The sequence below is a fragment of the Bemisia tabaci genome, chromosome 9, assembly GCF_918797505.1.
Source record: "Bemisia tabaci chromosome 9, PGI_BMITA_v3".
Classification (NCBI taxonomy): Eukaryota; Metazoa; Arthropoda; class Insecta; order Hemiptera; family Aleyrodidae; genus Bemisia; species Bemisia tabaci.
In genome coordinates this window covers 915,772-976,026 of record NC_092801.1, presented here as the reverse complement: position 1 = coordinate 976,026, position 60,255 = coordinate 915,772, and the positions used below count along the sequence as shown (strand labels likewise).

At 39.0% G+C, this 60,255-nt stretch overlaps 3 protein-coding genes across 5 annotated transcripts; 2 read left to right on the top strand and 1 right to left on the bottom strand.

The window, feature by feature from the left end:
* Positions 1–9,363: 9,363 nt before the first annotated feature.
* Positions 9,364–16,748, bottom strand: LOC140225502 (uncharacterized). The gene is made up of 4 exons (XM_072304628.1): positions 16,377–16,748; positions 12,959–13,241; positions 11,403–11,840; positions 9,364–10,621 (listed from the first exon to the last, which is right to left on the bottom strand). The coding sequence occupies exons 1-4, from the start codon at positions 16,582–16,584 to the stop codon at positions 10,261–10,263; spliced, it is 1,290 nt and encodes a 429-aa protein (XP_072160729.1). The 5' UTR covers positions 16,585–16,748; the 3' UTR covers positions 9,364–10,260.
* A 22,943-nt stretch (positions 16,749–39,691) lies between these two features.
* St2 (Sulfotransferase 2) lies at positions 39,692–49,415 on the top strand. 2 transcript variants are annotated; one of them, XM_019054371.2, is made up of 6 exons: positions 39,692–39,840; positions 42,071–42,274; positions 44,452–44,551; positions 44,883–45,036; positions 46,035–46,253; positions 47,655–49,415. In XM_019054371.2, the coding sequence occupies exons 2-6, from the start codon at positions 42,079–42,081 to the stop codon at positions 47,940–47,942; spliced, it is 957 nt and encodes a 318-aa protein (XP_018909916.2). In that variant the 5' UTR covers positions 39,692–39,840; positions 42,071–42,078; the 3' UTR covers positions 47,943–49,415. The 2 variants fall into 2 exon arrangements, with proteins under 2 accessions (XP_018909916.2, XP_018909917.2); XM_019054372.2 differs by lacking the exon at positions 39,692–39,840 and adding an exon at positions 40,170–40,333.
* A 1,674-nt stretch (positions 49,416–51,089) lies between these two features.
* On the top strand, positions 51,090–59,288 carry LOC109039040 (uncharacterized). Of its 2 annotated transcripts, none has more exons than XR_011900487.1 (3): positions 51,090–51,246; positions 52,080–52,405; positions 55,120–59,288. XR_011900487.1 is itself a non-coding variant. In XM_019054368.2 (3 exons), the coding sequence occupies exons 2-3, from the start codon at positions 52,245–52,247 to the stop codon at positions 55,199–55,201; spliced, it is 243 nt and encodes an 80-aa protein (XP_018909913.2). In that variant the 5' UTR covers positions 51,093–51,246; positions 51,965–52,244; the 3' UTR covers positions 55,202–59,288. The 2 variants fall into 2 exon arrangements, 1 of the variants encoding a protein (XP_018909913.2); XM_019054368.2 differs by having other exon boundaries at positions 51,093–51,246; positions 51,965–52,405.
* Positions 59,289–60,255: the final 967 nt, after the last annotated feature.

Genomic DNA, 60,255 nt, shown 5'->3' with positions numbered 1-60,255 from the left:
TGTCCAAGAGCCGCCGAAGCTACTCTAAAAAATGAAGGTACGGACCCCCTAAATAACCTTTGGACCCCCCTAACTTTTGATAGGGGGGTCAGATCGGCTTCCGGTTTGCGCCGAAAATTTTCTTTTTTCATGCTCTTTCTAATGATGTATCACATGATGGGGGTTGCCATTTGAAATTTTTGAGTTGCCCCCCTCCCCCTGGGGGGGGGGGGGAATTGGAAAGTACCTCAAAAAGTTTCCCCCTCGATATGAGGAAGGACGCCACAAACCGCAAATCGATATCATAATTAGAACTCAAGTTATGGCCAGCGGTGCGTAACTTTTGAATAACCCTGTAGAACATAAGGGATTCGGTTGCGCGCTCGGCCGCCGCGGCTGGGCTGAAAGTTTCAGCCGTACTTCCTCTGCGCTTGTAATTCTAATTGCCAATATTTTTGACTCAAAAAATCAAGCAAATAATAATCTATATCTTGTGGATCTGCTTTTTGTAATTTGAACAATATTATTTCAGTAATCGTTGAAGGAAAGTGAAATTCTCAGTGGTGACTGGTGGTGCTATCTCTTATCTTGAATTATCCCTAATCGAACCCTGGACTCACCTAAACTTAGTCCAATGAGGCTACGTATGCATTTTAACGGGACGATCTGGTTGGCATGGTTAACAAGGTCCACTAGGCCACTTCATCAAGGCATCTAGACTTCAGGGCCACTACATCAACAGAGATATTTATATTATTTTAATTCCTTTTCCATTCAATTTTTTTTTTCTACAGTAGGTGAATGCATTATTTTAGGGTTTTAAAATCTCGAATAATGCTAATAATTTGAAATTCTACGGCCGTTCAAAGATTATGTCACTTGCTAAAGAAAGAGGAGTTTTAGGACAGTGAAATACGTAGGTGGGTACCCAGCGCTGCTTGCTATTACACAAAAATCGGTCCTTCACACCAGTTTCATGGGTTTGTCGGCACGGGAGCATGGATTTTATACCAAAAATTCTATGCGATGCCTACCTACTTTAATTTGTTGTGATTTTGATTAAGAGAATCCCACATGTGGAAGGGGGTATAATGTGTAATTTTTGAGCGGCTCCCATCGTAACTGATCTCATTATTACTAGATACCATATTTGGTTGATACCATCCCTAGTTAGAATTTTCTTCCCCAACAAAAAAAAAGATAAATTTTAACCTTTTTTTTACTTAAAAAGTCGTAAATATTAATACAAAACATGTAATATTTGTCCCATGGTTGACGTCTCTTAGAATAGAACGCTTTCACGTTTAAAAAAACGTAAATTTGTATACTTACATTTCTGTCTTTTTCACGTAAAAATAATAATGGGCGTTAATGGGCGTTAACCATGGGATCAATTGTACATCTCTTTTTATCAATTTTTTTCTCACGCCTGGTAAAATTACGTAAAAAATATTGGAAATTACAAAAATATTTACTTACGTAAAAAATAACGTAAAACTGAAAAAAAATAATCTTGGTAAATCAAGTGTTTACATGAATTTCACTTCAAATTCATGCAACAAATTTAAAAAAGAAAAAATACGTGATTTCGCGATGTTCTGTATTGGCTATATTTTCGATTAGCATTGCAGCTGAAATTGAGAGCAAGTAGTTTAGCTTTCAACCGATAGATCGCGTTGAGATCACCGGCCTGAGAGTTAATAATTTTGTACCTTTTTCCTCATTGATTTTGCTCAAATGAAGTCCTCTTTCCTGGACCTTGCTACGACTTGCCAGATAGATTGTTAGCATTTTTGACTAAGTAGCCCTTGATTTATTGTGTATTGTATTGTTAGCACTAAGTTGTTCATTTTATTCGCGAGAATTGGCGAGCTTTAGTTTTTGGTTGCCCGGCCACTGATTCCTCCTAATCAGTGTCTCTGGGACGAGTTACGTAGAGCGAGATTCCCAATCCGGCGATAGCTGGATTACAGACAAGTTGCGTTTATCTAGCTATTGTCACCTCTTTTGAAGAGAGGCCCGGACTGGACACTGTTGCCTGAGCACGTGCTCCACGTTTCGTCAGATTTTTTGTGATCAACCTTGGAGTCCTCAAGCCAAAGCTAAAAAGGCATGTTGAGCCTATGGTTTTGAATCTATGAGCCAACTCCTCGGTGTGATCTTTTGATGAGTCATGAATCTTCGAGAGACCCTTAAGACAAGGCTAAAAAGGCTTGTTGCGCCTAAGGTCTTGAACCTATAAGGGATCACCTCAAGTGCGACTAAAACCCCCCTTTTTTGAATGCTCGCGAATTCTCGCGAGTGTCAACAGGTGAACCACGTTGCGGTCACCTATAGCCGATTTTTTGTATTGAGCTGCTAAGAAGAGAGCTAAAGTCCAGATAGCCTTGTTGCGGTTTCTGGCACTTATTTTGAGTTCTTATTCGTCTTAGTCTGGGGGAGGAAAATTCGCGTCTCTTTTTTTGAAGTTTAGTCAGACTGCCATGTTGCGGCATCTGACCCCAATGTCCTTAGTTTTTTCGGGTCGAGTGTTGCAACTATGATGATATACAATTTGATTAGTTTCGCTCTTCTATGTTACTGCAGCTAGAAGCAGCTTTTTTTCGTTGTTTTATTCTGAGTTGCAACCTCACCCATCTTATTGATTTTTGATCAATTTTGATTTAGGTTCTTATCGAACACGCGAGACTAAACATTTTTCATATAAAATTTACATGAATTTAAGTAAATGATTTTTTTACCGGCGACAACTTGAGACTTTTTTTTAAACATAATTTTTATCATTACGCGAAAAGAACGTGGAAAAACACATAAAAATTATCTCGATCATTTTTTTTCTTTACTGAAAATTTATATGAAGACATATTAATTTCTTCAACGCTATATCACCACTCGAAAATATTTTTTCCCATAATTTACACTTAAAAATTACATGAAAAGAATGTAACGAAAACACATAAAATTTAACGTGATCAATAAGTTTTTTCACAATAAATTCATATAAATTTTAAATGAAAATGTTTTAACCCTCCCGCAATAGAGATTTAATTATTTGTTTTCAAATTTTTACTTGATTATTTTCAATTTCTTATGAGTTGATTATTGATTTTTCATCATTTTATCTTTTTTTTTTATACATCTTTAATTATAATTTTTGGTTTTGCATTTGGTTTTTCTTAGTCTCATTTTTAAGGAAACATAACATGTGAAACTTCACTTAAATTTTAAGTGATTAAAAAATAAAATGAAGAAATTAAGTGTCGATTAAAATTCAACACAAAAGCATCACTTTCTGTCAAAATGATTCTAGTGGAGGCTCTGAAATGGCAAAAATACGTCAATGTTGATCGCATGCGCGGATGGAGTAGTGGCTCTGTCTCTCGGACGTTCACCAAAGTTGAGCAACGTCGAGCGTAGTTAGTACCTAGATGGGACACCGTTTGGGAATGAGCGCTGCCTGCTCAGCCTCGTGTCAGATATACGAGAACGGTAATTCCCAGTAACGCTCTCTGGTCGTCAATTCGTGAGGTAAATGTGAGAAACTGAAAAAATATGTAATATTACACAAGCATATAATGCGTTTTTAATTTATGTCGTATCAGTTGATACATGGTATCAACTGATACCAAGTATCATTTCAGATCTGTTGATACTTCTAACTGCTGGGTCTGCTAACTGCTCCTCCATGGAGTCTTCATGGAGTCTCCATGGAGTTCCGTGTCTTCACCATGGGATTCCATGAGAAACAGCACGGAATTCCATGAAATATTTTTAGCAGGGCATTTTAAAGTACTTTTGCTAAACAGCTTAATGTGCATTTACCTTCATAAAATTTAGTCTTATCCTGTCGGTATCCATGCCTCACAACTGCCAAATTAGTCAGTTATGAGCAAGGTCGGACTGGCTCGTAAAAAATTACTCGAGACTGAATTTTTAGTCCGCTATAGCGGACTAGCGGGCCTGGCTAGTCCGACCCTCGTTATGCAACTACAACTGCCCTGGTAAAAATGATCAGTTGACGGTGTATCTGTATCAGTTCGTCAACGGTGTTTTGGCGCGGAGCATCAGTAGACATCAATTGGACCGCGTTAAACAGAAAGGAACCAAGCCACATCAGCTATTGCCAAATTTAATTGGGCGAATTAATGTTTTACATGAAAACGGTTCGGCGGATTTTGGTTCAAATTTCAGTGAATTTTCTCCATAATACGAAGCAAATACCTTAAAGTTTTCAAAGGAATACGCACAAACGTCCTCTTGTAAAAAAATTACTTGCCCAGTTAAATTTGGCAATGGCTGATGTGGCTTGGTTCCTTTCTGTTAAACGCGGTCCAATTGAGATCGGGTCAGTTGATGGCTTCAACTGATCTAAACTGATAAGTGGTAGCAGGGTCATTCCCCACGGAGAGAAATGATTGATGAGGATGACAATGTCAAGCATGGTTGTACGGCTTATGATGCGTGTAAATAGAAAAGCTGTTATCGCAAAAAGGCTGCAGTGTGAGAGACACACGGCCAAATGGCATAATTACAATGTCCAATTTGTTGAAAAAAAGAACGCTGCATCAACAGGAGAAATGCCGATCGTCACAATGTAGCATTGTTATTCTCACGCACAGTTTAAACGTCCCGCGCTATCTTCATTTCAACAATGCCAGCTCTGTTGCCGGCATTGACCAATGGTTGCCGGGCGCTATGTTTTTGCTTGAATTCACCTTCTCAGTGAGTGCAACTGCACCAATATAAAATACTTTTCCCTTCACAAAAACAAGTTTGTCCTTTTAGTATGGTAACATTGAAGTTTCCACACGCAACATGGGTTCAAATTGAATAAACCATTAATTTTTAATTTAAGAAAAGACTTTTTTTCCTAATTGAAGCAAAACTACTGTAAAATTTGCAAAGCCAAGTTGTGCGTTTCATTACTCTGAATTTTGACGCGGGGGTTTTCGCGCTATTTCTTGCGCCTAACCTGAAATAACAAAGGAAGAGAAGACTTAACTGAAGTGAGCTACATAGTTACCAACAAAGTTGATGTCTGATGTTTTCGGAACAGGTAGCATTCTAAATAAAAGACCCGAAACCATCTTAAAACAGCGGAGTTCGTTCCGGGATCGATTTTCACGGTTTATTAAACCCTTTTGGAGTCCTCCGTATTTATGAATCGCAGAAGTTATCTTTTTAAGCCGATTAGCAGATAGGATAGCCCGAGGAGAGGCCCGTCGCGGTCAGATGATGGACAGGGAGAGGTGCATAATGAATTAGGGATGCGGGAAGGATGGGGGAGCGTTAGGGAGGGGGAGGGAAAGGAAGGAGGGAGGGGAGGGGGGAAGGTAAGCTACAGGGGCGGTTGAGGGGGGGGGGGGTTTGGGGGAAGAAAAGGGAAGGAGGAGGGTGGGAGGGGTCGGGGTGGGGGAGTGATGGAGAGGGGGGAAGGTAGGCTAGAGGGGCAATTGGGGGGAGTGAGGGGGAGGGAAAGGGGGGAGGTAGGCTAAAGGGGCGGTTGGAGGAGGGAGAGGGAGAGGAGGGGAGGGGGAGATGGACTGGTGGGGGGAGGGGGAGGGGGTGGGGGAAGGGGAGGGGGGAGGGAGGAGGGAGGGGTGCGGGAGGGGGAGGGGGGGAGGCGGAGGGGGAGGCGGAGGGGGCGGGAGGGGGCGGCGAGAGGGGCGGGGAGGGGGAGTGGTAAGGGGAGGGGGAGGGGGGGGATGGGGAGGGGAGGGGAAGGGGAGGGGGAGGGCAGGGTTGGGGAGGGGGAGGGCAGGGTTGGGCAGGGGGAGGGCAGGGGGAAGGAGTGAGATGAGAGTGGAAGGGATCGGTGAGGGGGGAGGTTACGGCGACCTAGAGGGGGACGGGAGGGGTGAGGGGTGAGGGGTGAAGGGACGGTGGAGTTGATGCTTCATCAGTTTCTCTGCAGACCCGTTGACCCCTCCTCCGAGACACTTCGGTACCTGGGCTGATTCAATCCGTTCCTTTCGCGGCTAACGCGGCTAAGTCAACCGTTCCCGTCCGTTTTTTCTTTCGCGGCAAATTCAAATTCACGCTTATGCCACATAGGATTACGTTATCTCCTTTTTAGAATGACGTTATCCTTTTCAGGATGACGTTATTCTTTTCAGGATGACGTTATCCTTTTCAGGATGTCGTTATCCTTTTCAGGATGTCGTTATCCTTTTCAGGATGACGTTATCCTTTTCAGGATGACGTTATCCTTTTCAGGATGACGTTGTTCTTTTTAGGATGACGGGATTTAGAGGATCTTACCCCACAAGCCTGAGTGGCGTAACGTAACCTAACGTAACCTTACCTAACGCAAAGTAACCTATCGTAACAGACCCATTAGTTAGGTCGCGGAGCGACCTAACTAATATCCTGTTACGTTAGGTTATGCTGCGTTGGGTAAGGTTACGTTAGGTTACGTTACGCCACGTAAGGCATCCCTCGGGTGGTTCGGTTAGGTTAGGTAAGGTTAGGTGAGGTTAGGTAAGGTTAGGTTAGGTTAATTTTTTTTATAAAAATTTACTACCTACTATTTTATACAAATATTAATTAAAATTTTCCTCTCAAAAAACAAGAATAAGTAATACAAATTATAAAATTTAAAACAGATTTAAAAAAACTTAAAAGGAACATAGGAACTTCTATCACGATGGTGGTGAGTTGCAGCCCAGATTCCGAAGTGCCATGGCTCTTTGAGAGTGGGCCTGCGTTGCATTTACGGAGCAGCCCGAGTACCGAAGTTTCTCCGCCCTCGAATGTACGTAGACAATAGACAAGTGGACAGTCCATAACAACCTCTTTCAGAGTGTTGGAGGCAAGAGGTTTTGTTCATCCCTTTGGTTACAGTAGAATTTTAATTTCATGCAAAAAATGTGTAAAAAGAGACGGAGTACCGCGTTATTTTCTGTGAAATGAATTAAATAAACCTCAGAAAATATTTAGCCGTAGGCATCGTGATGATATGAGCCTACAATACCTGCATGCACATTATTAGCATCAAAGGTTATTTGGTCGCTTTGGTCATGTAATCCTATCCTTGAAAATCGCATTTTGAGTCATGCAGATGACGGGACTCATCGGAAGTGTTCAGGAAAAGTGCCGTATGAACCCTCAAGCGTTGCCAAATATCCTTTGATAAAACACGAATTTCCTAGTAAATATATGCATATTTTCTTCCCATTGTTCATATAATTTTGTTCGCAATTTCACCCAAAGTAGCCAAAAATACCAAGGAAAAATACTCATTACTTCCTTCAAAAATAAACAATTTATCGAAGGAAATTTGGCAACTCTCGAATGTTCATACGGCGTTCTTCCTTAGCACGGCAGAAATGCCGCTACTTATATCCTACGCATGTTTATTCGTCGTGTTTTCCCCGTTTTAGATTTTATTTCACTCACGATTATCAATGGAAAGCGTGACTTTTTTACCTCAGAACATCTGGCACATCGAGAGACGTCAGCGCTGAAATATTTTCGCGGTTTCCATTTTTATTTTTTTTTGGAGTCTATTATTTTGGGGACGGGAAGAACACGTCCTTTTTAATTTTTAGTAAAAATGTTTTACCTTAGTGTCTGCATCGCATACGCATGTGGTATTTCAGTTTTCTGCTTGATTCATGAACCAGTGCTGATGCTTTGTACCAGCGTGGTTCCTCTTTATGTACCGAGGCTGAAATAACGGGTAAAAAGCGCATCTCCGATCGCGACGCACCAATCTCAACTCATGTTTTATTCTTTGCTTTAGAAAACCACGTAAAAATTTTCGCACGTGAATTTTCCATAAATTTTCCATGGCATTCGTACGCAAACCAACGAAACTCGCATTTTTCGCCGCAATCGGCCCTCAGACCCATATTTATACCAGTATTCTGCCGCGCTAGGGAAAAACGCCGTATGAGCATTCGAGGGTTGCCAAATTTCCTTCTATAAAATACTTATTTTTTATGAAAGTTATGAATAATTTTCCTTTGAATTTTCAGAATCTTTAGGTAAAATTGTGAACTGAATTATCTAAAGAATTTGGAGGATAATATACTTACATTTACCAGGAAATTCTCGTTTTATGAAAGGAAATTTGGCAACGACTGAAGGTTCGTTCTTCCCTAGCACGGCAGTATTAAACTTGAAAAAAGACCAAAAATGACAAAATCATGATGCATTCCGTAAAATATCGACCTTCAATGAACAAAAAATCGAAGAGTAGAGAAAATTCAGGGATGGCCCAAAAACGGCCCTTATGGATACTCCTCTTTTATTCATTTTCAACTATAACAGTATAATTCTGTATATTATTTGAGGATCGTTTAATAGGGTATTTTGAAATTTTACATTTTCCATTACTTCACACCGTAAGTAGCTTAGTTTCAGATTATCCGCGATTTTCTATTATCCACTGTGGCTTTGGTCCTCCCAATCATCGAGGATAATTGAGGCGCTACTATATTTTTATTTTTTATATCATTTTCCTTTGGGGGAAGGAAAATTGAGAACAAATTACAATCCTAGATTATTTGGAAAGAAAAAAGGAATGGTGGAGTAAAGTCTATTTAGGATGTTTTTCTTTATTTGCACAAAAAATATCTTTTAAAAGCTTATTCAACTGGTAATGTATATACATAATAAAATTGCATATCATAACTGTACGCATTTCTGACAAACGGAACTAAACACCATCGGAGGAGGGAGGTAGAGGGGGCTTTGATTGGCGGCGGAACCGGGCGTCGGGCTCATTCCGTCCTATACTCGCAATGCTTTTCCATGGCGCTTGGTTCCGTTTGACAGAACGCGCTATCCGGCATTCTAAATTCCTCAAAAGCAACTTAAAGTGCGCTTAGTTCCGTTTGACAAAAATACGTCCAACTTACAGTACTACCTTTGATAATAAGGAGGAAAAAGTGACGCAGATCATTCCAAAATAAATTGTATTTTTGTTTTAGCGTTTTGTTGCGGATGGCCCCAATTAGCCTAAGGTCAAAGAGCCTCCTGATAACATGCTAGGAGTGAAGCACGTAGGCACGTAGTTTTCAGTTGTTCAAACATTCAAATATTCTTGGTCGAGCAGTACCGTATACAGGCCCGCCACATCCCATCTCGGGCCATGGTACCAGTTTTAAGGTCCGGGCCCCAAGCACGGAGGGGGATGAGGGGTCCGAGGGGCATTCTCCGAGAAATTTTAGATTTTATAGGAATATCGGACGCATTTTGAACTTCCATAAATAATTTTTCCATCCATTTCTGCGGAATAATTATGGTTTTTTTTTTCTACTTTCAGCACAAAATACTTGCGAATTGTTGCATTCAAAACATCTGGAAAATTTTTATTTTTTTTTTTTTGGGGGGGGGGGGCATATGATACTATTGTCAGTTCTAAGAGGGCCAGGCCCCCCTGGACTCCCCCTCGTTTGTCTATGGCAAGGGAGTTGAGCCATGAGCCATTGAAGTCGAGGATGCCCAAACTGGAGACTCTTAGCATCTGACGACGGAAGAAAATGAAACGCAGTTACTAAAAATATCCCTCTGTACTGAAAATCTTGAAAATAGATAAAAATTTTCCAAGAAGTATACTTCTTTGAAAATTTAAGAAGAATTCTACAGTGCCCCAGCGTGTTTCTGAAGATCTATTCACCTTTTGCGAAATGTTTAGGGTAAATTTTTCACTTTTTCTTACTAAACAAGGGTTGCATGTGAATACGTAGTGGTTTTCCACGGGTAACACGGGCCCCTTCCGGGGCTCGGGCCGCGGTACCAGGGATCCAGTATCCCCCCCCCCCCCTTGTGGCGGGCCTGACCGTATATTAAAATGACCAAATAAGAATCGTGGTTCTATACATTTTATTAATTATTTACTTGCACAGGTAGGTAATGGGTACAGCTGAAAGCCTTTTCGGCTTGTCTTAGAGCCATCCTCAGAGCAAATGGAAAAGCCAACTATACATACAGTGGTATCATTTTGATCATTTTTAGTTCTAGTTCAACAAGTTAATAAACTTTGGCCGTAGTCTCTACCCCCCACCGAAAAAAATGGATTGCTGATTTAACAATTCAGTTGTTAAAAAAAAATGACTGCAACGTTTCAAATGTGCATTTTACAAAAGTGGAAAGCTAATTTAACCATGAGGGTGGTTGAAGTAGCATTTTCTTGTTGTTAAAGTACCATTTTTTTGTTGCAAAATCAACATTGAAACATTGCAGTCACTTCTTCGAACAACAACATTGTTAGGAAAATCAGCAATTTGCTTTTTTCAGTGCCCTTAAAATCTGACATTTTTGGGAGATTTCTCCTCAATCATGCACATCCTCTTCCTTTTCATCATCTTTAGCGTCCTTTGCAATAGCCTCAACTTCCTCCGCCGTAGGAAAAGGGTCCTCAGCGATGAGGTCTCTGAGTGTTTTGCCGCGGGCAAGACTCTTGAAGAACTCCGGATTTGCGTGGTAGACGAGGTAGGTGCTGAAATAGAAATGTGCCAGTTTCTGTTGCAGTTTTCGCCAGACTTTCGCGTCGAAGTCGACGACCTCCGAGTGCAAGATTTCTTTCTCTTTTGTGCCCAGCTTCCCCAGGATAAAAAGACACCTCCTCACGCGGCTTATCGCCATGGAGCCTTGCACTTTGTAGTAGGACCTGGAGTCTCTCTTTAACAAGGTCCTGTTGGTATCAAAAGTTTCATAAGAGTAAACGTTGAGAGAAACGTTAAGAAAAACAAAGCCAACGAGGCTTCCTCTCATTCTGCCGTGCTAAGGAAGAACGCCGTATGAGCCTTCAGACGTTGCCAAGGTTCCTGCGATAAAAACAGAATTTACTGGAAAAATTGCGAACAGTATTTTCCAAAATTTTCAGACGATTTTGTACGCAATTTAATTTAAAATATCTGAAATTTTCAAGGAAAAATATGCATGAATGTCGTCAAAAATGCATGTTTTATCAAGGGAAATTTGGCAACTCTCGAATGTTTATACGGCGTTCTTTCTTCGTTCTCGTTTTAGTAGAAATGATAATCACTCGAATTTTTTCGCATAAATCTTCAAAGTGTTGCGTATTATAACGCTTTCTTATCATCTATTGCTCTACTTCTCAATTAATAGTGTGTAAATTCCGAAAATGTGCTGTCTGTTACACGGTAAAAAGTTAGCGTAACAGACTGCACATTTTCGGTCATTTATATAAAATAAAATTGAAAAGTAGAGCGATAAATCTTTGAAAAGCGTTATAACACTTAGGTAACCCTGTGTAGATTAATGGAAAAAAAATCGAATGATTATCATTTCTACTAAAAATATGACCGAAAAATGTGTTGTCTGTTACGGTGACAAAACTATTCCAATTATCGTGAAACACCACCCACATATGTATGGCATGAAATTAAACCAAAGGAATAAGTTTATCACCTGTAGTATAGATTTAATTTGGAATATTCCGTAATCATTACCTTCCTTTATCAACATATAGGTCATTCAACTGGTATGCGTCTGCGACACTCGGTATGAATGCAACAACTTCGTAAATAACTTGCAGTCTTGTCTTGGTTCTCGGCGGCGAACTACCAGCTTCATCAACATCAACTTTCGATCCACTTGTACTCTTGGATTTGAAGCCATTTTTCGGAACTTCTGGCGGCTGCGGTGCTTCCAGAGCTAAGATAGCGTGTCCTCTGGATGATGGACGCTTCAAGGGTTTACGCTTCGGGGGTGACGAAGGTTGATGCTTCGAGGGTGACGAAGGTTGACGCTTCGGGGGTGACTGAGGTTGATCTTGAAGGGAGCCATACCCATAAGCGGTAGGAAACGTGGCCAGGTACGGAAAGGCCGGGTCAATTATCAACCCACCGTCCTCTTTGATCGTCCATTCCGGATGCATATCTATGTACCTGTTCAAAAATGTAACGTAGGAAAAATGTTAACTAGTAGTCGTTCAAACAAGCCTTGATATGACAATATAATCCTCAATAATTATAAGAACCTAAAAATCAATTGAATTAATATCCTGCTAAAAATGACGAGTAGGCTATTCAGAATTCGCCAACTCACATGAAAAGAACTTCCTACTTATGAATAAAAATCCTACTCATATGAGAAGAAATTCTACTCATATCACTAGAATGTTCTACTCATAAGAGTAGAAAAATCCAACTCACATGTATTCAATTTTTTTCATTTTTCAGAGGTGCTGTTCGTGACCAGGAGACTTCGACATAGTATGTTTTGAAATATAGAAACATTTTGTTCTTATGATTTTTTTGATGCGGTGAATAGTTTCTGGGATATCGGACACGGTAGATTCAACGCTGAACTCATGCGAGTTGGAATCTCTAGTCATAGAAGTTGGCAAAAACTGGATGGAGAAATTCTGCTCATATGAGTTAAATTTTATTCATATGAGTTGAAATTCTATTCATATGACTTTGATTTTATACTCATTTGTACTCACCATTTTTAGCAGGGTAAGAGATAAATAAATAAGGGTTCCTCGTAAGTTGAAATTAATTAGTCTATTACTTACTTCCTCTATCCATTGAAACCACCCGCTTCTACCGATAGGATCGCTTCATTTTCTGCTTGTGCACTATGTCTACCGCTTCCTCAATCAATTGCAACAATCAACCCGCTGGCTGGCTACTTAAGAGATGAGTTAATTTTGGAAAAAAAGTAGTGGCTTTATTTTGTCTTCAGAGTAAATTTTAGGGGGAACTTTGATTCACTCGAAAAATCTTGCTGAAAGTAACATTGAAAAAAAGCATGGTAACATCCAGTATAAGTCTACTTAATTTTTTACTCAGTTATACCTACTGTTCAGTAAAAATAACCAGATCCAGTAGTATTTACTAGAATTCTGGTGATAATAATATATGGTGATTTATACGAAAATATGGTAAATACTACCACAGAGTCTGGTGTGTATCACCATACTCGGAGCACTGCCAAAGTGTGGTAAAATCTACCATATTTTTTTCTTCAGTGAAGAACTTTAAGCGATCTTGACCGGTACCTATTGAGGAAAGACTTTCTGGAGCTCTGCTGCCAATTCCATCCTTCCCTGGACGTGTAATAGCCTTTCAAGATTTGATTCACTTTTTCTTTCGTTGGTATATTAGGATGCATAACAAGATGATAATGTTGTGGCATTATCCGAATTCGAGACTCGTCCCACAAGACGTCGTACGCTTCTGAACCATCTTGTGTTCTTCTATATATATCGAGAGCTTTTTCCCCATCCAATTCGCTGATGGCACCGTAAGCAATATTTGCTGCAACTTGAAGGTTCCGAATACCTGAAAAATAATGAGAAAACCTTAATATTAGAGTACCCATATAGCGAGAGTATAGACAGATGTGAAACTCCGAAAATCCATCAGGCCTTTACTGATGCCTCCGCGAACAAAGTTAGGGCCCAGAAATGCAGCCAACCTGTGAATTTCAATCATCCAGAGCGATTTACTAATACAGTTATCAGGAACTGTCGTTTAAAAAGCACGTATTTGACTTAGTTTTTGCAAAAATTCACTCATTTTTGCGGAAGAACGCCCAATTATGTACATTCTCGGCCATCTTGGTTGGAATTGAAATCTGCAGACTCTGCAGACTAGCAGTGAAATTTTGTGTGTCAGAAGTTGGTTAGAAGAATGACTGCACTTTTGGGCCCTAAGCTCTCCATGAAGTGATCTGTCCATACTCTCGCTATTTATAGGTAGGTACTCTACATAATATTATCGGTGCTCCAGAGCCAAAAGGTATCTAACTCACATTTTTGGAAAAATCGAGTCAGTAGCGTTTTCGAAATCTCAATTAAAGGTTCCGTGTGTGTGGAATAGTTGGTAGTCCTATCTTGCGCCGGTTACGAAGTGCGGAGTTTCAAAAATTGCGATTAATTGGAATCAGTGGAGCCGACGTACGGTTTTCCTCTGATATCTCGAAAAGACTAAAATTGAGTTAGGTATCTTTTTGCTCTGGGGTACTGTTATAATCATCCAGAAACAACTCAAAAATCTGCTAAAAAACGATCGCGTTGGCATCATCTTGAGCTGATGTTGTGACCCACAACATGGTATCAACTTGGTCAAAGGACCAATTTAATACGGTTATGTTACCATTGTTAGTTGGATTTTGCACCAAGTATTCTAATTGACAAGCGCTGCTATTTAGATAAAAAATAAGTAATTAATAATGTATACTCTATTCCATTAGGGTGCATCACAAAAATAGTGTCGATACTCATTTTCTCATAGATCTTTTATCAGATCGCTAAATCCCATTTTCCTTGAGTACAGTCCGTACTCCACAATTTATAATGTTTGCAATTTCAGCTCGTAAATATTATTTCAATTTTTTTGTATATGCTTGATGCTTTGTACTTTTGTAGCATGCACCGTGTAGTTCTGTAACTATGCATGTGTTCTGATTTCGCAGTGCTTTGGTTTTGTGCCTGATGATGATCCTGCGGATCGAAAAGCTTCGCACAGCATAATGTATAGGTTAAAAAATAAAAAAAATAAAAATAAAAAATAAAAAAAAAAACAATAAAAAAATAAAAAAACAATACAAAATAAAAATAAAAATTAAAAAAAATAAAAAAATAAAAATAAAAATAAAATAAAACGAAAGATATTAAGGCTACGCATACTTATTCATGACCGTATTTTCGGTCAGGTGAACCTAAAGGACTTGGTTGGTCGATCAAATTTTTTATGAAATCGACCGAAACCGAGGTTACTCGGAGACATGTGCTGGCGTGCTAAGGAAGAACGCCGTATGAACCTTCAGACGTTGCCAAATTTCCTTCGAGAATAACCGATTTTAAAGGGAAAAGTTTAAATATTTTTTTTCCAGAATTTTTAGACGAATTCGTACGCAATTTCATCTAAAACCTCTGAAAACTTTGGAGAACAATATACATAGACTTCGTCACAAATACATGTTTTATATGTTTATGTGTATGTTATTTATGTCTTTAACACGGCAGTGTATGGATGAAGAAAGAGTCCTGCTAAACAATTACACTTTTGTTTCTCCCAGTGCCTCTCAGAGGTCGCGGCCATGGCATTTACGGTGCAAGAGAGTAAGAAAACAGAACTTCCTGCTCACATAGGCAAAGCAAGCAATGATGTTGGTAATAACACCGTGATACAATTATTCACACTTAATGGACGTGCGGTTTGCATGTCTCCAAATTGAAGGCGCTTCGTCATTCAAGCAGAGATCGTGGTCGAATGCAGCTACGCGCCCTCACAAATGGGCGATTCACGTCAAAAATCTCCGCATATATTATCACTTTCGGTTACTTTGAATCCCTTTCTTTCGGTCGGAGCGACTAAAAGGATTCAGTTTATCGACTAATTTTTTTTTTTTAAATCGACCAAAATCGTAAGTTGTCCTGAGATCTGGGGATCATTGAGAAAGTGTCCCGCTAAATTAATGAACTCTTATTTGGACGTATTTCTATCAAGCGGAACTATGTGCATTTAGACGTGAGCCCTGTTATGCATATATTATTATGGATATCAGGGCTCATGTCTTTCTGCACATAGTTTGACAGAAGTAGTAGTAGTTTGACGTAGTAGTTTGACAGAAATACGTCACTCAGAGGTTACGACTTGCGAGTCGCTAGCTCACCGGACAGCTACTAATGTGATCTAGGTGCAATTTTGGCGGCTCACTCTTGATTTTTGACGAGGTTATGAATTTTCAACCCAAGGATTTTGCCAATGTAATACAAAGATTTGATCAATATAATCCAAAGAAAAACTAATCAGATAATATTAACTGCACGTTCAGGTTACTTTGTCTTCTACATTTTGTATTACCACAAAATGTGCACTGAAGAAAAAGATTGGTAGAATTTACCATTCCTTCACGCTGTATTTGACACAGCGCGAACTCAAAGTCGATTTTGCCAGAGGAATGGTTACCTGTACCAGTATATAGTAGCCTTTATACTTTTCTTCTGGCAGAATTGACGCTGCGTGAAATACAGTGTGAAGGAATGGTAGATTCTACCAATCTTCTTTTTCAGTGTGGGTTACTTCTTTTCACTGTGAAGGAAAAATCAATAGAGGAGAGATCTTTATCTAATGGAATCGAGACGTCGGAATTGGAGGTTTTGACGGATAACTCTCTCCGGTGTTTTGAAAAAAAAGTTACTAGCGATTCGCTTAATTTTTTTCAGTCAATAAAGGCTATAAGAGTACCCCATAAACTGGCAAGTTTGTGCCCTTATTTTCGATATTTAGCTTTTTCTGGGAACCACGTCTTCTGCACTGCAAAATTTAAATTGCCAACACCTACATTTGGTCTAAAACTATGCGGCATTTTTAAAATTAACTCTTTCTGAGTAGATTACGGTGAAGTTGGATAAAGCTACGGAGATTGCTGGAGGATTTCAGGAAGTCTGCCCCTGGGAAGAAACTTACGCGGCAACATTTCGGCCGACAATTTGGGTGCCAGTGTGCCCTCGTAGAATTTGACAATTTTTCCCAGCATTTCATCTCTCCAGAAGCTTTCGTCTCTCTTAACCGTGAAAGGTGTCACGTATTTGCGACTGACGACAAGAAGGATACATTTCTTGCGGTTCATGATGTTCAGAAGCCCTTGGACTTCGTAAAATAATGGATTGGCCATCGGTAGCGCTTCCTCTGAAAAAAAAAAAAAAAAATACCAAAAATAACATATAAATCACTACGCGCCTGCACCTGCTAGAAACGACCATGTCGCGGTGAGTGAAACGCGGCACCATGTTAACAGCAACTTTGTTGTAACGACGTGGGGCTTGTGATACTTCGGCCGGAAGGTGACAAAATCATCGAGAAAAAACCTGGGGGGAGGGGGGCTCAAATATCAACCTTTAAAATAGGGACTGAATCCCCCTGACTTGTGACATATCAAGTCATGGCGCATTTCGAGCATTTACATATATTTTGCACATTCCGGTAAGTCCCTGATACGCAACGAAGGCCAAAAGCTAAAGAATATGGCACGTTGGTCCCGTGTTGTTACCGACAGGGTCTGTTTCAAAGCATGTTGGTGGGTGCAGCCTGGCACCGAGTTGACAAGAACATGGTATTAGCATGGTATTCCAATGTTGGTCTCAGTATTTTTCTATTCGTCACTGATGAGCAGTTTGACCAATTTGGTAAAATATTGATGCGCTTCAGCTAGAATTGTATTTAGCAAATGGGTGGTGATTATAGGAGGATTAGAAATAAACAAGTGGTTAGAAATGAAACATAATAATGGTAACTACGCAAAACGATTATTCCGATATAGGAACATGGCTGTTTTTAAAACGCCTTCAAATGCGACGTGATACCTCAGGCATTCCGGAGAGTTCAAATAGTTGTATCATTGCGCCTTCGAAATGTGATGGAAGATCGCAATGGAAATAGCCTCCATGCACGCTGGCCTTTTCGATTTCCGTTAACATATTTGCAGTCATGAATGCGCTTAAGTGCGCTTCAGCTAGAATTGAATTTAGTAAATGGGTGGTTTTTATAGGAGAATTAGAAATTAACAAGTGGTTAGAAATGGAAACATAATAATGGGAACTACGCAAAACGATCATTCCGATAACGAAACTTGGCCGTTTTGAAAACGCCTTCAAATGCGGCATGATACCTCACGCATTCCGGAGAGTTCAAATAGTTGTATCATTGCGTCGTAAGAATGTGACGGCAGATTACAATTGAAATAGTCTCCATGCACGCTGGGCGTGTCGATTTCCTCTGAAATTTTTGCAGTGGTGTTTGCATAGCTGATGTGCGCTTCAGCTAGAATTGTATTTACAAATGGGTGGTTTTTCTACCGTGACCGTAAAAAAAAAAAAAAAAAAAAAAAAAAAAAAATTGGGAAAAATGGGAAAAAATTGTGGAATCTCTGGTCCGTAAGAAATACACGGGAAAAAGACGTCAACTTCAAATGGAGATTTCTCGCTTGAAACGCAAAATGCTCTGGGTGGTTGACATTTTCTTAATCCTCAGATATCCAACTTCAATTCTACGAAAAAGATCTTGCGACTTTTTGCGGCTATCAGAGATATTTGAAGTTAAAGTTTGGGTGTTTCACGTTGCTTTTACATTGTTAACACAGGGCTAATTCGAGGTTGCCAACTTCGAATGAACTTTTCTTGAAAAATACGCAAAAAAACCTGAGGTATAACATTTTCTTATTCCTCGAGTGTTTTACTTTGATAGTGCCAAAGGGTTTTCCTATGTCGGTGCTGTTATCTTCATTATTTAAAGTTAAGTGTCTTTTGCCGATTTTTGTCCGCATCGTCCGTAAGGGCGCCGCACTGTGCGGGCGGGCGGTGAACGATTTCTAGCGGGGAGAGCTCAGGTGGCAGAGAAACTCGTATATCGTTTACATTCTTTTTTTAATGAATTTTGACTTGTAAAATGACACACTGGTCGTGTGAAGTAACAAGTGAACTCTCAACGCTAGATGAAGTGTAATTATGAACGGGAGGTCGTGCGCCATGCGCGCTGCGGACGGCGGCGCAGGGCGGCTCATGAAATTCTCCCCTGTGCTCTGTCGCGGCAGTCAAAATGACATCTTTTCTCATTTTTCACTCACATTTGTTCAAATATAACGTATTTTAGTGGAATTATGGGGCTTGGAGAACAAGGTGCATAACTGTAGTTTTTGCTATTTTGAGGAACACGTGTTTAAAGTTTCGAAATTGCATGGATCCTTATGGTGGAGAGAAAGTTCAAACTAGAGTACCTGTATAGGGAGAGTACTGACAGATCTGAAACTCCGAAAGTCCATCAGGCCTTCACCGATGCCTCCGCGAATAAAGTTAGGGCCCAAAAGGGCAGCCAACCTATGAATTTCAATTATCCAGAGCGATTTACTGATACTATTGTTACGAACCGTCCTTTATTAAGCACGTGTTTGACTCAGTTTTTGCATAAATTTACTCAATTTCGCGGAAGAACGCTCATTTCTGTACATTCTTGGCCATCTTGGTTAGAATTGGAATCTGCAGACTGGCAGTGAAATTTTGTGCGTTAGAAGTTGGTTAGAAGGGTGGCTGCACTTTTGGGCCCTAAACCCTCCATGAACCGATCTGTCGGTACTCTCCCTAAACAGGTACTCTAGTTCAAACTAACTTTATGATGCATAAAAATTGGAATTTGGAAGCGAATTTTCCACAGAATATGCATTAAGACTAGTTTTACTTGAAATCATTAATGCACTCATGCGCCCTGTCCACCAAGCCTCTCGATAATTCTTGCTTGTTAACTATTGATATCATGGTTGAGATTCGATACTTTGACTCCGAAGATAGAGTTTCGATTCTCCAATTGTTTTCAAACGCGTTGAGTAGAGTCGTTTGACGAAAGTCGTAGAAACCCGTACTCGCTTTTGATTGGCGCCGAGTGATGTCATTCGGCACCAATTCCGTTCAACTTTCCAACCGATTGTTGCGTTCTCGCGTCAGTATCATGCACACGATCCAGATTTTCATTCGGCAAAGAAAGAAGAACAGTTGAATGGAAAACCGGGTGAATCGAGCTTCAGAGTAAAAACTAACTTCACACGAGGATTTAGTATAGCCAACACTTAAAGGGCACCTGATGACGTTGGATAGTTGGTCGGATGGATGAAATCTCGTTACTGCTTCTCTGAATTTTTGCACTTTTTTTTTTTTTTTTTTTTAGTTTTTTTGTTTTTTTTTTTTGTTTTTTTGTTTTTTGTTTTTTTTGTTTTTTTTTGTTTTTTTTGTTTTTTGTTTTTGTTTTTTTTTTTTTTTTTTTTTTTTTTTTTTTTTTTTTTTTTTTTTTTTTTTTTTTTTTTTTTTTTTTTTTTTTTTTTTTTTGGAACGAATGATTCTTTGGACTTATACTCAGGGGCTATTGTGCGTAAGTTTCTTCTTCTTTTTCGCTCTTTTCTTCTTCTTTTTCCTCTTATTCGCTCTTCAGGCCGCCCGTTCATCTTGCGTCATAGCTCTAACTCCGCGTGGTACGGATTTAGTTTGAAGTGCGTACATACACAGGTCAGAACAAATTTTCTGCCACCTGAGCGATAGAAAAAATAAACTTAACACGAGAAGTGAGCAGTGAGCACCCTATAACTGAAAAGGCCCCCAATGACGTGGGTTGGTTGGCTGGCTGGCTGAAATCTTGGATTTGCCTCTCGGAATTTTGCTCCTTTTTCCGTGGTGAATGATTTTTTGGACTCACGCGTAGGAGCTGAGTTTTTTTTTTTTTTTTTTTTTTAAATTTTTTTCACTAAAAGTCAAACTCTGCTAATATTTTTAACCGCAATGCAACATTTCCCATGAAAGTTCAATCATACTCAAAAACAAGGACAAATCACTTTGAAAGGTACATCCAACTGAGTAAACCTATCAAATGATTAATCGTCACTTATTCAGGGCTGGATTTAGGTGGTGGATTGCGGCCCATGGCGGCAAATTCAAAAAGCGGCAAATTTTGCAATTTTTTTAAAATGTAGGTTTAAAAAAAAATTAGAAACGAAAATAGGCAACAAAATCTTTCATTTCCTGAGAGTATAGTAATTTCTAATTTTGTCGTTTTCAGTGATACAAGAGACAGCATCTTTCATTATTCGAGTTATGAGAGAAACCAAACACGAAATTTGGCCTGGAGCATCGCGGCGCAGAGAGCGCAATGATGACGAAGATTTGAGATAAAAAAGAGAAGCTCCCGGCGCGGCGCGGTCGGCATCTAACACGCATTAGCGCCTACAAGACTGCATGAATACTTCACGCATTGCGTCATACACAGTGCGTTCAACAGCGGTCGGCGTGAAACGCATAGCGCCTACAAGACTGTGGGAATACTTCACGCATTGCGCCATAGTTCGATCAGCGCGGCGCGGCGCGGCCGGCGCTGGAAGTTAAAATTATTAAACCACATTTATGCTTGTTCTTTCATAATTTTTTCGTTCATTTCTTTTAAATGGAAGGCCTTGTCCACACAGAGATAAGTTTACGGAACATAACTTTCGCGGAAAGGTCCGTAAATTTTTGCCAGTATTGTTTACAGGGTTTCGCAAAAAATGTGTCCAAGAAAAGTAAACGCGTCTGATGCACCCCTCTTCCTCCGGCACGTTCACTTGATGGTTTTTACTGATGTTTCAAAACGAATGAAAAGGGAGTGGCTAAATACAGGCGGCCCGTGGGCGGAAAGTAGGTAAATCCGGTCCTGCACTTAATCGTACGGAAATCACGATAAGCACATCAGCGAGCTGATGCTTGAAATTGATTCACGAAGCGATAGACATTGAAGATAAGAAGAAAATGGCGCGATTTTATTGGTGGTGGTGGTGGGTGGTTACAATACGATGGAAAAAGGAGGTAAGTCGTGGAATAACTCATGGCAACCCACGAGGGAGGGTCTCGGACCTCGGGCCTCGGGCTATAGTTAGCTCATCATTATTCCCATTCGTCTAAAATAACCAAACGTTACAGCAAATAGGATAGCTTCATTTTCCCTTGGCCCTCTTCATCTATAAGTGTTCTTATCGTCGTCACCATAAAATCCTTAACCATCTAAATTTTCATTTTTGTTACAGTTCATTCTAGCACTCTACTGAGCCGGTTTCTATGATTTATGTGGCTATCGAACGATGATAGCTCTTAGATGAGCCAGCTCTGTTCACATTTTGGAAATTTAAGGTAGAAGCTAGGAGGCGTATCCTCTTTACTGCCATGTTAAGGAAGAACGCCGTATGAACATTCGAGAGTTGCCAATTTCCCCACATGAAACATGTATTTTTGAGAACGATTATACGTATTTTTCCTTGAAATTTTCAGACATTTTATACAAAATTGCGAACAAAATTGTCTGGAAAAATTCAGGACAAAAATTCACGATTTTCACAGTAAATAAAGATTTTATTGAAGGAAATGCGGCAACGTCTGAAGGTTCATGCGACGTTCTTCCTTAGCACGGCAGTTTAGTCCATTTCACGAAGCCTGAGACTTTTAATTAATTACTTCGGCATCAAAATCAGGACATGGCAACGCATCAGTTTTGGCCGCGATGACCGCCGCTCGCTTAGCAACCCAGTGCTCCCATTCCACGTCCATCAAAAGTGCCGCGATTCGGAACTTTTTTGTTCCAATTTCTCCTACTCCACGACCGTTAAAAGTTCCGAAATTCCGTTTAGAGTTTTTCAAGTGTTCCGAGACGAATAGGACATGGTCTATTCCCAACTCACCTTAAACGCATAAACCTCAAAGATACCGATAAATGTGAATGTGGCCTGCTAGGCGATCTAAACCATATCCTCTTCCAATGCGAAAAACTAAAAGACAGAGATAAAATGTTTCAAGACTTAAAAAATATAAAATAACTCCCCCCCCCCTACAATATAACTTCATTATTACATAAACCCTCGTTAAGAAAATATAAAATAATAAATAACTTCCTAACTACCGATAACATATCCCTCTAAAGGTCCTATCCCATAACTACAAAATTTCCACTAATCCAACCCAGTAATTCATACAACTCGACTAATCCCTACCAAACAACTTGTCCTGATTGTTCACTTGGTATGTTCTACATTGCTCAGTCAATTATTTTCTTACTAGTCGCTATGTTGAGCCTCTTAGCGTGAAGCTGGTGTAGGGGACTCTTACCTTACTATATACCCACCCAACTCTCTAAAAACCTTAAAAAAATCCTACTATACACTCTTATTCTTTAAACCCCTTGTAACATTAATAACCTCCTCTGTCTATAGATGGCTGTAGATTCCTATCTTATCAATATAAAGGAATAGAAGCCAAAAAAAAAAACTAAAAAAAAAAAAAAGTGTTCCGAGAAAGGGCCGGAAAATGCAAAAGATCCGGATAACATTTCGGGAATTTCAAAAGATCCGGAATTCGGTTCTAGTTCCGGGAAAGGGGGGCGGGGACATAATGAAAGCTCTCGAAAACTGAGCTTCACGAATGTCAATCGACAATTCTGTGCAGATTAATTGAAGGGTTAGAAGGACAATGCACATAAGTGTAGTTTTTGAAAAAATTGAGATATTGATGATTTCAAGTAAAACTAGTTTTAATACATGGCCTGAGGTAAATTCGCTCTCAAATTCCAATTTTTAAGCATAAAAAGTTAGTTTGAACTTTCTTTCCGCCATAAGGATCCATGTAATGTCGAAACTTCAAACACATACCTCTCGAAATAGCAAAAACTGCACTTATGCGCCTTGTCCTCCGAGCCCCACAATTTAGGCAAAGAACGAAACAATTTGGACAGACTAATTTTTTAAGAGGTTCAGAAATAAATTTCTTCCCGAATAAATCCGATTCTTAGATGTGCTCCTGGGAATATTAAACCTGAAAATTGAAAATGATACATACCTTTACTCCCGACTCTGTCCTCAGCAATTCCACACTGATTCTCGAGGGGAGGATACTGTTGTCCGCCGATACTTCACTTACCCGCACTTTTGTAGTGTGTGCTTCTCTACACGCGTGTTCATTTTCAGAGAGAGGCAAAGGGAGAGAATTGGAGGAAAAGTACACTGCGTGGAAAGAAAAAAAAAAAAAAAAAAAAAAAGATGGCCACACTCTGAAAAATTCACCCTGCTAATTCTGCCGTGCTTAGGAAAAACGCCGTATAAACATTCAGGCGTTGCCAAATTTTCTTTGATAAAACACAAATTCCTTGATAAACTTATAAATATTTTCCACCAATTTTTCAGATAATTTCCTTTGCAATTTAACATAAAGTTCCGGAGAATTTCAAAGGAAAAATATTCATAATTTTCCTCAAAAACGAACATTGCATCGCAGGAAAATTGGCAACTCTCGAATGTTTATACGGCGTTCTTCCTTAGCACGACAGCATTCGTCGTTCCCAGGACGTAAGAGCGTAAATCCGATCTAAGGCTCCAAAATCTACTTGCGCAATCTTTTTTTTTTCCCTCACGAAACTGACAGCGCAATTTTTGTCAAAAATGTAGCCGATTTTTCACGATAATCCATGGCAAAATATGTGAAATTTTCTTGAAAAAATTTCGTGGCCTTTCCGAGTAAAAATAAAAATTAGGAATGATAGTTTGGCAACGTTGATAAGTAGTTACGTCCCTTCGTTTTAAGAATGACGAATTTTCATTCAGTGGCTATGAAATGCGCAATTCTGTCGGTACCTATACTTGATGGCATAGACAATGTTTTTTTCCCTAGTCTGGCGTAGACTTGCGTGTGTATTTAAGTGCTCGGGTCTGGAAATAACTGGCGATTTTTTAATTGCACTGAAAAAAAAATATTGCTAAAATTGTCGTGCACGCGGGTATTTCATGGCATGGTGTAGCTAAAAAACGAACGTGCAAACCATGCAGGTAAAATCGCTACACAAATTTCAGCTAACTTACACACACGTGTGTAGGTGATTTTGCTCTCTGAAAAGCTACGTCTGTTACCTTTTTAGTTATTCTTCCGTAAATTTCGCTATTTTTCCGTAAATTCCGCTATTACAGCCCAACTATTGAGCTAGTTATACTGTTCGCATAGTACCAATACCAAAAAATGCAGTTACACTTCCAAGTCACTCGATGCAAGATTAACTGCATGAAGGCGCGCAGATGTAGCAAATCGGTGTAGAAATTCGTGCTAGTCATTCACTTGATTCAACACCGTGCACGGATAAGAAAGCTTTACGAAGTGAAGCAAATCTTGCTTCACCCTAAATCGGTGAATTAGCAATCCTTTTTTTTCAGTATGTATTTAAGTGCTCGGTTCTGGAAATAACTGGCGATTTTTGAATTGAGCATAAAAGAGGTTAAGTCACAGAGAAAGCACTTTGTTGCGAGGTAAAACTGTGGGGATTCGTATCTCAGTCTGCGGCGAGAGAACTTTTCCGTCACTTTTTGACGTTCGGACCAAGGACGTACGTCAATCGGCGTTGTCTGTAAGGAAAAAGCGACACGACAGCAACATGCCTTTAACAAAAGCGTATCGAATATCAATGTATCGATTATATCGATTGATTATCGATGGATACCATGAATCGGGGACGTAGACTTTTCTCTCAACGTTCGCCTGTCATATTCACTGGGGGTGTGGCGTGTTTTGGGATATATCGATTGATCGGCCATTTAAATCTATGGAAAAGTATCGATAAACAGGGTGTTCGCAGCGAACACCTTACTAATCGATTATTTACCGCAGCTTCAAATGGGGTAATATCGATAGAGCACAAAGCACGCCACGCCACTGATGATCTCTGGCCGCTACGTGGCCCAACCCCGATGGGGCCTTTGGGGGCTCTTTTGATTTCATGTGAATAGGGGGGCTCAGCTAAGGACTACTTTCTACGGATAGCCGAAAAAATCATTAAAATCGGCCCGGTAGATCTTTAGAGAGGACTGTGACAAAAGAACCAACATTACAATACGGTATTTTATTAATTGATATTAGTTTTGTAATGGTTCAGCTTTTATTGCCGATGATGAGAAATTGCTCGAAATGCATTCATGTAATCAATAACTAAAATAAACGGTGATAACTAGAATACGCGCTTTGCGATGCACGATTAACTCTCTTACATTTATATTGTTCAAATGAGAGAATTTAGAATTTTACCATGCATTGTAGAAAAACCTGGATCCTACTTTAAAAATCTGAGGAGAGCTGCCTTATCCAGGGATTGTTATCCGCCGATAACCACGAAAATTATGGAAATTGGCTGCTATGAGTAGAACGGTAAACGGAAGTGTGACAAAAAAATGACAATTCAGGGGAACAAAGACTCCCCTTGAATCCTCATGATTTTTTATGATATTTATTATTTATACCTAGTGTCATATTCATTGTTTTTTGACAAATATCTTGAACTGAGGACATTTTGTAAAAGCGATCAAACTCTTGCTCCTTTTTTTGAGTATGTGGGTGTGTATGTTGTTTTCTAAATTTAAAATGGTCTTTATTTTAATTTTTTTTTAAAACATGACCTACCATCAGTATTCTATTAATATTCAGTGCGAATTATGTTTGCATTTTCAAAAGAGATTGCCAAAAATTCTTGGCAATACTGTCAAAAGATGCTGCCTCTTTCTCTCTAAAGGAAAAAGATAATGCAACGCAAAGAGGCTTTTTTGACACTGGTAAACAGCACACACGTGAATCACGCGGTTGCATCATCGAAATCTCTTGAAAGCACACGTGGCCATCAATGACGGCGGAAAATAAAAACCAAAAAAAAAAAAAAAAAAAAGAAATGCCTTAGGTTGAAGCAAATGGATGTAAGTACTTCACACGAGAGTGCAAAAATAGAACAGGCGCGAGGATATTTTAACGGCCTTTTTTTCATTTAAAAAACCGAGTCGCAAAGACCTTTCACCTCACAGAGAAATATTGCGAAATGAACAACTCTTGAATTTTCAAATTGTATGTTTGGTGAAGATATTGTCTCTCCCGAAAGATCTGCATACACACATCTTTCAGATTTTAAAATCGTTTTGCCAAAAAAATGAAAAAAAAAAAAAAAAAAACGCTCTTGATAAATAAATTATGGGGAGGGGAGAGTGGAACTACCTCTGATTTTACCTTTCTCGCTCTCATCGTAAAAAATTTCAAAAAAAATGTTAACCCTAAAAAATAACATGTTATAAAGAAATACTAGTTTTCATGGAAGATAAAACAAGTAGAAACTTTTATAAATTACATTCAATCAACTGCCCAGGCATTTAACTTAAAATGCTTAGTTTCATTATTTGCCTACGCTGAAAAAATGCAGATTGGTAGACTTTTCCATTCCTTCACGCTGTATTTCACACGGCGTAAATTCAAGGTCGATTCTGCCAGAGGAATGGTTACCTGTACCAGTGTATAGTAACGTTTTTCTTCTAGCAGAATTGACTTTGAATTCACGCTGTTTATAATACAGTGTGAAGGAATGGTAAATTCAATCAATCTTCTTTTTCAGTGTACGACATTGCAAAATTTGAGTAAAAAATATTTAGTTTCCCTTAGCAAGTGTGTGCGCTGCAGAATAATGTAGCAATGCCGCTTGTAAGACGCCTGAAGCACGGACGCAACCGTAACGTAACGAAACAAACCAGTTACGGCACGCGCCCCCTCGGTTTATTCCATTGCCGTTTACGTAAGCGCAGCTATGTATAAGCTTTACGGTACGGCCACAACGTCCGGTCCTCGGAATGCTAAGCGTTTACTGCCGTGCTAAGGAAGAACGCCGTATGAACATTCGAGCGTTGCCAAACTCCCATCGATAAAATGTTTATTTTTGCGGAGAGTTATGAATATGTCTCCTTGAAATTTGTAGAAACTTCGGGTGATATTGTGAACAAAATTATGTGAAAAATTGGAAGGAAAATATTCATTAGTTAACCAGGAAACCCGTGTTTCATCAAAGGAAATTTGCCAACGCCTGAAGGCTCATACGGGGTTCTTCCTCAGCACGGCAGTAAGCGTATAAGAAACATAGATGCTGGAGTTATTCTGAGTAACACCTACAAACAAACACGAAAAATTAAAAAATACTCAGAGAGAGAATGAATGAAGAGCCGTCTGGGCAACGCTGCAAGTAGCCCAGCTGTATATATTTTTGTAGAATATAGTCTAATCCATCGGTAACCATTCTATGTAAATAGATTATTATCATATAATCCAAACGAAAAATAGCAATTTAGGAGGCAATTTTTAATTTTTGAAGTTTTATCAAAAATGGCACAAACAGAGCCTTTAAAAAGTTGCCTTTTCTCTCAAGAACCCAGTAAATTAACTGAAATGTAGTTGAGATGATATCTCGTACTTAGGCCCACAACATCCCATCTCAGGCCCTGGTACCAATTTTAAGGTCCGGGCCCCAAGCACGGAGGGGGATGGGGGGGTGTCCGAGGGGCATCCCCCGAGAAATTTTAGAATTTATACGACTAATCGAACGCATTTTGAAGCTTCCATAAATTATTTTTCCATCAATTTCTGCGGAATAATTATGTTTTTTTTCTACTTTCAGCACAAAATACTTGCGAATTGTTGCATTCAAAACATCTGGAAAATTTTAATTTTTTTTTTTTGGGGGGGGAAGGGGGCATATGATACTATTGTCAGTTCTAAGAGGGTCAGGCCCCCTGGACTCCCTCTTCGTTTGTCCATGGCAAGGGAGTTGGACCATGAGAAATTGAAGTCGAGGATGCCCAGACTGGAGACTCTTAGCATCTGACGACGGAAGAAAATGAAACGCAGTTACTAAAAATATCCCTCTGTACTGAAAATCTTGAAAATAGTAAGAAATTTTCCAAGAAATATAAGATTTTCTTTGAAAATTTAAGAGGAATTCTACAGTGCCCCAGCGTGTTTCTGAAAACCTATTCACCTTTTGCGAAATTTTTAGGGTAAATTTTTCACTTTTTCTTAAGAAACAAGGGTTGCATATGAATTTGTAGTGTTTTTCACGGGTATAACACGGGCCCCCTCGGGGGTCCGGGCCCCGGTGCCAGGGAGCCATTATCCCCCCCTTGCGGCGGGCCTGCTTCATGCACGCTGGGCGTGTCGATTTCCCTTTGACATTTTTGCAGTGGTGAATGCATAGCTGAGGTACGCTTTAGCTAGAATTGTATTTAGCAAATGGGTGGTTTTTCTACGAGGATTAAAAATAAATATGTGGCACGGAATATAACAAAAGACTATGAACTATGCAAAACGATAATCCGGGTATCGGAACTTGGTTGATTTGAAAACGCCTTCAAATGCGGCGTTATACCTCACGAATTCCGGAGAGTTCAAATAGTTGTATCATTGCGCCGTAAGAATTTGACGGAAGATTACAATTGAAATAGCCTCCATGCACGCTGGGCGTGTCGATTTCCTTTGACATTTTTGCAGTGGTAAATGCATTGCTAAAGTGAGCTCCAGCTCGAATTGTATTTAGCAAATGGGTGGTTTTTCTACGAGGATTAAAAATAAACAAGTGGCACGGAATATAACAAAAAAATAGGAACTATGCAAAACGATCGGAAACGGTATCGAAACTTGGCTGTTTTGAAAACGCCTTCAAATGCGGCGTTATACCTCACGCATTCCGGAGCGTTCAAATAGTTGTATCATTGCGCCGTAAGAATGTGACGGAAGATTACAATTGAAATAGCCTTCATGCAGGCTCGCTACATCCCATCTCGGGTCCTGGTACCAGTTTTAAGGTCCGGGCCCCAAGCACGGAGGGGGATGGGGGGGGTCCAAGGGGCATCCCCCGAGAAATTTTAGAATTTATACGACTAATCGGTCGCATTTTGAAGCTACTATGAAGAATTTTTCCATCAAGTTCTGCGGAATAATTATGTTTTTTTTTTTTTTTTTTTTTTTTTTTTTTTTTTTTTTTTTTTTATACTTTCAGCACAAAATACTTGCGAATTATTGCATTCAAAACATCTGGAAAATTTTAATTTTTTTTTTTGGGGGGGGGCATATGATACTATTGTCAGTTCTAAGGAGGCCAGGCCCCCTTGGACTCTCCCTTTGTTTGTCTATGGCAAGAGAGTTGAGCCATGAGCCATTGAAGTCGAGGCTGCCCAGATTGGAGACTCTTAGCATCTGACGACGGAAGAAAATGAAACGCAGTTACTACAAATTATCCCTCTGTACTGAAAATCTTGAAAATAGATAGAAATTTTCCAAGAAGTATACATCTTTGAAAATTTAAGAAGAATTCTACAGTGCCCCAGCGTGTTTCTGCAAATCTATTCACCTTTTGCGAAATTTTTTGGGTAAATTTTTCACTTTTTCTGACGAAAAAAGGGTTGCATGTGAATTCGTAGTGGTCTTTCACGGGTTACACGGGGCCCCCTTCCGGGGCCCGGGCCCCGGTACCAGGGATCCAGTATCCCTCTCCCTTGTGGTGGGCCTGCTCGTACTAAGAACAACCTCTACTTTAATTTTCCGTAAAGATCAAAGTTGTTTTTTTTTTCGATAAAGGGCTGCAAAGTTTACATTTTTAGGACATACACAAGGATACTTCAATGCTAAGGAGACTTTCAAACGCGGAGCGCTGAAAATGGGATATTTTTATCTGATCCCATTTCCTTTTAACTCTTATAACCCAGGTCCTTGGCAGTTGACTAAAATGATACAACAATAAATTCATCAAGTTTAAAGTGGTAATATCAACAGAAGAGAGCTCTCTTCTCTTTGTCTTGATTTTCTCGGCCATCATGTAGTCTGCAGGTTTCAATTCGGAATTTGCTTATTTTATTTTTATTCTTCCGACTGAATATGGTTTTGTTTTGGGCCAAAACGTCTCGGGTTTTTATGTGTAATTTTTAGCCTTGTTTCTCGTTTTTTCTCCTATGTTTTTTTTAAACACAGTAATGGGGTTAACCGCAATGATGAATCAAAAGACCCTTCCCTGGAAAATATGTTTTTCTGCTGGGATACCTTGCGTTAGCATAATTGGAATTCTTTCGCAAAAATACATCTAAATAATGTTGCAGTGATCTTCATATACATAGAATTTAATAGAGCTTCCGATGCGAACGTGGGGGGAGCTCGGTTTACTAAAATTTTGGTCATGAATTATTGTTCTGTTATTATTCACTTGTCATAAATTATAGCCTTTTACACAGAACCAGTGTCGTAATCGTTAACTTGGAGTTAAGCATACTTCAGTGCGAGACGAGATTTGCCAACAACGCAAGACGGTAATCCCCCGAAGGATTACTGTTTCTGTACAGAGGATGTTTTTTGGTCTACCTTGGAGATTGAAGGCGAAGTTACAAAGTGCGTGATCCTAATGCTCCTTCCACATCAAATCCGCCCAATTCTAATTTTTAGTAAAAAAAATGTACCAGAAAGCTAGAGCTGGATTTTTCTACAACGCGATGAAGGCATGGAAAGTCTCAATAATTTTTATAAAATCACACATCAAATATTTAAATATCTAAGGAAATACAGCTTTATTATCAATAATTTTTACAACATTTTAGCAATATTTTAAGGAGTAATTTCAAAGTATTTCAACATCTGCTGATGTGATATGGCACACATCTATTGATACCTGCAAATAATTCCACTTTAAGAAAATAACATCAGCTAAGTCTCACACTTAAAATTCATATTGCCTAAGAAATATTCATGCGCCTGAAGAATTTTACAGGAGCAGAGCTTTGAGCCAAGTCAGTCGAAAGTTCTCCAACAAAGGCAAGAAAACTTAAGAATAAACCTACGCCTAGACCAATAAAAGCAGACTGTAAGTCACTCATATCGTATGCTCGAGGCTCAACATTTACTTCCCTTGCAGATGAATTACCCCACATAACTGTATCTTCCGACGTGTCATCCAAAATTCTTCTAGCGTGCCCAGTCTCCAGCATATGCGCGATAACTTGATTGAGTTTATCATAAAATATCGAATTCTTTAAAATTGGCATCGTTATAGGATACATCATTAGGCACTCTTTCACCAAATGGTATTCCAATGCTTCGTCTTGGAATACTTGTTTTATGATGACACTTTCTCTAGGGTTTGACATGAAAGGCATACTCACCAGGAAAGCGTTAGAAGTTGATACAGAAAGTATACTTGATACACTTTGCTTATCCCCCGGCTTTCTTGAATTGTAGGAGAGAAGAGCATCCAAGAACAATTCAGTCTGATAGAACAAATAATTCATCACTAACTTCATCCTCAATGGCTCCAATCGGTCAACGAAAAAATTAATGTCCGTTTCTAGAGTGTTTAATGTTTCGATGTCAAAGTCCGATTCTTCTAAAGCCGCCAAAGAGTCAATTTCTGGATATAATACCCGGTCACTTAGTAAAGTGGTCATACTACCTAGAAATGCTGTGGACATGATGAGTGCAGAGAAACTAAATATTGTGAAAATCATCTTCCCCGTCACTAGACGGCCCAAAGTTAAAGATGGCGGACTTCCACAAAGGATGTATGCGCATACGGTCAGCATCGACGATGTGTCTCTGAAAGTATCCCTCTCTGCCTCAGAGTACAGTTTAATAAAAAAGTCACGCTGTAAATACTGAAAAACATATTGAAAAAAGCTAAACATAAAGATGGTAATTACTGTTAAAATCCAGACGACTGGTGTGAAACTTACAAAAATTACCAGCCCTTGAGACATGAAGGCACTGTGTGGAGTGGCAATACATATGGCGGTAGTATCAATGCTGAGCGCAAGGTCAACCTTTGAGATATCAGATCCCTCCATGGTAATTCCATTACACTGAAATAAGAGCAAACTGATATCGTATCTCAAGCCGTCTTCATCCTCAGGGAAATCATCCCATTCATTGAATTTCAAACTACAATTTAGAGAGATAGCGAGGTTTTCGATGGCAATCTCATGAAACGAAATCCATTTTTTCCAAGTTGCAGGATTCACAACGTGCGGTTTGCGCATAAACTGATAGATCATGTGCGCTTGCATTGGTTTTCTTTGCATATTACTTAAAGAAAAATCGAAAAAATCTTCATCCCTTTCCCCCTCAAGCGAAATTAGAATTTCTTTAAAAGGGTCATACTTTTCGCAACCTTGAGGATGGCAAATGATCGCTTTCCGGCTTTTGAAAAAACGCCAAAAAAATTTGAAGCAAAACATCATGCTGCCAAACGGATCGATTTCATGATTATTCATGGTTTTATTCGCAGATTCTCGATGCCTCAAGTTTTGCCGAGGTTTGGGGCTTGACTTGCTGAAATTAAAGCGTAAATTTTTCAAGAAGAAAATCAGGTGATTTTTGGAGTTCCAAATTGTGTTTGTGTAGAGACTGCGAGTTGCGTTGAATACCGGATCACTAAGAATAGAGCCGTCTCTCAGCTCCGCGGATGATAAACCAATCGTTTGATCGCAAGTTTTATCCTCCCTTGACCAGAAAAATTGTCCGTCAACTTGAATACAGTAGTGAGAAAAAGAGCTTTTAAAAAGAGACCCTTCGTGTGTTTGATTATTTACAGGATCCGTGGAAAATTCACCGTTTAACTCGAGCGATATCTGTCGAGAGGCCGAATAGAAAATCAAACTCAAGAGTTCGTTGACATCATTGACAATGAAGATCATATTTTTTCTGTGGTAAGAGAGCACTGAACTCGTCAATTTGCTATCCTGGGATATCACGATAGTTTGAATGAACGCATTTTGCAAATGTTGAATGAACTGCTTGAAGGTGGGATCCGAATCCAGTTCGATCGCATAGAATACATTTTCCTGCGATTGGTTGACCATGTTTTGACAAGCGCGGAGAGCAAATGCATTGGGGGTTTCCCTTTCATCGCTCAGAGTGTTCTGGAGATGGATGAAACTGAGTAGTCCGTACTCTACCCGGTGGGAGAGCAACAGACCCGCAAGAAGGAACTTCAACATTGCAATAACTATAAATCAAGCTGCGGGAGAAGTGAAGAACAAAATAAGTGATATAATATTCTCGTACCTTACAAAGTATGGAAATTATGCGGATGTGTTAAAGCACCATCACTGTTTTCAGAATCACGAGACACTTTTTAAATTCAAGGTTTCAACGTCGGCCTGCCATGCACCTCTCGCTTCAATAATGGTAAACACCTGGTTAAAGCAACTTGTGATAATATAAAACTTGAGCTTTGATTAGTTTATGATTTTTACTCAAATTCATATAACTCATGATAAAAATTACTGCGCTTTTAAAAGAAAGGATAATGTGATGCACCGGATAAAAAACTGTGAAACTGCGCATTTTACGGAAATTTCCAGAGTGGAATCTTGACCCATTTAGGCTTTCATAAGGAAACAGAAGTGCCGCACATGGAAAAACATTTTAAGTATGTTTACATTGACGGAAGGCTGTAAGGGATCTGTCTTACGGAAAAGCATAGTAGTCAAGGCTTCATCAGAAATTCAGACAATATCTAAGTCGTAAATGTCAACATAATCGGTCAAAATATATATATACTTACAACAACGAGGTAGGCAATAACAACAATAATAGAAATTTAGGTCAGAAGAGCGTGGATATGTGATTATTTATTGTCTCACAATATTTTACTATTTATGCCTATGTTAAATTTTTAGATTAATTAAGATAAAAAATTCTCAGATTTTTGCCTCGCTGCGTTAAAAGTGTTCCTTTAAAGTAATGAAAAACATGGAGGTACGAAACTAGCAATGTGTTTTTTGTATTAAATAATGAATCGACACGAATTCTTATAATTAATAAATGAAACCGTATAATGCGCTTACCATTTAGCGCAGAAAACCTGCCTGCTGCTTGAAAGTCTTACCTCATACCTGAGAAAAATTTCACCTAGATTCTGCAGGGGGTGACAGTCAGAAAAGCACCAATATGCCTAAAAATTTCCATTTTTCCTGGTAAAATCGGCTTTTTCGAAAAATTGGAGGGTGATGGAAAAAACTAGGTCATATGCAGATTCAGCGCCTCAAAATACTTACGGATTACCAAATCTTGTCCTGGAGTGGAAAGTTTGAAATACCGCGATGGAGTTACGTGCTTTCGCCTTTTGGCCAGTGGCGTGGCGTGAATCGCGATGTATCGATTGTTGTGCCGTTTAAACCTATGGTAAAGAATCGATTATTACGGTGTTCGCTGCGGACACCCTGTTCATCGATCCTTTTCCATAGGTTTAAATGACATAACACTCGATACATCGCAATTCACGCCACGCCACTGCTTTAGGCCATGGACATACACCTGGCCGCGGTGTGAAGCGGCATGTAGACGTTTAAGTGCCGGTCCGAAGTTGACAGTATACACCGAATTAATTGTCACAACCAGCACGGAATAATTGATTCACTTTCAGTTTTAACAATCCTAAGGCACGCTCGCGACTTAGAAACGAATTATTCGCGAAAGCAGTTAAGCTGTTACATCACTCGCATTTTAATGCGTTTATTGAACCTACTGACGCTGCCTCCATCAAAGTATAGGAGGAACTTTCTGGTAACTTGGTGTTCTTCTTCTGACCAGGGTGGCAAAATTTCATGAAAAATTAAATCTTGAAATTTCACGTGAAATGTTTCATGATATATCAGAAATTTATGGAGGATCTTGAAAAATACCGGTTCCTTTTCGTGTTTCGCAAAATGTAAAAATTGTGACTTTCTTCTATTTTTGTATGTTTGAGTGCGGGTTGCATACTCTACGCTCTAAAAAATATGAAATTTTTTCACAGCCTCGTGAAATTTCATGAATTATTTCACTGAAATATCATGAAATATTTCTTTGAAATTTCCAATCTTTCATTTGTTTCCGACGTTTCATGCCACCCTGCTTCTGATTAACAAAAGTTTCGTTTCATTTGATACATCGTATCATTCAGACATATAAATTTGCAAATGTTTTTTCTCATAATTATGTTTTATCATGGTAGATCGTGACTCGTATTCAAAGAAGTGACGGGGAAGATGTGAGTTAATTTGATCTATTTGCGGGCCACGCGTATTAAACTGTTGCCACCAGTAAAAAAACGCCTTCAGTTTCGCGTAATACTGCACCGCTGACACCAGAGTTAAAATATTTGTATCAGAAATTACTCTGCAAAATCCTCCGCTTTTCCTAAATTCATGAAATGTATTGTCTCTCATTTAGTCGGAAAAGCCTCTATGGAAACTGTTAAAACTATCAAAATATAAAATGTTTAAAATAAATTAAATTAAAATTGCTTTGGAGACATTTATAATAACTCCTGAGACAGATTCTTTCCTTTGGAAGCCCCGTATCGACGGTGACGGTGAATTGAAAAATCTCTGCTCCAATTTATTTTTTTAAAGCAGAACTAATTAATATCATTCATCATAGTTTTTACGAAGTTTTCGTCGCTTGGAGAAGAAAAATCTCGTAAGTTCTCATGAATGGACGTTGAGTAGTTTTCATTTAAAAAAAAGTAAAGTATGACAGGAAGTCTGCAACGTCGAAAACCGAGATACGTGATTTGATAGTTTCATCGTCGACATGGTTTACACTGTGATTAAGGTATCGAGGAAATCTTTGACGTAGCATTTTAAAAAAGGACAATTTTTGCTAAGTTGGAGTTATTTCGGAAATAGGCCCTTAAAAAGGAATTACGTTGCTTCACTACTGTAAAAAAAAAACTGATGGAAAATAAATTGCAAGGTTTTGTAATTTTGCGGTAGGTCCGCACCCATCTGAAAGTTTTTCAAAGTCATAGAATTGCCTCCTCCTATTTTTTTCATTTTTTACATTATAGGTACTTTGGTTATTGATATTTTTAAAAATCACAAAAAATACAGCTAATAAGTCCATCCATCGAAACCTGCGGTAACTACTGGTACCGTCGCACAACAGAAGATCTCGCTTATTTTGACACCTTGTCCTTGCGATCAGAAGCGGAACCAGCAATTTGGCAACACCGAGTATCCTACATTTAAAGCTATGTTAAATAATCGATTATTGTCGAAGCATCTGGCCCCTCCAAGAATCGGTATATTTCCCCAGGTTTTTACAGAGAATTGACAATGTTGCCAATTTGCCGGATCCGCTAATGCTTGCGATCAAGGAATATCACGGGGTGAATGAACCGTCCTGCGGTGAAGCATCGCCGACGTGCGAATCTAGAGAAAGCAATGCGTCTTGCAAAACCATCCAACAGATCAGTGCCAAACCAGCGTTGGCATATTGGAGAAGTATCTAGTTTTCCCTGGAAGGAAATTATAAAAAGATCGATCGATTCGGCAAAGTTCGGATTTGAAAAAAAGGTCAAATGATAAGCGGCATACTGAGAGGCAAATTGAATCATTTGTTGAATGAGCGTCATCTTCTTCGATTGTTCCTTCAAACCGAACCGTTATTTCAAAAGCGTGCCCTACGCGAAGGAAAAACGCCATTAGAACCTTTGACGTTGCCAGATGTCCTTCACTAAAAATCGAATTTACTCGGAAAATTTTAAATATTTATTTTTCAAAATTTTAAGAAAATTTTGTTCGCAATCTATATATTTAATATCCTAAGGCCTTTTTTGGCCTCCAACAGTTTGTGCTAATTCGATCTCGGAAACTACTGGACCGATTTTGCTCGGATTTGTTTTAAATGAAAGCTCTTAGGCTGTAGACGTGCCAACATCCTTAGTTTTTCGATTTGCGAGACCGACGTTGCAAAATTTACCTCGATTTGGTAACGACATGCTTGCGTTTTTGACGTTGGACAGTTTGTGCTAATTCGATCTCGGAAACTACTGGACCGATTTTGCTCGGATTTGTTTTAAATGAAAGCTCTTAGGCTGTAGACGTGCCAACATTCCTTAGTTTTTCGATTTGCGCGACCGACGTTGCAAAATTTACCTCGATTTGATAACGAAATATTTTCGTCTTTGCCGCTGGACGAGTTATAAGGTTGGGGGACCTCCCACCCTCTGATTTTCCGTTTCCCTCTCCACGTAAACCCATCCCTACCTGCCGTTAGTACGTGTCACTGCTCTGGCATGGGTCCTTTGTCAGTATCACTCCCTTTCTTATGCCGTCTGACTCGGAACACCTACTACGCATTTCCTCCGTCGAATTGCTCATTATCAGTTTTCGGTTTGTCCAGGTTTCTCAGTAGTGGGTCTAGAGTTTTGCTTTCATGATTTTATCATTATAGTTTTTTTTTACATGAAAATTACTTAATTTTGATGTGTATTTTTCAGAGGATAATTTTCCTTTTTACGGCAGCACAGGTTTTATTAATAATTAACTTTTTTACAGCAGCTCATGTGTTCTTCCAAGAGAATCGGTGATTAATGTTCACCCTTTCGCACCGTTAAATTTTCACAAAGTGTTTTTAATTTTCTTTTCAAGGAGTGTTTTTTATTTTTCAAAGATGTTTCTTTTTCTAGAAGTAGGTGGTTATCATTATCAGTTTCTTATTCTTTGTTTTTGAATTTATCATTTTTTTATCATTTAAAATTTTCCTGGAAGTCCTCTAATTACTCGTAGTAGCAAAATTTGGCTCGCGAAGCGAGCCAACATTCACTCGCGGAGCGATTGACTGGGGGTCCAGGGGGCGAAGCCACCGGCTAGCGGCGCAAGCGAGCGTAGCGAGCTGAAGCAGCTAGTTTCATCTTAAATATCTAAATTTTCAAGGGAGAACACGCATAACTTTCCTCATAAATACATGTTTTATCCGGGGAAATTTGGTGACTCTCGAATGTTTCTTACGGCGTTTTTCCTTAGCACGGCAGAGTAGGACAAGGAATTGTTGGAGTGATTCCAAATCAATCTCTTCTGAGGCTGTCTAATGATCGTTCATTCCCGCATATTTTCGAAAATGAGACAGTCTCAGCACCTCACTAATAAGTTCTTTGGTCACATAGATTTTCATTTTTTGTCACAGTTCGCTCTACCGTTCTACCGGACTTTCCATGTTTTTTGCGGCCAGCGGCAGGTGATAGTTCCTATCTAAATCCGTATTATTCAGATTTTGGAAATATGACGCAAGTTATTTCGTATATAACGTGACAAAGTTGTGAAGTCTCTCATTTAAACCATGTTAATGCTCATTTTTTGCTATTAAACTTTCTCTGAATTTTCTTCATACATGTGCAATGCTGAAACAAGAAAATGTCAGAGAAAATCACCTAAAAGTTTCCTCTTTCAAATATAAATTAGCATTGAAGATTCTGAAACACCGCAAACAAGGGATGTCCTTTTTGCACCCAACTCCTCAATTGTAAAAGCAAAACAAGAAAACAGTGGAAACAAGGTAAAATACATAAAAATACAAGGGATATTTCGGCATCTCACGATACCATCAACATCCGCTAAAAAAATACAAAAAAAAAGAAATTAAAATCATAAGAGAAATCAAAATCAAATAAAATCAATTTTTTTTTATTTTTGTATTTTTTAGCGTTTGATAATGGTGTCGTGAGACACCGAGACGGCCCGTGTATTTTTAAGTATTTTAGCTTTGTTTCCACTGTTTCCTTGTTTTTCTTTTACTATTTCCGTTTTGGGCTGCCTGTGTACCTTTGTTATTGTTCCCCTCAATTGTTCATACCCGTATACTTCAACTTTTCATGTTTCTACGGATCTTGGTGTTTCCTTGGAAATTTTAAAACCACCTAGTGTAACACAAAAAAAACCACAAAAAAACAAACACACAAAAAAAAAATGGAAAAATTTCATTGCCTTCACTGAGATAAAAATGTGCTTGGCTCAAGCATGACGATATCTTAAATTTGCCGTCATGAATTGTTTTTATCTTGATTTAAGCTGAATTTTTCTTGATATAAGGAAAGTAAGGCTTGCACTGAGAAAAAAAGTTCGGTAAATCCGAACTAGTTTGGATCATATGAAACCACGATTTTGTTCGGTACACACAACCGAATTATTCGGTCTGTTCAACCGAATTGCTCGGTTTGTGCAACCGAACTATGATAAATTCTTACAGTTCGGTTCAGTGGACCGAACAGTTCGGCTGAGCGGACCAAATAATTCGGTCGTGTGTACCGAACAAAATCTTGGTTCCATATGAACCTAACTAGTTCGGATTTACAGAACTTTTTTTCTCAGTGATGGGTTAAGGAAAAAAGGAGTTTACATTAAGCAGCAAAATTCTTGATTTAAGGAAAATTACCTCTTGGCGGCAAATTTAAGATTCTTTTCTTTTTCGTGTTGTCGGCATCACTGGTTACGAAACCTCGTACTTTATTCGGCCAGTGCGGCAAGCGCGCGACATACCGCGACGTCGCGAGGGACCGCGGTCCTCCGCCGAAGAGTGAAAGTGCCCCCAGCCCCCCCCCCCCCCCCCCCCCCCCTGATGGGACGGCCGTTGCGGAAGGAAGAGAGTACTTGGGAGTGTGTAGCGTGAGAGGCGGCGCGTCCGCTTTCGGATATCCTTCGTTGTTGGTTACACAACCACCGTGCTTTCGGCTCTCAAAAGTTCCCCGGCCCCCAGTTCCACAGCGCCGCCCGATAGTGTCGTTTCGATCGGATTACATCCAGGTAAGAGAATCCTCAAGTGAATTTTTTTGACCATAAGACACAAATACATACATAAAGCCGCTTTTATAGCGCCGCCTCGCGCTCTGCGACGCCCAATCGCTATTGCCCCCGGAGGATAAGACACAAATTCCTGTTCAATATCACATCGGGTAGTGCCAGGGTGTCTGTCTAGTGACCTGGGAAACCGGGAAATGTCAGGGAATTTTTATTTGTGTCAGGGATTTTTTTTGTGTCAGGGAATTTTTTTTTTGTGTATCGGGGAAATCAGGAAAAACGTCAGGAAATCTACAAAAATGCGGTGCGTCAGGGAATTTTATTTTGCAAGCGATTTTCGTGCTAGCAAAACGTCAGGGAAATCGAAAAACACGGATTTTTTTTTCTGAAAATTGATGATGAATCGAGTTTCAGAAAAATTTAATCGATATCAAAATTTCCCCGGCCTCCAGTTCCAGAGCGCCGCCCGATAGTGTTGTTTCGATCGGATTACATCCAGGTAAGAGAATCCTCAAGTGAAACTTTTTGACCAAAAGACACGAATCCCTGTTCAATATCACATCGGGTAGTGTCAGGGTGTCTGGTGACCTGGGAAACCGGGAAATGTCAGGGAATTTTTATTTGTGTCGGGGAATTTTTTTTTGTGTCAGGGAATTTCTTTTGATGGGGAATTTTTTTTTGTGTATCGGGGAAATCAGGGAAAACGTCAGGAAATCCACAAAAATGCGGTGCGTCAGGGAATTTCATTTTGCAAGCGATTTTCGTGCTAGCGAAACGTCAGGGAAATCGAAAAACACGGATTTTTTTTTCTTGAAAATTGACGATGAAGCGAGTTTCAAAAAAATTTAATCGATATTAAAATTTCTACAAGAATTTCCGCTGATGTCTTTTAACCAATCTCTTCCAATCTAATTTATCCGTCCCATTAGTAAAATCACCTACCTGCATAGGGAAAATGATGGGGCGGATGTATTCCCTGCTCTGAGCCAATGATAGTAGTTCTCGATTGTAAAAGATAGTCTGATTATTTTTTCTGCCCATGGACATCATGCATTAGGATACAGTTTATTTTGAGTGGACATGAAATTTTATGATGACCACTGGGATTCCAATGGGTTATTCTTAATAAAAAATTTACTTTTTAAATTAAATATTCTACAAAAAGTAAGGAAGAATAGGCCAAATGGAACCAAAAGTTTAACTTAAAAAGGTTGCACAAACGCATCAGGCTCTGCACCAAACATGGTTCTGCCGAGTAGTGTGAAAAACACCCGTATAGCTGGAATTTGCTCTCAGTGCAAAAAATGCGAACATGGTGTAAAATTAAATTTTATTCGATCGAATTCATGGAAAAGGTTATAGGCCAAACATCATGATGCGTGTTTTTTCACCAGAACTACACAACAAATGCAAGTTAATTAATTTTTTTCATTTTGTTTCTTCCTTTTCAAATTTAACCTTTAACCGATCAGTAAAAAACTGCAGTTGTCTTAAGATATAAAACTCTTAAATGACTGAAAATACCAGAGCCTAGTCGATGAAAACGGGCGTTTAACTAATTAAATGTGCTCGTGATGGAATTTAATAATGAAGTAATTTTCTCCATCAATCGAGGTTTTTTTTTAGGACAAGTGCATCAACTGCATCAATAGAACCTTGTTGAACGATGGATTCATTCTCGAGGATCACTTTGACTGATTTAGTTATTTTAGAATTTTTTTTCACGAAACCAATCAATTTAGATGCAAGCAGTGACCGGTATTCTCTTCTTTACGCAAACCGCGGAAGTTATTTAAACACAATTACATGTGATTCTGGAAAAAGTTAAGACGACGAGTCACGTATTTTACATGAAATTTTGACCGTAGCAGCACAGCTTGTAGGAAAACTCCCAGGAAACATGTAAAACTGGCAATTTTTTGAGTTCGGAAAGAAGTAGTTAGAAAATTTCGAAAATCGTAATTCGTAGGATTTTAAAAAATATTTAATTTCTGAATTCAGCAAATGAAGATGTAAAACAACTTATGGAGAGTAAACTGCTTTTTTTCTATGCTCTTGCAGTTTCTACAAGTAAATTACAATTTATTTTCTTCTTTTTTTGGGTAAAATTTACACAGTAATGCTGGAGGATAAAGAAATTATCCCGCGATTCTTCAACGTTCTCAGATCCAAACACAAACACTAAAATAAAATGTATACAATAATTTATATAATTTATGACTTAATTTCCCGATAGACTTTACGATGGATATCAGCTATAAGAATCTCGAGGGCCCAGTCGCCAAGAAACTCGACACCATGTTTGGCGTGGAGAATTGTTTAATAGAAGTCTACCCTGGGAAAGTATTGGTGCCCCCAAAATACAAGGACTTGGGCGAGCGGATAAGAAAAATGACCGTTCGTCCTGATGACACTTTCCTCGTGTCTCTTCCCAGGACAGGTAAGTTTTTCATCAGCAAGTTTCATGTTTTTGATAAGCAAGATTCATGCATGCAAACTTTAAGCCGCTAACAGGTACAGGCTCCAATAAATTGCGATTACATACTTAGCATAATAATTGGATTGCATTTTGCAAAAAGGAATCACTAGCATTGCAATGATGCTAAGATTGTGCAACTTCATCCTTTGCAATAAAATTGCGAAAATTGTGAAAAACTATGAAATTTAGATGGTAATTTTTGTCTTAAATTTACAGTTTTTAGCGAGTAACATAGAAACTATTAAGGAATAACCGGGCTTTTCCTCCAAGACAAAAGAAGTTGCACAATCTTAGCAACATTGCAATGCTAGTGGTTCCTTTTTGCAAAATGCAATCCAATTGTGACTACGCATCGGAGTGTAGTGCATGTTGCCCGTACGCTAATCGAAGGGGCTCCTCCGGTTAAATTTAGATAAGCTGCAATGTCATGAACTCTGCATTGAAAAATACCTTCCTTACTGATACATGGAGATTAGTTTATTGAATGCTTAAAATTGGCATTTGTTGAGCAAATCATGTAAAATTATTGACATTTCATGCTAGAACATTGCATCTTTATTGCACTAGATTGCATTTATTTCGATGTTTTCGTTGCACTGCGTCACTTGCGTCCAAGGCATTCCGATGAAATTTCAAATATATTGCAGATTTATATTTTAGAGTAAATTATAATAATTATGATATATAAACTAGCGCTTTCCTTTTTAAATGCACATTGCCTATACGAGTAATAATTTCCAGTGGCGTGGCGTGCTTTGCGTTGTATCGACTGATCTGCCATATTTAAACCTATGGTAAAGGATCGATTAGCAGGGTGTTCGTAACGAACACCTTAATAATCGATTCTTTACCATAGCTTCAATGGGGAAATATCATATGCCTCGCCACTGATAAGCTCCGATTCCCGAGGGCTTAGGTCCCGTGTAACATTTTTCTTCTATACTTTTTTTTTCTTCTACACCGTTTGACCATGTAGCAGATAAAGATGTTCTAAAATGGGTTTACGGTAGAGGCAGAGCAAGTTCTTCTACATTACTTCTTCAACAGATGAAAGGCTACTGGTGAATCTTCCAATGCAGAAGAAAATTAGAGCCGAAATAGAAGATCGCTGTCTCAAGGTCATCCGGAGGAATCCGGGGCTTCTCAGCGATATCGTAGAAGATAAAAACGGCGTTGTCAGAAGAAAAGTAGCAGCTAAATCTTCTTCTACAATACATTGGAGTGATCCCTAGTAGCAGAACCACAGAAGGAAAAGATAAATATTATGTACGAAAGTTAATTTTTTTTATATAATGCATGCATACAAAAGTGTTAAAAGTGAACATTTTTACGTAAACATTATATAAAAAAATGTTATAATTTTCGTGAGCTTTTCGCGAACATACAAAAAATTCTTCTAATTCGCGAAAAGCTCACGAAAATGATGACCTATTTTTTTTATATAATCGTTACATAAAAATGTTCACTTTAACACTTTCGTATGCATGCGTTATATAAAAAAATAAAAAATGTGTGTATAAAAAAAAATTATCTTATCTAGCTTTTATCATTTTTCATATATTACGGTCAGGTCTGAACTTTGATTTTTTTTTATATAAGCGTTACACGTTTTTTATATAAAACGATCATTTAGATAACAGATATGTTTTTTTTATACTTTTTTTAGAAAAGCAAAAATTTGTTCTGCTACTAGGGATGGGCAAAAATAGAAGAAAAAATATCAGATAAACTCGGTCTACACCCGGGTTTTTACTTCTAAATTTCGGTATACAGTGGCAAAAATAGAAGAAAAATGTTACACGGGATGACTAAAATGCACCAAAATATGTCAAAATAATTTTGCAGCTGGAGCAAAGACGCGTGAAACTTGTCTTATTGGACGTTCAAAATTGGCATGTATGGACCAAATAATGTATAAAATTTTTTCATTTAAAAAAAAATACATTTCACTGCATTATATTCCAACTCTATTTTAATATTTTCATTTTTTTATTTTTCTTTGTTTACTTGCCGCTTAGGAGAGAGTGCCTTTGATAATGTGAGTGCCAAGCGCTTGCAAACAGGATGAATGAAGGTGTCTGCAGTGATCAAGAGTTTTTTGCGAAGACTCATATGTATGCATATATTTTCATTTTCAGGGAGTACATGGGCTCAAGAAATGGTCTGGTGTGTAGGAAACGATCTGGATTTTAAAAAAGCAACAGAAGTATTGAGCTCAGTCCGAACTCCTCTTCTAGAGTAAGTGCTTGTGGTTTTTTTCCAAAAAAAAAACTTCCCACTTTGAAAATATGCCAGATTTACTTTCGATCTAATCCTAAAATTAATTTCTTGAAAAAAAAAAAAAAAAATAAAAGTTCATTCATTCAGATAAAGAAAAATTATTTTACTACTTTAGCAAATGAAAATATGACTTTACAATGAGTGCATTTGTGAGATTGTAATTCTTACAGAGTGAACACTTGTTCATCACCGAAATCAAGCCTTTTAAAATTGCGAATAGGCACCTCAAAGATTGGAATCGGTAGGTACATTATATCTTATTTATTAATTACTCATTTATTTTTATTAGATTAACAGCTTTAGTTGGAAACGATAAAAGGCCATGGACAGGAATGTTTGGAAATTCCGTTGAAACCGTAGAAAACCTTGCATCTCCCAGATACATCAAAACACATTTGTCCCTGGACTTGCTGCCGGCACAGATAGAAACAGTCAAACCAAAGGTTAGTCCCACAATTTTTGTAAAAAAAGATAATATTTTTTTAACCACGCCGAGGGGATTTATCATTGAGATTTCTTGAGGGATTTGGAGGACAAGGCGCATAAGTGCAGTTTTTGAAAAAATTATATATTAATGTTTTCGAGTAAAACTAGTCTCAATGCATGTTCAGGGAAAAAGGTTGAGTGCTCAGTGTTGAGGTTTATAGTGTCCTTCTTTTAAATTTAATTTGTTTTGCCGTTGAAAATGCGGGTGTGATCCCTGCGAAACGTCCCGGGCTTTTTAGTTTATTTTATGTGTTATTTTTATTATTTTGCGGCCTTAGTCCCGATTTAAGGTGTTTCTTTGTTTTTTTTTGTTTTTTTTTTTAGTGAAAAATTCGCTCTCAAATTCAAATCTTTGAGCATTAAAAAGTCGATTTGAACTCTCTTTCCGGCATATGGACCCGTGCAATGTCTGCACTTGAAACACGTATTTCTCAAAATTGCAAGAACTGTACATTCGACGGTTGCCATTTTTTGTGTCACAGCGACGTGCGATACATCGCATCAATTCGTTCCATAATTTCAGCTAATTTTCATTTTTTTCGAATTTTTAGATCGCGCTTCTGTTGTCAAGAGACTAAAGAATTCATGTACCAAATTTGACAAAGAAATTCAACGTAATAAAGGCAGAATTTTTTCAGAGAAAAAATATCGCACTCGATACTGATATCCAAACTGCTCTCGAATGCGATTTTTTCCTCTGAAAAAACCCTGCCTTTAATACATTAAATTTATTTAATTGTCTTTGGTCCATGAATTCTTTAGTCTCATGACAACAGAAGTGCGATCTCAAAATTCGAATTTTTTTTTGGAAAATAATATTCAAAATTTTCCCAGTAAAGTCGGTTTTTATATCCGAGGAAACTTGGCAACATCTGAAGGTTCGTACGGCGTTCTTGCTTAGTACGGCAGTGTTATCCACGAAAATTATACTTGTTTTTTCGGTGTTTTTATATAGGTTGTCTACGTGACGAGGAATCCGAAAGATGTGTGCGTATCTTACTTCCACTACTGTCGGCTGGTCCACGAGCTGGTCGGCGGGACGTTCGAGGACTTCTGCGAACTCTTCCTCCAGGATCGCGTCCCAATGAGTCCCTTCTGGCCGCACGTTCTCTCCTTCTGGAACCGGAGACACGAACCCAACGTCCTCTTCTTGAAGTACGAGGACATGAAAAGAGTAAGTTTTTGTATACAATTTGGACGTATTCCTATCAAACGGAACTATGTGCACTGTGACGTGAGCCCTGTTATGCGTATATTATTATGGGTCTCAGGGCTCATGTCTTAATGCACATAGTTTTGTTTGGGGCATGAATAGGACTTATTTCTGCCATTCGGGACTATATCGACGGTGAAACTACCAAACCACGTATCTCGGTTTGCGACGTCGCAGACTTCCTGTCATACTTTATTTTTTAAATGAAAAACTATTTAACGTCCAGTCTTGAAAATTTCTGTGATTTTTCCTCTTCGTACGAAAAAATTCTGTGAAAATTTCAAGGAATGATATTGATTTGGTCGACTTCGAAAAAATAAAATGTGAGCGTAGATTTTTAAACACCGCAAACGAGATACGTGGTTTGGTAGTTTCACCGTCGATATGCATTATGACATAGGTTAAAATTTCTAAAACAGCAGCCGGTGCCACTGATGATATCAAAAACATAGGAGAAAAAACGGGAAACAAGGCTAAAAACTACACATAAAAATCCGAGACGTTTCGAGCCATTTTCAGTCGGAGGAATAAAAATAAAATATGAAAATTCCAATTAAAAACCTGTAGACTACATGACGGCCGAGAAAACTTTATTGCATTATGACGTGAGTCCTGTTACGGATATATTCTTACGGGTCTCAGGGCTCATGTCTTAATGCACATAGTTCGGTTTGGCAGAAATACGTGCAATAAATTTTACATTGTGAAGATAGGGACTCAAAACTCGGCTTAAGGGGAGCCAGACACCCTATCTACCCAATGTTAACGTTTGTACCTTTTTCTCAGGATCTACTGCACAAAATTTACTTCTCTTTTTTTGTTTTGAACTTTGAATCCTCCTGATCATTTTAACCCGGGCTTTTTTTTAAAATTTAAAAATTTGAAATTTTGGTAAATTTTTGAAATTTTTTTGTTAGAAATCATAGAATTTGGACATTTGAAATCAAATTAAAAAAATCCAGCTCGAAATTTTGAAAAAGCTCGTGCTAAAATGTGCAGGAGAGTGCAAGGATTAGAGCAAAACAAAGTTTTTGAAAATCGGTTCAGTAGATCCTGAGAAAAAGGTACGTGAGTGCTGAAAAATGTAGTTTTCGGGAAATGAGGAATTAAAACAGGAGAGAACATAGCGAGGGAGGGCCGAGCAACCTGAGTTTTAGTGTAATTTTGACCTCAAAAACTGCAAACCTTCCCTCACTAAAACGCGCGTAACTTCAAAACTACTCATCAGATCAAGTAAAATTTGGTCTGAAATTAAACGTGAAGAGTTGGAGATTAAGATTAGCCAGAAAATAAAAAAAATTTTTTTTTTTTTTTCAATTTCCAAGTGTCTGGCTCCCCTTAACGAATTGGTTGTGTTGACAGGACGGGCGGAAGGCGATCCGGCAAGTGGCCGAGTTCCTGGACAAGAAGCTCTCGGACGAGGAGATTACGGCTCTGGAGGACTACCTGAGCTTCGACAAGATGAAGGAGAACCCCTCGGTGAACCTGGAGCCGATCGTCAACCTCATGGGCAACGTCAACACCCAAGAGAAGTTCATCCGGAAGGGAGTCGTCGGCGACTACAAGGCCCACATGAACGAGGAGATGATCGCCAGGTTCGACAAGTGGATCCAGGAGAACACCAAGGGCACCGGCCTCACTTTCGAGTGAACGAATGCAACACACTCCTGTCTGAAAGCGGCAGCGGGCTGATTGTTGAAACTGATAGACAAAGCTATAGACAAAGACGACAAAAGTGATTTGGAGATATCCTATTGGTGGAAGCGGGTGGTGGCAATGGACATAGGAGGTAGGTAATGGACTGACTAACGGCAACCCACCAAAGACCCGACAGTTAGTCCATCATTTCCTTCCTTAGTCTATAAGAACCAACCATGTCAACCAATAGGATCGCTCTATACTCCCTGTGTCTTCTTTGTCTATCGCTTTGTCTATCAGTTTCAATAATCGGTCCGCAGGTCTGCTTATATATTCTCTCCCTGTATCTATTCATAGAAAGTTTGACTAGATATAGAGATACTCTCTCACAACGTAGGCGGCACATTCCATCACGGCATCAACTTTCAGAGCCTTTTTTGAGTTAGGGTGTTTCAATCGAAAAAAAATAAATGACATTTTTGAGTTTACTGAAAAATTTTACTTAAGGTAATCAAGAATTCAAAAACTCAATTAAAGATTCTCACTTTTCTGTGTTCAACTTTTTTTTAAAGAATTGCTCCCAAGTTGTATTGCGTGTCCCGGAAAACTTTCTGACAAAGGGTTTTCTCACCCTCCCTGAGAGAAAAACAAGATCGTAATATCGTTAACTACCATCTAAAAAGTGAACGTATCATGTGTTAATGATTAGATATCGGGCCTATGCTAAAATTCACGAGAGAGTTGCAGTCTAAAAGGATGTATTATTCTTTCCCCATCTTGAAATCAGATTTTTAAAGACGCCCTCAGATAACATGTGTTACAAGTGGTTCATGATTGGCTCCTTATTGAAAAAAAAAAAAAAAAAAGGAGAAGCCATCATTGCTTGTAAGTTTCCGTCTGAGCGTCAGAGGACCATCCGTGAAAGAGGATTTACCGCTAGTGCTAAAGATATTTGCTTACTCGTTCTCAAAATGGCCAAAGATTCTATTTTTTTTTAAATTTTTTGAAAACTGAAGTTGAACTATACATATGTTAAGCTAATAAGTAACGTAACGGCAACTTTTGTGCTTCATCATCAACCTATTGCTTTTATCCATGTACCATATCATTTTACTTTAAATTTTAACAATTGTATATTCGTGTGGTATGTGTGGATTTAGTGTGTGCGAAATGCGTGTTTTGAAAATGTGTTGAATTAATTACCTAAGAAATCTCATTGTTTATCCATTGTTAAGGATATTCTCAGGAATATTTTGAGCTAATGTTCCCTTGACCTGTAGGCGACTGGGTAAATAAAGCTTGTTCTCAAGTGAGTGTCTTTCATATTTTCCTTCTTCTCACTTTTAATACTTGCTGTAAGCACGAAAAAACAACGAAAACTATGGACAGATATACATCATGCAGGCAGTAATCAGCGAAAGAAAACCAAATTTTCAGGAGAGGGAGCAGTCTGCTCTTTGAAGTTGTTATCAATGGTGTACGTTATTCAAAGGCAGACTAGCTCCTCGAAGCGGCCCGGGAAATCGCGAACAGACCAGCCAATCGCGGTGCCGCGGCGGCCATCCCCCCCCCCTAATTTTTCGATCTTAGACATAGGTGTACCTAGATTTGTTTGCAAACATTGCCGAAGTCAAGTTAGATTGCCGGAGTTCATTTTTGTGTGAATAAAATACCCAAAAATATTTCCCTAAAAATTTGCCACATTTGTGATAAGAAAAAAAAAAAAAAAAAAAATTCCTCTTCTTTCTGGACTTAGCTAAGTTCGGCGATTTCCGGACGTAGAACGTAACGTTATTCCAACTTGAAAAATTTTCTACCGTAAATTATGTTTTTACCGGAAAACATACAGGATTGCACGATCTCTACAATCTTGTGATCGTAGGATTGCAAGCTCACGCTGTGCACTGTTCTTAAGTGGTGCACACCGCGGTTCGACATCAAGAAAATACGAATTTTTCACGATTTGAGCGCGCATCGTGGTAAACGCGCAATGCATGAAGTATCCGGCAGACTTGTAAGGCGCTGAACTATGAGTGGCGCGCTCCGTGCTGTATGCGCAATGCATGAAGTATCCTACGGTCTTGTAAGGCGCTACTATGCGTTATGCGCTGGGCGCGCTAGCTTCGTGTCGGCCGAACTGTTTTTGACGTGATCAATCATTATCCTCTGCCTCCTTTTTACGGGTAAAAATTGTTTAAGTAATCATGGTAGAATCTCAATAAATACCTCCTGGTAAATCCTATCTTAGTTTTAAATACATTTATACGTAAAATACGAGCAGGGGCCGCTGTGATCAGAAAGAATCCGCTATCTTTCTACCGGTTATACTCTGCAGACGTAGACAATACTTATTGAATCAGTTTCACTTCGTTGACAAAAAAAATGGGACCAGTTTACAAAAACAGTGCCTTTTGAGTTTTTTCCTTGGTTTTTCTTTTGCTTTTTTTTAAATTCCGAAATTAAAAAGCAGAGGAGCATGCTTAGCTGGACATACTTTTTAGTGGTCTCTGATTATGCATTAAAATTTTGTGATGCTTGAAAAAGGAAGTGTTTCGAGCTCAATACACTTTTTGAGTTCATAATACACAATGGCCTCTTGAATGATCCTTGATTTCAGAAATGTTCATCTAGAAACAATCCTTTGGTTTATTTTTAATTGATCGTCTTTCAAAATTCATGCTTTTATCATACTGAACGTCATCATTTTTTTTTATTTAAAATTCAGAGATTTTATTGATAAGCTCAGATAATTCTCAATAGGAATAAGATAAGTTAGGCTTTTTGGAAACAGCCGTCTTGATGAGATTTGACAGATAACAACGTACCTCTGCCAGTTTTACAAGAGAAATAGGGAAACAATACCGTCGATGAATTGGGCTGCATTTTGAAATTTGCAACTATAAATTCTGGCTCTTCTGAGAAAGCACTTATATGCATAGGAAAACTAATGGCACATACGTTGCCTTTAAACCGGGCTAGAATTCATAGTTCCAAATTGCAAAATGTAGTCCAATTTACATTCTTTTTCTTGTTTTCACGAGCTGCAGTTCGAGAGTGAGCAATATTTATTTTCTCAAGTGTCCAGTTTGACATCGCGGGGCAGTTTCAACTTTAACTTATCATACAGAAAATCTGGGAAGTAGATGAATAGTTCCCGTTCAATTGTAGGCGGTGCATTAAAGAGCGATATTGATATGAATCTCAAACATTTAGATGAAAGATAAAAGACCCATCAATAAAAAGTTATAACTCGTCAAGCCTAATTTCATTGTTACCGAGATCATTTGTTCAGTCAAGTTCACAGGATCCTCTCCACGTAAGTTTTTTCTCTCAACTTTACTTTTCTTTAATAAACGGAAGTATCCATGCTAAAAGGATTAACTATGGAACACACAAACTCTTTGCATACAGTTATTTTTAGCATTAATAGCCTTGCTAAAAACGGCGAGTACCAGTGAGTAGAAAATTAAAGTTACGAATACAGAATTTCAACTTATTTGAATAGAATTTAACTCATATGAGCAGAATTTCTCCATCCAATTTTCGCCAACTTGTATAACTAGAGGTTCCAACTCATATGACTATAGATTTCAACTCACATGAGTTCAGCGTTGAATCTACCGTGTCCGATATCTCAGAAACTAGTCACCGCATCAAAAAATTATAGAAACAAATTATTTTTATTTTTCAAATTTACATAGTATGTCGTTGTCTCCTGGTCAGAAACAGCACTTCTGAAAAATGAAAAAAATTGAATTCATATGAGTTGAACAATTCTTCTCTACGAGTAAAATATTCCAGTGATATGAGTAGAATTTCCTCTCATATGCGTAGGATTTCTACTCATATAAGTAGGAAGTTCTACTCATGTGAGTTGGCGAATTCTGAATAGCTTACTCGTCATTTTTAGTAGGGAGTTCAAATGTGACCGTCCCGGGGAAAAAATATCATCTTATTTCGTCACTTTCCGGCTAAATTATCTCAAGCACCCTGCGACGTTTAACAATTTCCGCGGCCATTTAATTTGTTTTCAGAGAAATTCGACAAAACTGTCCTTGGGTCTGCAAAGACTCCCCCTCAAAGGAACTATGACGTATTTTTTCTCTATTTATAATGGAGGGCTAACGACCTGAAACCTCTGTTCGGCAGAAGATTTACCAAGATGAGAGAGAAGACGGGTCGTGGCCTTTTCGAGAGTTGGCCGGCCTACAGACGCTCTTCGATAAAACGGGGTTCATCAGACACTTTCTGGACATCCGTGAGCAGCTCGTCCTGGTGGCGCCTACCAACTTCGGTAGATCCACCAACCTCCACATGCTCAAGCACTTCTTCCAGATCCCCGTCCACCCCACAGGTGCCAACCTCACAGTCTACATGGCAGAAAAAGCCACCTTCTTCGGCCACCTCGCCATCTGCAAAAAGCAACCGTCCATCTGCAAGAAGCAACCGTCCATCTGCAGTAGTCATCTATCCAGGTGACCACAAAATTCTAAAGTACCTGCTCTGCGGACTGATTATTGAAATTAATAGACAAAGCTATATAGACAAAGAAAACATAAGGAGTATAGAGCGATCCTATTGGTTGAAATGGGTGGTTCTCATAGACTAAGGGGGTAAATGATGGACTAACTATCTGGTCTCTCGTGGGTTGCCGTCAGTTGGTCTATTACCTACGTCCTTAGTCCATCGCAACCACCCGCTTCCACCAATAGGATCCCTCCATATCCTTTTTGTCTCCTTTGTCTATTGCTTTGTCTATCAATTTCAATAATCAGCCCGCTGAGAGGAGAGTGCGGACCTGTCTAAATATAGTCGACAAGAAGAACACTAGATAAATCGTCACCTTCCGGCCAACGTATCACAAGCGCCATGCGATGTTTGAAAATTTCCGGCGCCATTTTATTTTTTTACAGAGAAATTCTTCAACAAAGCTGTCCGAAAATTCCACTGAATTTTCTTTGTGCTGCCGATGAAACTCAGCGAAATGTTCAAGCAGATTCAACCAACAATTTCTCTGTAAAAAACAGAATGGCGGCGGAAATGTTAAAACGTGGCAAGGCGCTCGTGATACTTCGGCCGGAAGGTGAGGATTTGTCTAAGGAGAGAAAATTACACGGCAGCGGGCTGATTGTTGAAATTGATGGACAAAGCTACAGACGAAGGAGACAAAAATGATATGGAAGGATTCTATTGGTGGAAGCGGACAGTTGCAATAGACAAAGGCGGTAGGTAATAGACTAATTAATGTCAGTTCACGAGAGACCTTTCAGTTAGTCCATCATTTACCCCCTAAGTCTGTAAAAACCACCCAAATTAACCAATAGAATCGCTCCACACTCATTATGTCCTCTTCGTCTATCGCTTTGTCTATCAATTCAACAACCACCCCGCTGGTCAGCGCAAAGATTCAACACAGCGTGCCCGCGCTGGGTGAGGCAGCTGCCAAAATAGAAGGCATTTCCATATCGACGGTGAAAGTCGGCAATCACATAACTCGGTTTGCGACGTCGCAGACTTCCTGTCATACTTTATTTTTTAAACGGAAAACTACTCAACGGTAATTCTTTAAAAAGGCCGTGATTTTTCTTCTATGTGCGAGGAAAATTCTGCAAAAACTTCAAGGAATCATGTCCATTTGTTCTCCTTTAAAAAAATAACATAGTTGCGGAGATTTTCAGACACCGCAAACGAGATATGTGATTGCCGACTTGCACCGTCGATATGATCAAGTGGCTAGCCAGCGACTTGATCCAGGATTCAAATATGTCAACGCCGGTGCGAGCAATGAAGCATCTGAGGCAATTGAAGGCGTTTGTGGCTGATTCCCAAATTATCCAGCGCAAAGATCTAGAAGAGCATTTTAAACTCGTTGAGGGTGGTGAAGTATCTGACGGCATTGTCAGCTATGTACACAAGGGGAATCTTAGGAACAAAATGTCGCACAGTGGATCGAGTGAATCAGAGAGGTCGGACATAAAATTTTTAACCAAAGTTGCAAATTTTGATGTTCATTTCGTCACATTTTGAAGTTCCAGGGGTGCTACAAAAAGAAAATTTCACGAGGAAACAAATGGAACCACTATCAGAACCTCAAAGTTTTGTATAAACGGAGATTGAAGCGTTTAAAGTTAACAAATTTTGTCCGACCTCCCTCATTGGCTCGATCCACTCTGCGTCGTTTTCCGGACAGAAAAATGTAACTGCATTTTAGAGTGGTTTTTTTTTTCTCTCTCTCTCGTAAAATGTATATTTACAAAGATAATAATGGGAGTTTTACACCACACCACCGTTTTTCTTCCATTTACGTGATAAAATCAGCAAAATTTTGGACAGAAATTGCGCCATCAAATTTTAGGAAAAATTGTTTTGTATGAGTGAATCGTGTAATCCAGAATGGAGTTACGCTCCTTCGCCTGGAAAATGACGAGGAGCGGTGCATCTTAGTGGGAGGGTGGCGGATTGCCTCGTAGATTTGAACAATTGATATTCTTTTCGACAATATTCTTAACTTGCGGTTGGTTTTAGAGATTTTCTGAATTTTCGCTTACTCATCATATGGAGGTGTATAGACAAGCAGAAGGGAATTTGCATGAATGCATGGAATCAAACATAGCTATAAAGCCAGCGGATCCAATCTAAAAACGATTTTTTATTTAATGCCTTCATGCATAGCTCCTTTAAGCATGAATACGTTAATTTACAGCTAAATTTGAAGGATTCAAATAAAATAATATCCCCGTTTCATAGAGAAAAAAGAAAGAAAAAAAAATGGGTGAAATTAATCAGATTCGGAATAATAAGAAATTTCTCAGTTGACTTCCTGCTGATTTTAAAAAGGGTCATTTTGATTTTAACGAACTGAAGATCTGATCGATTTTTGGTTCTTTGTTCTCTCCGAGTCCCACTATGCAACATATCACATTGCTTTGTTTGTGCAGAATATACAAAAGATAAGAAAACGGAAAATTAGCTGATGCACCAAGGAAAAAGGTTCAATCATTCAAAAGCTTGAAACCACCTACTTTGGATCGCAACGATTTTTCAAAATTATGAATGATAAATTCATTTCCGTGGCACGACAGCATAGTGTCTATCTACCAGCTTTGCAGATTTTAGGGTATACTTTATAGCGCTGCTCATTATGGAAAAATGTCCGAAACAAATTTTTAAGCGAGAATTTCTTTTGCAGAATCAAGAGTTTCACCGTGGACTTGGCTTTCCGGGGCTGGAAGGACCCAGAGACATCTACTGCCTACGCTTACATTTGCTGACGTCGCAAATGATGAGACAAGAGACTTATGCGTGAATGGCTGGCTAAAATGGACGCAGTGATTAGTTGCAAGTCTAGTCATCACTAAAGTGCGATTTCAGGTTTGATGTAGAGAGGTTGGGAGGAAAATCCACTAAATCTTGGAGTTACTAATAATTGTTCTGAATCTGGATGTAAAAACTAAATGGAATTCACAATTATGTGTTGCCGGGCATTCTAATGCTCCCAACAGAAGCACCGCGCGTGACATCAAAAGATTATGATGGCCCTTGATGACTTTAAGAAGAGTACCAACAGCTTTAAAAAGAGGCTAGTAAAGTATGAGGGCGGAACTTGGATTGCAGAACTTTTTGTGTTGATGGAATTAACCGACACAGAACTTAAGAGGGTGACTTTCGCAGCGCAAGCTCAAGGCTGGGCCGACTGAAGAGAATTCCGATCGAGACAGAGTCCAGAACAGAAGTGACAAACGTAGAATCTTTAATTAGAGTTTTGGGTTCAAAGATTGGAATTATCATTTAGAATGGCCGTGCGCGCAATGCTCACATGCAACTCGGCTTTAGAAATTAAGAAAGAGAGAGAGGGAGAGATGGAAAAACAAGGGAGTGAGGGAGGTAGAGTTACTCTCAGGTTGATTTGACGGTTTCACGGTAACCTGGTGAAGTTACCTGGAGATCACCGGTATAGTGGAAGGGAAGGGGTGGTTAGGGAAGGTGTGCAAAACTACTTAAATATGAATGAAAACAGGAGGATAAATGTACAAAGGATTTAATGTTGTTGGGAAAATAGTATGATACGAGCATTTTTTTCCATTTGTCTCTTCTGTCAGGTATTGTTTTATCTGTCACTTTAGGTCGTTTGCAAATAGTAGGAGGGGAGATACAGTTGCTTATTAGAGAGCAGAGAGCTGGGAGCAAATGCTACCATACATGTAATGCTAATTGCGTACTTACATATTGCAGGAGTTACATTAGGCATTGAATATGCAATGTTTCAGTTTTTAATAAAGAAAAAAACACGGATGATGAAATGAGAGGGACCCTTTAATGCCCTTTGAGAATATGGATGTTTCCTGTTGACTCGCTTTTTGGATTGTGGTTAGTCACCATGTCATCTTAGGACGATTGGGAATAGTAGAGAAGGAGGTACAGTTGCTTCGTAGAGAGTAGATAGCTAGGAGCAGAAAGGTCCATCGTTTCAAGGCGTGGCGACGGGAAGTATTGTTTGTTTCAAATCGAACCAGAAGGCAGAACCTCCCTTATAATCATGAATCTTAATAACGCAAGGTACAAGATAAGGAAATTGAGCAAACGATTGACAAATAATATGAATTTTCAACGTTCGAGTGACTCTAAAAGTGCTTTCCTGGCTAGGTCACGGGGCAAACTGTATGTTTTTTTTTTTTTTTAGTTTGTCGAATACAATGACAAATTTTCCACAAGCATATCTTCAGCTTTTTTCTTGGATGGCGTTTTCAGCGCTGTTGTTTTCACGGTGAATACCTCTCTCATGATTCAGGATTGTTTCCGGTGAGATGCGGCCTATGACTTTGGACTGTTTATTCTGGTTTCATTCGTAGAATTTTTATGTGGCATACGTTTTGAGGACTTAAAATAGTCGTCAATAAGTTAGGAATTAAACCTGACATACACACTAATCCATTCTTGATTACGTTCATCCAATTCAGGCTGTTAGCATTTTGCTATCTTCTCACCTCAGAGCGTTGATGAATGATGAGTTGTCTTTGTAGCGTGGTTCGCTCATTTGAATCTTTCAATTTCTATCTCTCTATTCTATTTCTTTCAATCTAGCCCATGAAAAATTCTTTTTTCTTAAGGACCCAATCCACTAATTCTCCTTTGAGTTTCCCTATCACTGTGCATCTTGCGCGAGTTTTAGCCCTACGCCTTGTGATAACGCACATATTTTCCTTAACCTCCTCTACCGTCATTTTTATTTCCCTAGCAATTCCCTCAACGAACTTCTCCTGCTCCAGATCCTCCGGAATTGTTTCAAATTTAACTGTGGCCAGATCCCTCTCCAATTCCTTAACTTCAACCTTCCCATCCGTAAGACCCTTTCTATAGATACCAACTATTTCCTCCTTATTTTCTTCCTCGCATTCAGCTTCCAAAATAACCCCTTTCCTCAGTAATTTGAGATCCAAAATTCTACACTTCTTATTCCTGAGTTTTTTCACCAGAATTTTTTCGCTAAATTTCCCAAATACTTTCCTCGAATTCTGTTCTTTCGGCTTCTCCTCTGTTGACTTTTTTTTTTTTTTATTAAATTAAAGATGTACAACTGCCCCTTGCGGGGCATTAATTACATTAGTGTTAATGTTAAAAACTAGAGCTAATCTTAGAACTAAGGTTACAAGATTTTGTCTTTAGTACTCTGTTGACTTGACAAAAATCTTTACTTTTTTCGGATTTTTGTTTCTTTGATTCTTTTTGGCGCTTTTTGAGATTACCGTCGTGAACGGAATTTCCGACTGTCCCGCTGAACGTTCAAGAAGCAAGTCGAATTTTTTTCTCCCTTGAGGGAAAAGAAGTAGGAAAACTTTACAGGTCTACAAGTCCAGCTTGAAATTACCTATTCGCACGTATCGAAACAAATTCAGAAAAACAAAAAATAACAGAGAAAATTTGAAAATATTCGGAGCGTTACAAAAAGCATGTACGCGTCGTGAAAGCCAACCCCTCTAATTATTAATTATACATAACTTTTGAGACAATATGCTTGCTGCATGGATGCTTCGCACAGTTCTTGGATAGGTTTTAATTGCGGATAAGTCTAGTCTGTCCATCCTATACTAGTAAACAAGGAGAGCATGACCGCGGTGGCAGTAAGAATGGTAGAGAGTTATACTAGCGTTAGTGGCGGCTATGATTGTGAGATTGAGTCTTGTGACGGTCGTAGTGGTGACGGCCGTGGTCTTTAAGACAGCTGCAGGCGCCTCAAAAATCAGATTACTCCGATCACAATTCAACGACTATGTATGTAGAGAAACACATTAATATGGGCTCACAATTTGTGTCACACAAGTGTCAGGGTGGGCACACAAGTGTCAGTGTGGGCACACAAGTGTCAGTGTGGGCACACAAGTGTCTTATTTACTAATGTTAAATGTTCTGAAGGTCCTCAGTCTTCTTGACTAATCTGTTGATCGTTGTTCACCTCGGTATCGCCTAAGGGCATTTCAATACTGGATGTATTGCGTTTCATTCTAATTAATTATAAATAACTTTCGCGGCGATATGTTTGCTGCATGGATGCTTCGCACAGTTCTTGCGTAGGTTTACTCGTAAACGGGGAGAGCATGATGGTGGCGGTAGTAGGAATGGTAGGGAGTTTAGAGTGGCGTTAGCGGCATTAGAGTACAGTTAGTCTAGGAAAAGTTAAATTCGTCCATACAGTTTTGGATTTAATAGCAACACTTGGCACGCATGTATTCAGAAAACCGTTACACCGCCACATGAAAAACTCGATTTTCCCCGGCAAGGAGGAACATTTTGGAAAAACAAAAACGGCCTACAAGTTCGTCTTGAAATTGCCGATATCACTGAACAAGAAAAATTCACAAAAAACAGGGAGAAACCAGAGAAGAACTTAAAAAACAGCGGAGCGAGCAGAAGCACGACTGCACCGTTGAACGTTCGAGAAGCATAAGTCATAATAACATACTTGCAAAGATTATCTAATCGTAAGACACATCTATTATTGAGCTTTTCTTGTATAGTATACGTTTAAAACTATCCCCTACGGACAGTTCTCAAGACTTTTCCAATTGCCTTCGTTGATTATTTGCCATTGCGGGGTAGTGTTCAGCGTTTAGAATGTAATTTGACTGGTTTATAGACTTCAGAAGCGAGACGCATCGCACCAAAAATGGTTACTCGCTTTGTTATATTTCTCTTTGCATCTTCCTTTTAATTTATGTATACAAGTTGCGACCAGCTTTTTGATAAAGATTAAATCGAAATCCAGAGAACCACTTTTGCTCACCACTCTGTACATACATCACGATTGAAGCAAGTATGAAAGTATGTAAAAAATACTTAATTGTTAATAAAATGTGTACTTAATTGGTTGTTAAATTATTATTCCCTCAATTCCACTGTAAGGATTAAAATGAATTGATAGAGGAGTCGCACAAAATTAATGACACTTGACTCACAAATCGATAAGATATATGCTCGGTGTTATAGAAGAGCTTTTGCAAAAAGGAATGGCAACAGGTGTAGTAAATTGGCTGATTACAAGTGTCTCTTTTATTTATGCTGCTTTCACTTCAGTTTTGCACCCAGGGGCCGAATTTTGTCGGTCCTTTCACCGTACTAAATATACTTAAGGCGGGCCTCGACTGCACTTAAGTCCGGCTTAGCGCTTCTGATTGGCCGGTGGTGCGGTTTGAACTCATCGATGGCTGTTGCACTCCGTGTGAATAAGCCGACAAAATTTGGCCCAGGGCTTCCCGTAGATATTTTGCCGCGTCCAAAAACGGAGCCGCAGTGGATCGAGTCAATAGGAGAGGTCGAACATTTGGAAACTTTAAACGCTTGTAACTCCGTGTATACCGAGTTTAGAGGTTCTAAAATTGGTTCTTCTGGTTTCCTCGTAAAATTTTCTTCAGAGAGCACCCCTTGCAATTTAAATGTGACGAATTAAACATCATAATTTGCATTTCTAGTTGACAATTTCATGTCCGACCTCCTCTAATTGACTCGATCCACTGTACTGCCGTGCTGAGCCGTATGAACATTCGAGAGTTGCCAAATTTCCTTGGATAAAATTTTTATTTTTGAGGAAAATTGTGAGTACTTCTCCTCGAAATTTTCAGACTTTTTAGATCGAGTTACGAACAATATTATCTGAGAAATTGGCGGGAAAATATTCAAAAATTTTCTTGGAAATTAGTCATTTGCCGGAGGAAATTTGGCAACGCTTGAAGGCTTATACGGCGTTCTTCCTCAGCACGGCAGTGTAAGCCGGTACACTTTCAATGAGAATGGGTAAAATTTCACTTTACGGTTGGCGAATATCTCATGGGCC

Bases quoted from the DNA above. Each gene is read 5' to 3' on its own strand.
- LOC140225502 (XM_072304628.1), bottom strand. From the start codon at position 16,584: ATGGCCAATCCATTATTTTACGAAGTCCAAGGGCTTCTGAACATCATG. The intron at 13,242-16,376 runs GTAAGTTTCTTC...ATTATTTTTCAG, and splicing joins GTCGGCCGAAATGTTGCCGC to GTATTCGGAACCTTCAAGTT. The intron at 11,841-12,958 runs GTACCGGTCAAG...ATTTTTGAACAG, and splicing joins AGAAAGTCTTTCCTCAATAG to GTACATAGATATGCATCCGG.
- St2 (XM_019054371.2), top strand. From the start codon at position 42,079: ATGGATATCAGCTATAAGAATCTCGAGGGCCCAGTCGCCAAGAAACTC. The intron at 42,275-44,451 runs GTAAGTTTTTCA...TTTCATTTTCAG, and splicing joins CGTGTCTCTTCCCAGGACAG to GGAGTACATGGGCTCAAGAA. The intron at 44,552-44,882 runs GTAAGTGCTTGT...TATTTTTATTAG, and splicing joins GTCCGAACTCCTCTTCTAGA to ATTAACAGCTTTAGTTGGAA.
- LOC109039040 (XM_019054368.2), top strand. From the start codon at position 52,245: ATGCTCAAGCACTTCTTCCAGATCCCCGTCCACCCCACAGGTGCCAAC. The intron at 52,406-55,119 runs GTGACCACAAAA...TTTCTTTTGCAG, and splicing joins TGCAGTAGTCATCTATCCAG to AATCAAGAGTTTCACCGTGG.